The sequence below is a fragment of the Pseudophryne corroboree genome, chromosome 11, assembly GCF_028390025.1.
Source record: "Pseudophryne corroboree isolate aPseCor3 chromosome 11, aPseCor3.hap2, whole genome shotgun sequence".
Lineage (NCBI taxonomy): Eukaryota > Metazoa > Chordata > Amphibia > Anura > Myobatrachidae > Pseudophryne > Pseudophryne corroboree.
Window position 1 is genome coordinate 18116679 of NC_086454.1, and position 72089 is coordinate 18188767.

At 47.2% G+C, this 72089-nt stretch overlaps 1 protein-coding gene and 1 non-coding gene across 7 annotated transcripts; both read right to left on the reverse strand.

Moving 5' to 3' along the window:
- Window positions 1-3733: 3733 nt before the first annotated feature.
- Window positions 3734-57082, reverse strand: NAP1L4 (nucleosome assembly protein 1 like 4). 6 transcript variants are annotated; one of them, XM_063946319.1, is made up of 15 exons: window positions 42652-42700; window positions 31619-31675; window positions 31299-31398; window positions 30676-30817; window positions 28930-29022; window positions 28143-28262; window positions 26143-26214; window positions 25697-25836; window positions 23474-23619; window positions 22950-22966; window positions 19756-19875; window positions 19445-19474; window positions 19075-19131; window positions 11105-11144; window positions 3734-5464 (listed from the first exon to the last, which is right to left on the reverse strand). In XM_063946319.1, exons 1-14 carry the CDS (start codon window positions 42683-42685, stop codon window positions 11139-11141), a joined length of 1134 nt encoding a protein of 377 aa, XP_063802389.1. In that variant the 5' UTR covers window positions 42686-42700; the 3' UTR covers window positions 3734-5464; window positions 11105-11138. The 6 variants fall into 6 exon arrangements, with proteins under 6 accessions (XP_063802389.1, XP_063802390.1, XP_063802393.1 ...); XM_063946320.1 differs by lacking the exons at window positions 11105-11144; window positions 42652-42700 and adding an exon at window positions 56983-57082; XM_063946323.1 differs by lacking the exons at window positions 11105-11144; window positions 42652-42700 and adding an exon at window positions 56983-57000 and having other exon boundaries at window positions 31299-31433.
- On the reverse strand, window positions 41024-41214 carry LOC134971023 (U2 spliceosomal RNA). Its single transcript, XR_010190190.1, has one exon. It is a non-coding gene; the product is annotated as a U2 spliceosomal RNA (small nuclear RNA).
- Window positions 57083-72089: the final 15007 nt, after the last annotated feature.

Consider the following 72089-nt stretch of genomic DNA (forward strand, 5'->3'; position numbering starts at 1 on the left):
TCCCTAGTGTCAGGAATGCTCAGATGGAATAGAGCGGACAATGAAGCGATGTGTAGTGATTTAACATGTGGAGCACCTGAAATGATGTTGCTAAGAGCAACAGAAACAACCCCAAAGGGTTACCAACGGGTGTGGGAATAAACTCCTTGGTCAGAGATAGAAATATAGACACAAGGAGAGTATCCACAATCCTAACCCCCACTTGCAGGGCACAGGTTCAGCTTACTGCCACTAAACTGACACCTGGACACCCTGCACAGTGAGGGAGGATTAAGCAAGCAGGTCTGAGAGTACAGCCGCAAACCTGCTGGGTTCACAGAATAGTAAAAGAACCCCAGCAGGTCAAACAACTGACTCCAGTCTTACTGCTAGGTCCGGATTGGCAGAATGAAGTACCGAATCCCTAGGCCTATTCGCAGTAAGCAACAAGTAAATACAAAGTCACACAGAACTAGCTAACTCTCTGGAACTGACTAACAAACAAAGATTCAGCAGCATTTGCCTAGCCTGAGAGGATGGATTATATAGCAGGTGCTGTCCACGCCCCACTCAGACCTCACAGACTGTGAGCACAAAACCAGCGCCGGATTCCCTGCCGTGCACAGAGCCTGTAACCACTACACAGTAAAAACCTGGACCGGAGTATCAGCTGCGCTCAGGTTACTTTGCTAACACTTGCCTCCCGGTTGCCATGGCGACGTGGCAGCACAGAGCAGGAGATCCTAACACACACACTATATATTTATATTTAGCGCAAAATTTAAAATGTAAAAATAATGGTTTACCATAAAGTTTAATACCTCTATAATGATGGGGGTTGTAAGCTGCGCTTAGATTCATCCTCTCAGCAGTAAACCGGCCTTAACATTTTTTTCAAATGTCTTATGTGCTTAAGTCATTGAATGTTGGAAATCAGCACGGAGGCAGTGATGTAAATAATGACGCAAGTTCCTGCTTCGTCAGCCGTGTCTGCATATTACACACAGGAGCGTGACGCTCCGGATAGACGCTTCCGATTACTGCTCCTGGACTCGTCATCGGATGGAGCCGCTGCGTAGTACAGAAACTGCCCAGCAAAAGCCGCTACCTCCCTGAATTACAGCCGCTGTCTACTCATTTGTAAATATATACTTGCTGATTTATAGTTTCATAAATAGACTGTAGTGAAATGACGTTGGGGCAGTATCCCCAGTAATGAGTTTACTCTAAAATGCAGATGTTCAGCGATACATGCTCTGGTCATATACAGTTTGTATAACATGTTCCCTGTTACTACACAGGATGCAAACGTCGGGAGATGGCAGCGTGCAATTACAAACCCTCGTAACTCATGTTCTCATCACCGTGGCAGAATATCATGGGCCTAACACGGACACAGACCTGTTTAAGAGTAGTGGAGTTCATCCATGAAGCACAATTTCCACTGCACATTACCCCCAGCCAATACGGAGCAAGATGGCAGTATTAGCTAAAGTCCCTGCAGGCGGAGAGGCGTGGCTCAGTGCTGAGCGCCTATGTATTTGGGTTTGGGGGGTGCATTACATCTCTAGAAGATCTCCAAGCAGTTTCACACCCTTCCTATAAATCCAGCCTGATGTTTCCTCAGCAGCGAGCTGGGGGTCCCACGTGCCGCACAACCCCGCCACCAGTGAAATTTAGGAAACTGCACGGGATAACAAAGACCCTGGCACACCGTCAGTCTTTGCCATCACTGCACAGTGCCATATTTCACCTGAAAGATGGCTGCCACTACGTTACATAGGGAAAGGCACAGAACCTTGGAGGCTGGTTACGGGAGCAGGGTGTGAGTCATGTCCCCCTCCAATAGACGCAGCAGCTCACGTGCATTGCGTACCATGCATCCGTCATAGACGCGCTACTGTCTGTCATATTTTATTTATAAAATGGGTGAAGTAGAAGACAGATTGCTGAGATTTGTAGTGCTACACTTTAAGAGCAACAGGTTGTTTAAAACTGGCCGGTAGAACTGGAGTCATATTCCTAGATACACTATACTTGAAAATAAATCAAAATAATTTACAACGCAACCAGGACACGTCTAATAGAGCATATGACCGGGATTAGAGGACATCCTCCTCTGCCCGTACTCTCAGCCTATGTGTCATCTTGCTGACAGTCATTACATGCCTCTGACCAGCACTACCCCCTGCTGGCTGCGGCGTGTATTACAGGTAGACCGATGGGAAGCCTTAGTCTTAGGCCTGGCTGCAGGGTGCGCTATGGCCAGGACGTCTCTGCATCCACAAGGCACCTTGTGGAACTGCTGCAGGTTTTCCCTTGATATAAATCCCCTAATATATATATCTACTACATGCCGGGGTGTAAGACTGGCTTGGAGGGGAGATAGTAGGGGAGGAGCTAGCCACAGTATTAGAATTTTAAAGTGCCAGCTCCCAATTACTGCCTACTATGTCCCATTGTAACTACGCTCCAGTGGCCCCTAGTGGATGAAGGAGAAATTAGAACAAAACACAGTCTGTGTAACGGCACGGCAGCCTATGGCGCAGGGCAGCCCTGTATAGATCATGCAGCGCCGGGAGATTATGAACGCAGAAACAAAATGAGGGGAGAGACAAAGTTCAGAAAAAAACAGAAGCCAATGGCTTTCTGTCATGTCTGCCCCGTCCATGTTTTAAGGATATTCATGCTTGTGCACCGGTAACTTAATTAGTGCCTCATGCAAAAATGGTTTTACAAATACCACGCCACACAGGTGCTGGGATTGGTTAATAAAGCAGAAGTATGAAGCTATACGGGCCAGGGTGGGAGGGAACCCCGACTCCCCAAAGCACAAGACTTGTTTGTGGTACCCGTGTTCTTGTTCACAGTGGCGAAACCTGTCCTAGCCCAAGAACATCCATTTCTATTGGTTTACGCTGTATCCACAGCACATGAATTACTGAGAAAACATGTTACTCGTGAAAAGAGATCATGCCCATTGATTCTAGTACAAAGATTGTGTTTCTACTGGAGCCAGACAGAGTTATAGCACCCTCTAGTGGCCGAATACAGTGTCTTGGAGTGCACGTGTATAAATGCAGTATGTTTCGTTACACCACACATGGTGCTACGTTCTGGGCATACAACAAACAAATGCAGAAGACAGTCACTGTCTGTGTGTGTTCCGTATTACTGTTTCCAGATTATTTAATGGTTGAGGAAATCTCAAAATTGCTTCATAAAAATGAATAAATGTAAATCCGTTTCTTCAGATGTCAATCTGTACCTACCTCTGCTGGGAGCAGAGGTAGGTACAGTACATAGCTTTTAGGAAATCTTGATTGGGGAGCATATTAGTGTAGAGATTAAGCAGGCCAACACGCCTGTTCTGCTGAGTCTTGTAGTTCCACAATTACTGTATAAAAGGGCAACAGGTCTGCTGCTGCCCTCCAGATGGTGTGGAACCGCAAGTTTCAGCATGCCGAGGCTGCTGCTTTGGGGATGAACATGGAAATATGAAGCAGTCTCATTGGGGCATGTACTTTTGGTGGAACGCAGTTTGTCAGAGAGCGATTGGGGAGGGGTTCTGAGTGGTGATCTACATGTAATGTGCATACTGTGGCCAGCGGCACCTGGCGGAGGGGGGTACGAGCAGAATATGGACAGTGAATTTACCTTAGAACATAACGTGGAGGTTACCGGATTACACGGCACATAAAGCACGTTCTACCCCCGCGTCATCAGTATGAGAAATAACACAGAACGCAGAAGGTTGAGTCATTTCACTTTATTTATATCCTGACATTGTCAATGGAAAACAAGGAATCATGTCTAATACAAAGAGACTTGTCTTTATAAACATGGATGAACCAATAAATAGGAGGACTGCAAGAAAAACAGCAGAATCTAAACATGAGGAGGATGATGATGATGATGACGACATAAGCGATACTTATTTATCAGAGAACTGGAGGCAACACTCCACTTCTCACAGAGGTTACTATTCCTGAACCAATGGGAAATTGTGCCCAAAAAGGGGTTGGGCTTAAATCTCTTTCTATAGTACACGAGGGTTTATCTGAGAAGACGGTACAGATGTCCTCAGTGTTATATAACCAAGCAATCAGCTCCGGTCTCCTCGGTCTAGCACTAGTGCCGTCTCTCTACATTGGTCACCCTACGCCTGGAAGACGGTGCCCGCTACCGCGACTGATGAGATCAGCATGACAGCTTCAGGGGGGGGGGGGGGGGGGACACACACACAAAATAACACATAGCCCAGAACCAGCGCTACGTGCCTACGTGTCGCATATCACACCAGTAAGGGGCGAGAAACCCAGCGCTATTTCCTTATTGTCCGGAATTGCTTCCAGTCGGCCAAGCACCTTTATACCAATGACTTATCAAAAGCACAAAGTGAGCTTAAAAAGATTTTATTTTTTAAAACCATTTGAACACCCAAAAGACGGTCCGCTGAGCCCACCAGACTGAGGGGAGAGGGGATTGTTTAGAAAGCTGTTCAAGCCCCCATTTCACTTTCTTCTGGTACAATTTCCCTGTAGGTCTAAGTGACCTAATAATAGCTGAATGTATTTCAGTGTAGATTTTACTTATTTTATTGCATCTTTAAATACACTGTACAATTTAAATAAGTAGAACATCTATATAATTACATGGTTCAAGGTGTATAAATGCTAAGTTCTGTCAGGCATGTATTTAGAGTAGTCAAGGTCTGCACGATGATGTGGAGGCAGCCGTTCTGACAGCGGCCATGGCGACCCTCCGCCGGAGAATTCTTATTTCCCGGGCAGATTTGCTTCGTTCCGTTTCCCTGAGATAGAACAGTTCTGCTCTGTAGATACAAATGGACCAAATGCACCGACCTGAGCGTAAAATGTTCTCGTACCCAAGGGCAGCTCAAACAAACCTGCCTGGGCAATAGAAATCGTAGAGGGCAGACGTTCCCTCTTTCCCCAATTCCCAGCCTATTAAATGACCTTCCGACGACACCAGGAGCTTGTTACTAGTCCCCGGTGTATGGGTAGGGCGGCGTTCCCAGGACACAATAAAACTGCGCCAGCGTGTGCAGGCAATATTTGTCCAATTTGGTTAGTCTATAAAATAATAAATAAGCCATGGCAACCTATAATTATAATAGAAAAAAAAAAAAAGAAAAAAAAAAAGTGTAACAAAAAAAAAAAAAGTGAGAAAAATGAAGGAAAACATAAAATAAAACCCCCAATAGCGTAGACTTGGACTGTGCTTCTATTCTTCTAACTGAACCCAGCCAGGTCAGCGTTCTAAGAACCCAACTGTAGAAATTAAGCTTAAAAAAAAAAAAAAAAAATTCAATAAAAATAAAAAATAAAAAAAATAATGATGCTTTAAAGTAAAAATCTGCTGCAGAAGGTAGACTCCTGACCAATTGGAAGTGTTGCGTTCTGTAACTGCATCCGTCGCTCCATCATTGCTGTTTGCACTCCGCAGGCTGCACGGATTCTTTCTGCGTGGAATGAAAGAACAACAAGTTGGTAACTTGATTCGCGTCGCATGTAGTCACGTCACCAATGACAACGGTCTGGTGGTGCTAGTACCACCAGAGAGTCCGCTACCCAGTAGTCCGGGGAACATGCCTCAGTGCTCTCTCAGACAAGCGCTTGCAGAATGTGTTCATGCTGAATAGAACGCAGCGCCAAGTAACCGTCACTGGGATCACAGCCGGCATTGGGAGGGTTGAGCAGAGTGTGTTGCACACATGATGTTACTAACAAATGCAAAAGTGTAACCGGCGGATCAGACTGCACGCATGAACAAATTCTACCCAAGCCTTTGCCTTACAGAGACCCTCAGGAACACGCAATAGCACCAATATTACCCACAGAGACGGCTATTCCCGGACAACCTTACCAAATGGTATTACAGCAGCGGCTGACCACAGCCCTATCACCAGGCAAACAACAATGACATGTCCTAGGCATATAGCATGCCACAGCTCCAACCTGCACTGATCTCTTACACAATGTGCACTCAGGTGTTAGGGTTTTGCCAGGTACATGGAGAAGAGAAGGATGAGCAGACAGGCTGGATTACTGGATGTCCACTAAAGTCAAACATTATTCTGTTACACACATGGGCTCACTGAGATTTAGGAGAAGTCCATTTACATGGTGCATATTTGTGCTGGACAAGATGTAGCGATGCAGGAGGTACGATTACAATTTTCTTTTGCACGCGTGGAAACAACTTCTCTCTCTGCCACAAACACTGGGAAAACTTGCTTTCACGCTGGACTTTAGCGCTGAGCTAGCAGGTGACCCCCTTCTTACCCAGGATTTGTCCACTCATGTTAAAGTCTGAACCTCCCTAAACCCCAACATCGGTTTACTGGCCCATCTATCCTAATTAAACTACAGGATTAATTCCCTTCCTTATTTACATCCTGCCATACCCAGTACACCGCAGTCTGATGAAACTCCTATGTGTTTTGCCATCAGAGTTCTTCCCAGCAAGTTCTTAAAGGTGAGCTTCAGAAGAACACAGATCCTCCATCAATAAATCCCCCTCCACTCTGCTATTTACGGTCTGGAAACCTCTACAAAGCCAAAGAGGGTAAAGCAGCTCCAGAATCACCACCTGGTGCAGTCCGACTAGTTGGGAGATGAGACTAATAAAAGGTCTGTGTGACTTTCCTATGCTAGGAAATTATCAGCTTCATCATGGCCCAACGGTCGCCGTTAGCCTAGGAAAAATCCTATGTTAAAGAAGCACATTGGGGGGGATTCAATTAGCTGTGGTAATTTATCTTGAGCTAATTGACCCCCCCCCCCCCCCCCCCTGGGACTATTCAATTAGCCCTGAATGCAGCCCCCAGGCTGCAGTTAATGGGGATTTCTTTTCGGGTCCGAGTAGACCCAAAAAGTAATTCCCGATAAAATAGCCCGTCCGGGAACTTTTCCAGATTCTGCGTGTTCATGTCCGATAACAGGGTAATAAAAAATAAATAAAAAAAAAGGGGCTCGAACAGAGTAGTCCCGGATGTTAGAGCACGAGGCTACCACCTTTATTCACAGCCGGTAAATTACTAGGTCTAATTGAATTCCCCCCTAACTGATAATTGGTTGTCATATGCCATACATTCATTAAAGCCTTTTTTCACAGAAAGCAAATGTCCACAAGCAACAGTCTTGTATTGTCTTACAGTATACTTTATAAAAATATGGCAACATGAAAAGAATAACTTCTGGATTAAATTAAATCCTACACATGGAAGGAGAGGCGACCTGGTACAAGTTACCTTCCATTACAATCAAAATTCTCTCTCTCTACAGGTTTATCTCCCAGATATAATGTTATTGAGCAATGGCTGCTGGATTCTGTGCAATGGTCCACCCCTTACTGGAAGGTAAGCGACGCTTTAGATTTATGACGCTATATAAGATCACTCAGCCTGTGGTCTTGTGCTTTTATATAGTCACAGTTTTCATTGGCACCTTCAAATATTCTTCTAATTTGCCTGTCAATCACTGGCCCATTTTTCTGGCACGTTGAACTATCAAAATAAGTATTGACTAAATTGCTCCGCAAATGACCAGGTTTAATTGTCACCTTTATTCAGTAATAGGATAAGATGGGGGGGGGGAAGAAGGGATTTACTGTGGTCAGATTATAGTAAATATCTTCAGTCTACACAGTTTCTAATTAAAACACAGCACTAGCTGTAATTCATATGCCTCTAATAGTGGCGGGGATTAGGCGGAGAGGGGATGCAGTTAAGATCCCAAAGGGTGGGATTCTGTCGGTCGATATAACGCCGCCATTAACCCAACGTCTAAATCCCGACGGAGGTGGGGACACAGCTGTCAAATTACAGACCGCCAAAATCTCCATTGATTTTCCAGCGGGAGGCGTCCTGCCGTGGAGGGTGGGAGGTAAGGTTTAGGCATTACAAGGGGGATTAGGGTGCAGGGATAAGAAGGCAAGGGTTAGGTACCGGGGAGGGAGGGTTAGGTTTAGGCATCAAGAGGGGAGGGTTAGATTTAGGCAGTGGGAAGGGAGGGTTAGGGTACTTTCCAGAGGGCTGTCTGTATTCTGACCGCCGGAATCCCAGCCATCTGGATATCATACTGGACCCGTGCAGACGAAAGACCACATATGAATCATTATAGCATTAGCTAGATACACTCTGCTACAGAGCGTATCTAATCAACTATTAGAATTATGGGGGTTATTCAGAGTTGTTAGCAAACCATTAAGGCACACTAATGGGCAAAACCATGTGCAGTGCAGGTGGGGCAGATGTAACATGTGCAGAGAGAGTTAGATTTGGGTGGGGTGTGTTCAAACTGAAATCTAAATTGCAGTGTAAAAATAAAGCAGCCATTATTTACCCTGCACAGAAACCCACCCAAATCTAACTCTCTGCACATGTTACATCTACTCCACCCGCAGTGCACATGGTTTTGCCCAATTGCTATCTTTTTTGGCGTGTTAACTGTGAATAACCCCCTATATCTGAAAATCAAAAACAAAAACAAACCTCATCCTGTACCCACAAATGTTAAGTGTGTGCAAAGACCGTAGTTTGTCACCATATATTACATAGATGGTCAAAAAAAAAAAAAAAAAGGTACAGAACTTTGCTATTATAGTAAATGGTAAGCTAGTCAGTGAGGCCCTCCTATTTCCCTGAAGTCTTTTTCCACGCTGCAATTTAGGTTTGTCTATCTGGCCTTACACAACAGTGCGGTCTATAATGTGGATTATGAATAAGTGTAGCCAATCACCACACTAGCTGATGTTCTGTAAACGGACCCAATGAAATCACTAGGTACAATTCATGAGAGTCTGGTGCTAGATCATACCGATTTCCAGGCTATGAGGTCTTTACTGTAATATACAAGTAACCACTAGGGGGTGTGATGGTGTAACAGACAGACAGGAACATCGGCACGCAGAGACATATTTTACACTGAAGTGCCAAAAGTCATGGGGTAGCAGTATGTAAAAGTAATGGTAGGTGGCACCACCGTACTGTGATGTCTTTGCAATGGCCAGACCTGCACCAGTTGTAATCGGACATCCCCTGAGTCAGGCTGAACACAAGCTAGGTTGCTCATGGCAATGCGACGGAGTTGGAACAGGGCAGGATAGTGCGTGCCCGATGGATAGGACATACCATTTCCAGAGTTGAGTGAACGTTCAAATTCCCTCTATCTACAGTGTCATGTGTTTACCGGGAATACCTCATGGAAGGCATTACCACCCACTGAACAGCAGTGGCCAACCATGAGTGGCCAAAATTGTCCGTGGTAACAGACAAGCGACACCCGCTCTCAACGCGGGAGGGGCCAGACGCTCTCAACGCGGGAGGGGCCAGACGCTCTCAACGCGGGAGGGGCCAGACGCATATCCAGCAGGCCAGTGTAGCGGTCTATAGCTTCTATGGGATATGGGAGCATAAGACCCACCAGAGTGCCTAAGATACCGCACCGGACACCGCGCCTCACCTGGACTTGTGACATCGCTAACTGAACTTTTAGAGGACTGGCAACATGTGGCAGTAACGTTTCCAGTTGTTTAGGGCGGACGGTAGGGTTTGGGTGTGGTGCAGACACCATGAGGCCATGGATCCCTTTAATCAACAAGGTACCGTGTTGGCTTGTAGGGGTTCCATAATAGAGTGGGGTGTGTTGTCGTGGCATGGGTTGGGTCTGACTAAACAGGTCAATGACCGGTCCGCTACACTGAAGTGCCTGATGACCATTTGCAGCCCTTCATGGACTACAGCCACAATGATGGAATATTTCAGCAGGATAAAGCACTGTCATCTGTCCCAAGTTGTCCAGAACTGGTTCAGGGAGCATTCTGGAGAGTTCCTACGAATGGTGTGGCCACCACGTTTGGCCGACATGAACCCAATCGAGCATTTATGGGACGTGGTGGAGAGGTCCATTCGCACCCAAGATCCTGCAATTACAAATATCAGGGAGCTGTGGGAAGCTATCCAGATGGCATGGGTCCTCGTCTCTCCAGAGGTCTTCCCTGGGTTAGAGGGGTCCTACGTGATACTAGGCACCTATCCCATGACCTGACACTTCAGTGTATAGTTTAGTTATTAATTATATAGCAAATAGATGAAGAAAGCAGGGGTATTGGAAACTATATAAATTGTGCGTATGCCAATGTTCAATACTGGTAATCTCTCATACTCTGTAAATGGGGGATTGGGATCACTGCTCTCTATGCAGATGTGTCATTCCCTACAGCTGCTCTGCAACTCCAAGGGTGATTAATTCTACATACAAATACAACATATAGGCCCATATTTATCAAGCCTTGGAGAGTGATAAGTTACATGGTGATAAAGTACCAACCAATCAGCTCCTGTCATTTTTCAAACACATCCTGTAACATGGCAGTTAGGAGTTGATTGGTTGGTACTTTGAGAGGGGGGGGGGGGGGGGGGGGGAGATGAACTAAGCAGTGATAAAAGTGGAAAAGTGAGCCAGTGGGGAACAAATCAGCATTGACGTAACATATCTAATTTGCATACTATAAAAGTATACAGAGCAGCTGATTGGTTGCCATGGGTAACTTCTCCACTGGCTTACTTCTCCACTTTTATCACTGCTTAGTACATATACCCCATTATCACTCTCCAAAGCTAAATAAATGGGGGTCATCGTACGTTAAAAAAAAATCACCGTTTCCCAAAATACAAGTGCAATTTTATGGCATACGATGGCACACAAAAGACGGTCACCCACGATCTGGAAGTCCGGTCCAGCAGCAGCAGCGCAGCAGGGAAAGCAGCGCATAGGAAGAAATGCAGTTTGGGAGAGGCCACTGCATGTTCCTAAGCCTTACTGCGATACCACATCACTTGTATATAAGCTCTGTGCTGGCAACACTATAATACATCTGTTTACAAAACCATGGAAACTGCACAAAAGTAAGTGGAACTGTGCCCAGTAGCAGACAATGTGATGCTAAATAGAAGTATTTTGTACAGTGCTGAAACACAGAAGATATATTCCATTAGAGCCCAACAGACAGGATGGAGACATACAGTACGCTGCAGGGAGAGAAATACAGTGACAGGGAGGGGGAGGAAGAGGATGTTACGAATGGAATTCTGCCTTACCTAGGATTGTATGAATGACAAACAAGAAAAAAAATTACACCTAAGCAGGGGAAAAAAAAAAATGGAAAAGATCAATCGAAGTGAACATGGAGTGGAAATCTGAGAGGTTAAAACACAAGATATTTGTCAAACCTGAATATCTAGAGTGAATTAGATCACAACTAAATGTTACATTACACATTGTTACAACAGTTCCGTTACTGAATAAAGTTTCAACCATTGGATCACTTGTAGCACTGGAATAAGTCAGCCGGTAGCCATGTGGACACGGTACGTTGCTGTAGACCTCAAACACAAGATATACTCTATATACTATGGTGATTCCAATTAAAGCGTCTTGTGATCACGGGGAACACTCTACAGGCTAGGAATGCGGTGAGTAGGCCATAGGCTACCGGCAGTAACCAATATCATGAATGCATCGCATTACGGATATTAGTAAATCTTGCAGCATCACATCCCCCTTAGAAACGTATGGGGGTTGCGGTTGCCGGTGGTAATGGAGAAGATACTTGCTGCGGTACCTCCTACATATATTCCAGGGATACTTCATATCTGTGGCTAAACGGGTATTTTTGGGGAAATAGCTGCAAATCTTTTTATTTTTTTATAAACGGGCCCCTAGGTCCCTTCAGATATTGAATGCACACAAGAGTAAGCAGCAATAGTTATAGACCAGTAAGAGTAAGCTCTAACCCAAGTATATAGTAGCCGCAGAAATATAAACTATCAGCCTGTAAAGTTTTTACAATAGAACTAAAAACTGGTGCTGCCCCCCCCTGGAGTATGTAAATAGTACAAGAACAGACACACTGGGGGGAATTCAATTGTTTGAAAAGTCGGTTGGGTGTCTGTTTTTTCCTAATAGACAGGAAAAAACAGACACACAACTGACTTTTCAAACAATTGAATACCGCCCAAAAAGTGAAGAAAATATTCCCTTGTGGGGACACTCTTAGCCAAAAACATTTTACTGTTCACTTATTAATTATATATACACACAGAAATAATAATGGAGGCATTGGTAACTGACAATACAACTGAGCCTATCAGTGATTATTATATTTATGTGGCTCTCATTTTACACATGCAGTTTACATTAAGGACATTAGTTCTCTAGGTGCCAGTGACAATTTAGCAGCCGAGTGATGTCATTAGATCCTATAGCACAGACAGCGCATTCTCTGGAAAATTGGTTCAGCTGTACCCACCGTGTAGACGGATGCAGTGGAAAACTCAGCTACAAACAAACGGGGATTAGGTTATATCATAGGTCTGCAAACTCGGTCCTCAGGACCCCACACAGTGCATGTTTTGCAGGTCTCCTCACAGAATCACAAGTGAAATAATTAACTCCACCTGCGGATCCTTTTAAAATGTGTCTGAGTAATTAATACACCTGTGCACCTGCTGGGTTACCTGTAAAACATGCACTGTGTGGGGTAATGAGGACCGAGTTTGCAGACCTATGGGTTATATGATGCAAACATTTGGAACACAGGAAAACAATGTTATAGTACAGCTTTTTTTCAGCTTTATTAAAATAAGAATTTACTTACCGATAATTCTATTTCTCGGAGTCCGTAGTGGATGCTGGGGTTCCTGAAAGGACCATGGGGAACAGCGGCTCCGCAGGAGACAGGGCACAAAAAGTAAAGCTTTTCCAGATCAGGTGGTGTGCACTGGCTCCTCCCCCTATGACCCTCCTCCAGACTCCAGTTAGGTACTGTGCCCGGACGAGCGTACACAATAAGGGAGGATTTTGAATCCCGGGTAAGACTCATACCAGCCACACCAATCACACCGTACAACTTGTGATCTAAACCCAGTTAACAGTATGATAACAGAGGAGCCTCTGAAAGATGGCTCCCTAAACAATAACCCGAATTAGTTAACAATAACTATGTACAAGTATTGCAGATAATCCGCACTTGGGATGGGCGCCCAGCATCCACTACGGACTCCGAGAAATAGAATTATCGGTAAGTAAATTCTTATTTTCTCTATCGTCCTAGTGGATGCTGGGGTTCCTGAAAGGACCATGGGGATTATACCAAAGCTCCCAAACGGGCGGGAGAGTGCGGATGACTCTGCAGCACCGAATGAGAGAACTCCAGGTCCTCTTTTGCCAGGGTATCAAATTTGTAGAATTTTACAAACGTGTTCTCCCCTGACCAAGTAGCTGCTCGGCAGAGTTGTAATGCCGAGGCCCCTCGGGCAGCCGCCCAAGATGAGCCCACCTTCCTTGTGGAATGGGCCTTAACAGATTTAGGCTGTGGCAGGCCTGCCACAGAATGTGCAAGTTGAATTGTGTTACAAATCCAACGAGCAATCGACTGCTTAGAAGCAGGCGCACCCAACTTGTTGGGTGCATACAGTATAAACAGCGAGTCAGATTTTCTGACTCCAGCCGTCCTTGAAATGTATATTTTTAAAGCTCTGACAACGTCCAACAACTTGGAGTCCTCCAAGTCGCTTGTAGCCGCAGGCACTACAATAGGCTGGTTCAGGTGAAACGCTGATACCACCTTAGGGAGAAAATGCGGACGCGTCCGCAGCTCTGCCCTATCCGAATGGAAAATTAAATAAGGGCTTTTATAAGATAAAGCCGCCAGTTCAGATACTCTCCTGGCGGAAGCCAGGGCCAGTAACATAGTCACTTTCCATGTGAGATATTTCAAATCCACATTTTTTAGTGGTTCAAACCAATGGGATTTGAGGAATCTAAAACTACATTTAGATCCCACGGTGCCACCGGAGGCACCACAGGAGGCTGTATATGCAGTACTCCTTTGACAAAAGTCTGGACCTCAGGGACTGAGGCCAATTCTTTTTGGAAGAATATTGACAGGGCCGAAATTTGAACCTTAATAGATCCCAATTTGAGACCCATAGACAATCCTGATTGCAGGAAATGTAGGAAACGACCCAGTTGAAATTCCTCCGTCGGAGCACTCCGATCCTCGCACCACGCAACATATTTCCGCCAAATGCGGTGATAATGCTTCGCGGTGACTTCCTTTCTTGCCTTAATCAAGGTAGGAATGACTTCTTCTGGAATGCCTTTTCCTTTTAGGATCTGGCGTTCAACCGCCATGCCGTCAAACGCAGCCGCGGTAAGTCTTGAAAGAGGCAGGGACCCTGTTAAGACAGGTCCCTTCTCAGAGGTAGAGGCCACGGATCGTCCGTGACCATCTCTTGAAGTTCCGGGTACCAAGACCTTCTTGGCCAATCCGGAGCCACTAGTATCGTTCTTACTCCGCTTTGCCGTATGATTCTCAATACCTTTGGTATGAGAGGCAGAGGAGGAAACACATACACCGACTGGTACACCCAAGGTGTTACCAGCGCGTCCACAGCTATTGCCTGCGGATCTCTTGACCTGGCGCAATACCTGTCCAGTTTTTTGTTGAGGCGAGACGCCATCATGTCCACCATTGGTCTTTCCCAACGGTTTATTAGCATGTGGAAAACTTCTGGATGAAGTCCCCACTCTCCCGGGTGAAGATCGTGTCTGCTGAGGAAGTCTGCTTCCCAGTTGTCCACTCCCGGGATGAACACTGCTGACAGTGCTATCACGTGATTCTCCGCCCAGCGAAGGATCCTGGCAGCTTCTGCCATTGCACTCCTGCTTCTTGTGCCGCCCTGTCTGTTTACATGGGCGACTGCCGTGATGTTGTCCGACTGGATCAACACCGGTCTTCCTTGAAGCAGAGGTTCCGCCTGGCTTAGAGCATTGTAGATTGCTCTTAGTTCCAGAATGTTTATGTGAAGAGACTTTTCCAGGCTCGACCACACTCCCTGGAAGTTTCTTCCTTGTGTGACTGCTCCCCAGCCTCTCAGGCTGGCGTCCGTGGTCACCAGGATCCAATCCTGTATGCCGAATCTGCGGCCCTCCAATAGATGAGTCCTCTGCAACCACCACAGAAGAGATACCCTTGTCCTTGGAGACAGGGTTATCCGCAGGTGCATCTGAAGATGCGACCCTGACCATTTGTCCAACAGATCCCTTTGGAAAATTCTTGCATGGAATCTGCCGAATGGAATTGCTTCGTAAGAAGCCACCATTTTTCCCAGGACTCTTGTGCATTGATGTACAGACACCTTTCCTGGTTTTAGGAGGTTCCTGACCAGGTCGGATAACTCCTTGGCTTTTTCCTCGGGAAGAAAAACCTTTTTCTGAACCGTGTCCAGAATCATCCCTAGGAACAGCAGACGAGTTGTCGGCATTAATTGGGATTTTGGAATATTCAGAATCCATCCGTGCTGCTTTAGCACCTCTTGAGATAGTGCTAATCCCATCTCTAGCTGTTCTCTGGACCTTGCCCTTATTAGGAGATCGTCCAAGTATGGGATAATTAATACGCCTTTTCTTCGAAGAAGAATCATCATCTCGGCCATTACCTTTGTAAAGACCCGAGGTGCCGTGGACAAACCAAACGGCAGCGTCTGAAACTGATAGTGACAGTTTTGTACAACGAACCTGAGGTACCCCTGGTGTGAGGGGTAAATTGGAACGTGGAGATACGCATCCTTGATGTCCAAGGATACCATAAAGTCCCCTTCTTCCAGGTTCGCTATCACTGCTCTGAGTGACTCCATCTTGAACTTCTTTATGTACAGGTTCAAGGACTTCAGATTTAGAATAGGCCTTACCGAGCCATCCGGCTTTGGTACCACAAATAGAGTGGAATAATACCCCTTCCCTTGTTGTAGAAGAGGTACCTTGACTATCACCTGCTGAGAGTACAGCTTGTGAATGGCTTCCAAAACCGTCTCCCTTTCGGAGGGGGACGTTGGTAAAGCAGACTTCAGGAAACGGCGAGGTGGATCTGTCTCTAATTCCAACCTGTACCCCTGAGATATTATCTGCAGGATCCAGGGATCTACCTGCGAGTGAGCCCACTGCGCGCTGTAATTTTTGAGACGACCGCCCACCGTCCCCGAGTCCGCTTGAGAAGCCCCAGCGTCATGCTGAGGCTTTTGTAGAAGCCGGGGAGGGCTTCTGTTCCTGGGAAGGAGCTGCCTGTTGCTGTCTCTTCCCTCGACCTCTGCCTCGTGGCAGATATGAATAGCCCTTTGCTCTCTTATTTTTAAAGGAACGAAAGGGCTGCGGTTGAAAAGTCGGTGCCTTTTTCTGTTGGGGAGTGACTTGAGGTAGAAAGGTGGATTTCCCGGCTGTAGCCGTGGCCACCAAATCCGATAGACCGACTCCAAATAACTCCTCCCCTTTATACGGCAAAACTTCCATATGCCGTTTTGAATCCGCATCGCCTGTCCACTGTCGCGTCCATAAAGCTCTTCTGGCCGAAATGGACATAGCACTTACCCGTGATGCCAGTGTGCAGATATCCCTCTGTGCATCACGCATATAAAGAAATGCATCCTGTATTTGTTCTAACGACAGTAAAACATTGTCCCTGTTCAGGGTATCAATATTTTCAATCAGGGACTCTGACCAAACTACCCCAGCACTGCACATCCAGGCAGTCGCTATAGCTGGTCGTAGTATAACACCTGCATGTGTGTATATACTTTTTTGGATATTTTCCATCCTCCTATCTGATGGATCTTTAAGTGCGGCCGTCTCAGGAGAGGGTAACGCCACTTGTTTAGATAATCGTGTTAGCGCCTTGTCCACCCTAGGAGGTGTTTCCCAGCGCTCCCTAACCTCTGGCGGGAAAGGGTATAATGCCAATAATTTCTTTGAAATTATCAGCTTTTTATCAGGGGCAACCCACGCTTCATCACACACGTCATTTAATTCTTCTGATTCAGGAAAAACTATAGGTAGTTTTTTCACACCCCACATAATACCCTGTTTAGTGGTACCTGTAGTATCAGCTAAATGTAACGCCTCCTTCATTGCCAAAATCATATAACGTGTGGCCCTACTGGAAAATACGGTTGATTCGTCACCGTCACCACTGGAATCAGTGCCTGTGTCTGGGTCTGTGTCGACCGACTGAGGCAAAGGGCGTTTCACAGCCCCTGACGGTGTTTGAGGCGCCTGGACAGGCACTAATTGATTGTCCGGCCGCCTCATGTCGTCAAACGACTGCTTAAGCGAGTTGACGCTATCCCGTAATTCCACAAATAAAGGCATCCATTCTGGTGTCGACCCCCTAGGAGGTGACATCCCCATATTTGGCAATTGCTCCGCCTCCACACCAATATCGTCCTCATACATGTCGACACACACGTACCGACACACAGCAGACACACAGGGAATGCTCTACACGAAGACAGGACCCACTAGCCCTTTGGGGAGACAGAGGGAGAGTCTGCCAGCACACACCAAAAAAGCGCTATATATGACAGGGATAGCCTTATAATAAGTGCTCCCTCATAGCTGCTTTATATATATCAAAATATTGCCATTAAATTTGCCCCCCCTCTCTGTTTTACCCTGTTTCTGTAGTGCAGTGCAGGGGAGAGACCTGGGAGCCGTCCTGACCAGCGGAGCTGTGAGAGGAAATGGCGCCGTGTGCTGAGGAGATAGGCCCCGCCCCTTTTCCGGCGGGCTCGTCTCCCGCTATTTTGTGAATCCAGGCAGGGGTTAAATATCTCCATATAGCCTCTGGGGGCTATATGTGAGGTATTTTTAGCCTTTTAATAGGTTTTCATTTGCCTCCCAGGGCGCCCCCCCCCCAGCGCCCTGCACCCTCAGTGACTGCGTGTGAAGTGTGCTGAGAGGAAAATGGCGCACAGCTGCAGTGCTGTGCGCTACCTTTAGAAGACTGCAGGAGTCTTCAGCCGCCGATTCTGGACCTCTTCTTACTTCAGCATCTGCAAGGGGGCCGGCGGCGCGGCTCCGGTGACCATCCAGGCTGTACCTGTGATCGTCCCTCTGGAGCTGATGTCCAGTAGCCAAGAAGCCAATCCATCCTGCACGCAGGTGAGTTCACTTCTTCTCCCCTCTGTCCCTCGTTGCAGTGATCCTGTTGCCAGCAGGAATCACTGTAAAATAAAAAACCTAAGCTAAACTTACTCTAAGCAGCTCTTTATGAGAGCCACCTAGAATTGCACCCTTCTCGGCCGGGCACAAAAATCTAACTGGAGTCTGGAGGAGGGTCATAGGGGGAGGAGCCAGTGCACACCACCTGATCTGGAAAAGCTTTACTTTTTGTGCCCTGTCTCCTGCGGAGCCGCTGTTCCCCATGGTCCTTTCAGGAACCCCAGCATCCACTAGGACGATAGAGAAATTAGGTTATACAAAGGAACAAAAAACTTACCCTACTGCTTTATGTATAAAGGTAGCTGTGCGTCACCACGGAGGAGATGCCAAGTGTGATCCAGCACCGTCTATTAGAACATATATTGTGCACCAAAAACGGAGCGCTAGTTCCGACTACATGCGGCTGCAGCTCAGATATATGGACATGTATGTAGTAAGGTTACACCTGGAATGTCAGTGCGTTTAGCACTCTGGTCTAAGACATTGGCGTGGCCAGGACATAACGGAATACATGCTCAGTGGAGGTTACAGTCTGGCTGAAACATTCTTAATAACTGACTCAGTCTGATCAGTGTTCAGACGATTTATTACGTTTATATTAATATTGTTAAGGCTTTCGATGAACATATGAAAAAGGACTTGTACAAAAAACACAACACCCCCCTGTGATCCAGTATCATTAGTTTGTATAATATGGGGCAAAGTTATCAATGAGTGATATTCTCGTTGTCACTGGTTAGGAATGTTTATAGGTGCTCCAGCCAATCAGCTCCTAGCTGTCATTTATTCAAACACATGGCAGTTAGGAGCCAATGTATAAAGGGAAGTAAATGTAAACACAGAAATTACAGCTTTCAGTTAATACTTGGTCACGTTCTCACTGTCAATTTGCGACAAGTTGTTAATGGTTTATCTACTGTACATTCTACGCCCTTAATGTAAGCAACACATTATACAATGCTGCCGGTTACATTTGGACGACAGGATCCCTGTACAGTACAGCAGTACTTACTTTTACAGGATGTGGCTCATCATCATCTTCCTCACACTCTTCTTCGCCTTCCATCTCCTGCAAACCAGAAGAACCGTGAGCATCAGCCTCCGCATTATTAGTTGGCAACATCTACAAAGCTTACACAGTATGAGCAGCGAACAGATACAATTATAGCTGTAAATAAGACACTAAGGAGCCAAAGTGGACGATCTATACAGTAACTGCATCTGAGTCTCCAGTGCGTCACAGGCACTGGGGACCCAGCCAGGAAGGGCACAAGTGAAACGTTTCTTTGAACTAACAATAATTCCACACAAATCTACAATTTCCAGTTGTGCCTTTACAGAGAACAGAGCAAGACAACCTACCGACATAACCAAAAACATACCTCCTCTTCTCCTTCCTCTCCCTCTTCAAACTGCAAGAAAAACATCACAATCAATACAAGGCCACAAAGCACAATACTATACAGCAGGTAACGCTGCAGGACCCGACATAACCTGCCGGCCTGCCATGAAATAACTCCTCAGTGCCGGCAATCGCACCACGCACTCTGTTCTACAGGAATCAAATACACCAACACACGTCGGCTATTTCCACATTAAGGGAATTAACAGTATTAAATATACAACAAATTGCAATTGTGAAATACAAACTACAAGTTTTTCTGAGAAATGTAGAGTAGGAATGTCAACATACACTGTCCTCATCCTCAATTGCCTCCCCGGTGAAATACAGAACCGCTCGCGGAACGACTCTTTCACGGAAAAAGTGACCAAGCTCAAAATCAGCTGCTAAGGAGTTCTCCGTCTCTTCGTCCTGCAAATAGAGACAGTCCTGGGTTACGCTGCTGCACTCTCCAGCCAATGTATGTACTTTATACAGTCATTATATGCTTTCCCTCATTTCACCCTTTTCCCACAGTTCCCAGGATCCAGGCAGATGCTTGGGAAATTTTCAGATGAATTATTAGACAGTAAACCAAATCAATTTATTGGGGCGATGACTGGAGGCCCAAAAAGTAACCAGGCCGCTGAATAAATTGGAGAAGTATAGAATGTTTAGGCAGCATTTTTATTACATTACAAGTCACAAGGACACAGCAATTTCCTGGGGTGGTAACCATCACTGATGTAAATCATGAAAGACATCTACCAATTCTGCTAAAAAGCGTCAATTTAACAGCAACATTTGTTTTATTTTATACTATGGAGTAACATCTCCTATATATTTGTCTAAATCTGTGACTCTGTGCCCGTAACGCTGGGTGGAGTCACAGCGGTGGGCGGAGTCAGCAAGTCTATGCTCCTGCTGCCTGTCCATCTCTCTCTCTCCCCTCCCCCCACCCATCAGCAGCTCTGATTCCCCGGCCGCGGCGCCGGCCCAACAACAACGGCTGATGCCGCCCCCGGCATACACATTAGGAGGGACGGGTGGCGCAGGAGAAGGCTCTCATAGCCCTCCCTGCGCCATGTACACAGACCCGCCGCCTCCTCCGCACAAATCCCGCTGTCAGCTCTCCTGCTGTGACAGGAGGCGAGTGCTGCAGTGACGTCATCTCCTGCAGCACTCTCCTCCTGTCACACAGCCGGCACACACTCTCCAGTCTCCGGGGGCTGCCAGCATCTACAGGCAAGCTGGAAACACCCCCGGAGCGAGAGAGAACAGACCCGCGAGGCCACGCCCCTTTCACAGTAGGTCACGCCCCTTTTCGGCCGTTTGGGGGGGGGGGGGGGGGGGAGAGATGTGTGTAACAGTAATGCTGAAATGCTGACCCAGTGACGCTTCTGGACACTGTACTGTTTACCAGCCTGCAGCAGCCGCCCACAGCCCCAACGGTGAGTCCCTCCGGCCATCCTACCCACTGTTTCTATGTCTGCTCGCCACTTTACACAAGTCTCCTCTTCTGGTGCCCTCCCCCTCCACTACTTTCCCCCCTCTCTTCATCAGCTTCCTCACTGGGCACCCTCCCTGCCGACCCGCGTCTCTATATCCCCTCCCTACCGCCCCGCGTCTCTCTATCCCCTCCCTACCGCCCCGCGTCTCTCTATCCCCTCCCTACCGCCCCGCGTCTCTCTATCCCCTCCCTACCGCCCCGCGTCTCTCTATCCCCTCCCTACCGCCCCGCGTCTCTCTATCCCCTCCCTACCGCCCCGCGTCTCTCTATCCCCTCCCTACCGCCCCGCGTCTCTCTATCCCCTCCCTACCGCCTCGCGTCTCTGTCTCTCTATCCCCTCCCTACCGCCCCGCGTCTCTCTATCCCCTCCCTACCGCCTCGCGTCTCTCTATCCCCTCCCTACCGCCCCGCGTCTCTATATCCCCTCCCAGCCGCCCCGCGTCTCTATATCCCCTCCCTACCGCCCCGCGTCTCTCTATCCCCTCCCTACCGCCCCGCCTCTCTCTATCCCCTCCTCCCTATGCCTCTGTATCCCCTCCCTACCGCCCGCGTCTCAGTATCCCCTCCCTACCGCTCTGCGTCTCTGTATCACCTCCCTACCGCCCCGTGTCTCTGTATCCCCTCCTACCGCCCCACGTCTCTCTATCCCCTCCCTATCGCCCCGCGTCTCTCTATCCCCTCCCTACCGCCCCGCGTCTCTCTATCCCCTCCCTGCCGACCCGCGTCTCTCTATCCCCTCCATACCACCCCGCGTCTTTCTATCCCCTCCCTACCGCCCTGCGTTTCTCTATCCCCTCCCTACGGCCCTGCGTCTCTCTATCCCCTCCCTGCCGCCCTGCGTCTTTCTATCCCCTCCCTACCGCCCCCCTTCTATCCCCTCCCTACCGGCCCGCGTCTCTCTATCCCCTCTATCCACTCATACAAATATTGAACCGCAGCAAGGCGTGCAGGGGTTAAGGGGGCGTAGCCCCTTTCGACGGTGTGAAGAGCGCGATGAAGCACCTAGTTTATATATAGAAACATAGAATTTGTCGGCAGATAAGAACCACTTGGCCCATCTAGTCTGCCCTTTTTTTTTTATTTATTTTTTTTAATATTTTTATCTCTAACCTTATTTGATCCTTATTTCTTTGTAAGGATATCCTTATGTCTATCCCATGCATGTTTAAATTGCTCTACTGTCTTAGCCTCTACCACCTCTGATGGGAGGCTATTCCACTTGTCCACTACCCTTTCTGTGAAATAATTCTTCCGCAAATTTCCCCTGAACCTCCCCCCCTCCAGTCTCAGTGCATGTCCTCGTGTCCTATTGCTTCTCTTCATTTGGAGAATGTTTCCCTCCTGGACTTTGTTAAAACCCTTGATATATTTGAAAGTTTCTATCATGTCCCCCCTTTCCCTTCTCTGCTCCACACTATATAGAGTGATATAATATATTACTCTATTCTCCCATCCCTCTAATACCCCCTATACACTCGGCGATCCGCCGCCGTGTTGCCCAACAGCGGATACGGCCGACCCAGCAGCAGGGGGGGGGGCTGAGTTGATGGGAGAAGTGAAGTTTCTTCACTCCTGCCGTCACCCGGCCCCATAGCCCTGCATGCTAATATGGACGAGATTGTCCATATTGGCCTGCATGCATAAGCGACCCGGCACCAACGATGAACGAGTGCGGGGCCGCACATCGTTCATCGTTGGTGCCTACACAGTGAACGATATGGACGAGAACGTCCATATCGTTCAGTTATATCTTCAAGTGTGTAGGGCCCTTAAGGCTACACAGTATTGAGAACTTGGTGAAGCACAACCCTACTGGATAAGTCTGTGGTTGGTTTGTTTCTATTAATGCTCCATATTTATTGTTGGACGTTCAATTTACCCAAGTAATTGTAGGAGCAAATTCACTGGTGTCATACAAATAACGGGACAAATCTACATATATACAGGATATGGGTGAATTGCATGCATGGAAACTACCGCCACAAAAACTACTCACCAGTTCCTCTCCGGTAACTACAGAGAAGGGGGGCAAAGACAAAAATAAAGAAATTTAAAAAAGTGAAATATTTGACCATACATACATATAAAGTCTGTGCAGGATAGTCAGCCTTCTAAAATAGGACTCCGCCTTACATGTTGTCTCTCTTATACAAAAGAAAACACTGACATTAAAGACAATGAAATAAATGTCCCATCTGGGATGAAACTGAAGCCAGAACTAGGTGCGGTATAACAATACAATGATTTGCCAATAAACAAGTAGTAATTGTTAATGCGGGTCATACATGGCTTCACTTTACATGACTGTATGCCAAAAATAATCAGAACTATTTTTTTATTTTTGTTAATCAAATAGATTTTGTGGGCCGACACATGCAGTGGCATATGAAAGATATTGACAAAGATCACACAATCTCTAAACCATCACATTCAGTGGCTAATAAGACCAAGCAATCCGCAGAATTGCCTATTGGCTATTAAGCATGGCAGAAGGGCATACAATGAAACATGACCTCTCACCTTTGATGGGAGTGAAAAAGTTAAAGAAGGACTCGTTGGGGACTTGTTTGGTTATAGTACGTACAGTTCCACGGCCCTTATGCTTTTGCTTCTTTTTTATCATTTTGACTGTAACATTTTTACCCTTCTTCCAGTCAATAGTGCACCTGGTATAAGGAGGGAGAGAGAGATGAAATACGGTCTATGTATAGTAATGGACACATTCAGACGATCGCCACTAGAACATCTGACAGTCAGGTGGTCAACAAAGTAATCGTATGTAGAGACGCATTTAGGCCGACGTAGTCAAATTGTCAACACCAAAATGATGACTGCGTTATTTTAGCTTAATCAACAAAATGCTGTATGTTGACATTTTGGTGTCGACATATCTTCCGTAGCTTTAATTCACTAGCAAAGCAGAAGCTTAGCCTTAACTCAAGGGAGACACATAACAGAAAGCAGCACATCATCACAGCCATTATCTCATGCCAGTTACCAGACCGCAGAGTGTATTCCTGTACAGGTGCCAGGAAGCCTCTCTCGCCCAATGCTACTAGATAAATGGAAATAATGGGAGAATATGAATGCTATTTGCTCTAATGTAGCGCTGGGGACAGAATCACGGGACCAGAGCCGTCTGACTTTGCTGGTCAGAAAGAAAAGCTTCAAAACAGATCTCTCCCATTTTGCTGCCTCTTACTTCGAGCTTTCTCCAGGAAACTAGGGTTTCAGCCAGTGCCGACATGTAAATGGTAGTCCCACTCCACATAATAGGTTGGTGATAAGGGTAAGCTATATACACTATAGAATACTGCTGTATGTTACATACACAGGGACAATCATGCCCCCACTTCCTGGAGAAAGAGCATCGATAGACACCGTGGTGACCGGCAGATCAGCCGTCGTCCTATCTGCCAATATTGGAGAAGCAGCACATACAGTATGCCCTGATAAATCACGCTCCAACCAGACCCTGCACAGATCAAAGAATTGGGAATTATCAAACATTTGGCCAAGATATTCAAAGCTACATTATGTGCTGCAGAGAATACACTCTAAGGCATGGGTCTTTAACCTGTGGACCTCCAGCTGCTGTGGAACTACACATCCTAGCATGCCATAGTTTTGCTATAAAGGCTTGCTAAAACTGGGGCAGGGCATGCTGGGATGTGTAGCTCCACAGCAGCTGTAGGGCCACAGGTTGAAGACCCATGCTCTACAAGGGGTGGAGGGGGGTCATTCTGATTTGTCGGTTAAGAAGAATAAGAAATAAAAATTCTATGAGAGAGGAGACATGTCAGAGTTCACTTGGCGTCACTTTCCCTATTCTATATAGTGTAATAGTGCTAAGTGTCCGCCATTTCCTATAAGGATTCAAGCGTATACTTATCTAACACAATAATACAACATTATTGGGCATTCACTTTTTCCCTATTCTTTGGGCCAGATTCAAATGTTATGGCAGGTCCTGGCACCCGCCGGCAGCTATTCAAATGTTGCTGCCGATGGGCGCGAGAAGTTCATTCCCCGGAGGTAGCGAGCTGAAATGCGCGTAGGGAGACCAGTTTGGGCACCCAAGCGGACCTTTTCACGCTCATTCATTTAGCCGGGTTTAGGTACTTTGCCTAAATCCATCTCTAATGGGTGCAACCAGCGCGATAAGTGGGGACAATTAAATATCGCCCCGCAATCTCCCGTCACTTTAGACGGGATAATGGGCGCAATAAAACAATTGAATTACCCACTTTATGTCTTTCTTTCTTCTATATTTATGGCTGTCTGAATAAGAACGCCACACAAAATAAGACAAGATACTACTTTAAGTACCAAAAAGGATCTTTGTTTTTATATTTCCAATATTACTGTACGTCTGCAATAAAGATATAAAATCATGTAGTCTGTCTGCCATATAAAATCATTTAGTATCTGCCTCCCATAGCAAGACCAGCTATACCCCCTGCACCCGACACGTACAACACATGACATGCTCATTATATTACACACAAGATGCTGGCCTGCTCTTTATCCGATTGGTTGATATGAGTAACTCCCAAGTCATCTTGTTTACCTTTAGTTTGGGGGAACACACAGGAAGGATTGTACCATTGGGGTACACGTAGATGATGTCTGGCTCTCTGATCATCTTACTGGACGTTACAATCAGCCAGATATAAAGAACATTGCCCGATATAACAGCCTTTTCAGAAGCAAAATGGGTTTGTTTGTTTGTTGTGCTCTTACCCTTCACAATCCACAATCTCCGGGCCTTCGAATGAGAACGGGTCGCTAGACTCCGGCTCAGACTTCATCTTGTAGGTTTTTGTCAGGATTTCATTCGTGAAATACTCATTGGGCTCAAAGAGGAACTCTAATGTAAAAGACTGAAGGACAGTAAATGTGGTTAACGAGGAATGATTAGGATAGCGAAACACCATCCTAAATAAAGCTGGCAGTACCTGGCAGATCTAGCCAAGCCACAGGGCAGCCAATCATATAGCAATCATATCCACCCAACATATTATCCAGCAGAGGCACACAGCGACTTGTAGTAACTTAGTCTAAAACGTTCTAGTCAGCCACTAAAACCAGAGTGTGTATGAGCAGAAGCCGCAATGATTACAGGTAAACGTACAGTACTACCCGATAAGTAACACAGGCAGTAACATGGGCACCACTGAACTACTCACCATTGGCTGCCCAGGGCCAGAGAACGTCACCTTTACATCCTGTAAGTGCTTTAATATTGGCTCGTCGTATTCCTGCAAAACAAACCATCTCTGTATAACAAGGGAAAAGCAAAATGAAAGTTTGTTTTGTTTGTTTTTTTTCAGCGCCGCCCTCAAACCCACAGCCAGTATTCAATGGGTTTCATTGACTGTTCACAGTGTCTTCTAATTCCAATGCTACCAACTATAAAGGGAGGAAATGGAAAGTTATAAGCCGGTCTCACTCATGGGCCCTACACACTGCGCGATATTAGTGAAAGATATGAACGAGATACCGTTCATATCCTTCAGTGTGGAGGCTCCAGCGATGAACGATGCGCGGCCCCGCACTCGTTCATCGCTGGTGCCGTCGCCGGTGCATGCAGGCCAATGTGGACGATCTCGTACATATTTGCCTGCACTGCTATGGAGCTTGGTGACGGGGGGAGTGAAGAAACTTCACTTCCCCCGTCACTGCTTCCCCGCCGTCGGGTCGCCCGTATCCGCCGCCGGGCAGCTCGCTCAATGTGTAGGGCCCATCAGACACCGCCTCGCTGCTATACAGTATTGCTCAGATACATATAATGGCACATAAAGGAATAATCCTTTTACATTACAGCAGTCTCAGAGAGTGGCGTAGTGCCAGCCGGTGTGCATACCAACATAGGGCTCAATGACAAATATATAATAGAAGAAACACACTTGATGCCAATAAAAATGTACTGTCTATTACGCCAACCCTGTGCCAGGCACAATGTGAAACAGATACTGCGGTTACTTGTACCACATTCACATTGCCGGGTCACACCTTGGAAATGGATACGGGTCCTTCCCTAGTGTGACCCACATCGGACCTATGCAGTGTGAACGGGGTGACTTCACGACCCGGCAATATGCCGGTTTACCATCCAGGAGCGGCATCAGGGGCGGGTGCGGCGCTGGAGATAACAGCATCTCCGCGCCGCCTCTCCCTATGCTGTGAACGGGGGCCGGGTAGCATAGACCTGGGAAACCCATTCACACTGCGTCTGACCCAGGAATAACCCTTCTTTATTCCCGGGTTGAATCACCAGGTCAGGTGACCTGGGAATTCGGCAGGGACCTGTTCACACTGCACAGCGACCCATGTTGACTCGGCAAAATACCGGGTGGATACCGGGTTTTTTGTGCAGTGTGAACGGGGTATTAGTAGGCCCGATTCTGAGGTGGGAGCCAGTATCTATGCAGCTGGATAAATCATGTTGACACTAGGAGAGCAAATACATTATATTTGCATGCAGGGTAAATACTGGCTGCTTTTGCATGTAGCCCACAAATACTGTATAGCTTTATTCTTACACGGAAATTTATATTCGACACGCCCCTCCTAAATATAACCCTCCGCACGTTACATCTGCCCCCCATTTAGCACAGCATGGTGTTACCCAGGTGCAAAGGTTACATCTGCCCCCACCCATCCAGTACAGCATGATGTAACCAGGTGCGCAGGTTACATGTGCCCAACCCACAGCACGTTGTTACCCATATAAACAGGTTACATCTGCAGTGCAGCATGGAGTTATCCAGGTGCACAGGATACATCTGCCCCACCAGCAGCGCAGCATGGAGTTACCCAGGTGCACAGGATACATCTGCCCCACCAGCAGCGCAGCATGGAGTTACCCAGGTGCACAGGATACATTTGCCCCACCAGCAGCGCAGCATGGAGTTACCCAGGTGCACAGGATACATCTGCCCCACCAGCAGCGCAGCATGGTGTTACCCAGCTGCACAGAGTACATCTGCCCCTCCTGCAGTGCATCATGGCGTTACCCAGCTGCACAGAGTACATCTGCCCCACCTGCAGCGCAGAATGTTACTACAGTGCACAGTTACTGGCTCTTTTCAGCATTACTCCTATATTGGGCCCCATGTCTTTCGCTGATGAAATTGCTGACGGTATTCCCATTTCCTCTAATGACGTCATAAAATGAACCACTCACCTGTAAAGATATATTGATCATATCGACATTTCTAAATATCGTGATCCAAAAGTCCGGGATTCCCTTGGGATCTTCTGTACTTGGTGCGTCCGATATGGTCATTTTATTTTTCACATCATCCTACAGATAAAGAAAAGCATACACAGGTAAACCTATATGGTCTGTTATGTAAGCACTAAATATGGAAATAACTCACAGATGCCTTCCAATAAGAGTGGTATTATAGAGTATAATATTAGGTTTATAATAAACATGTTATTAATCTCCTCTGCATTAAATAATCTGCAAAACTTTACACTTTCACTCTTACACCAACATAAGCTGCATTTCATATCCCCGCAGCTTTCGCTCTCAACCACAAACTTGTGTCACTCTTGACACAACAATAGGCAGACGCAGCGCTGCCACGTAGCAGAGAGGTTATCTGCAGTCTGGGATTTGGCTGGATATTATCGGACTGCTCCCGCAGGCTATTGTAGTAACACAGCGAGTCCGCACATTCAGCAAAAGCCACAACAATAAATGCTAACGGGACAGTCATTTAAATTGAATTCTCAATAGTCATATTATACAGAGAATAGAACAGGACTGGCTGGGAAATACAATAAGTAACCAGTGTTGTCATAGGTAATTTACGTTCCCAGCAAGCACTATAAGTTATGGACTTGTGCAATACTGTATCTAGTACTATCAGGGCTCTAGCTCACTCTGTGCTTGTGTAAAGCGGGTCAGTGGGCATCAACCCCAACAGGATCATGCTGTGTAATAAACATGTCACTTTACTTACAGACAGCTTCTCTTTGTCTTCATCTTCGCCAGCACTATGCCACTCGCTCTCTGCGTCCGACGGTTCCACCTCTCCTGTAACAATGACTTTTCTCTGCAAATAGAGCAGTCACGTTGTCAGCATCCGATAACTACAGACATCATGTTACAGGGCACACTGCTAGTTACATCTATCCTACACAATGCATCTCTGGGTGTACAGGATCGTCCAAGACACCCTTTGTCTAATCTACTCTATGGGTCATGCCACACACATTATATAGCCAGAAGGGCAACTATAAGCCACCTGGCACTCTATACTAAACACATTTCTGTAAATGTGTTCTTACGACCATTCCAGTCTTTCCCATGTCTCAGAAAGAAAACAAGGTACATGTCGTTGTGTCATCAAATGCTCCAAACAGATCAGGAGTATAATACTGAGACAGTGTAATCGCTTTTCATGATCAAGGACCGGTTATCTACTCATACAGTATGTCGCCATTACTCTGGAAGAAGTAGTAGTATGTAGCCCATTACCCTACCAGGAGCTTATCAAGAGACGGTGCACGACTAATATATCCGGGAGGCCTGCCACGGGCCGAGGTGGTGCCCGGCTAATATACCCGGGAGGCCTGCCATGGGCCGAGGTGGTGCCTGACTAATATATCCGGGAGGCCTGCCACGGGCCGAGGCGGTGCCCGACTAATATATCCGGGAGGCCTGCCATGGGCCAAGGCGGTGCCCGACTAATATATCCGGGAGGCCTGCCATGAGCCGAGGCGGTGCCCGACTAATATATCCGGGAGGCCTGCCATGGGCCGAGGCGGTGCCCGACTAATATATCCGGGAGGCCTGCCATGGGCCAAGGCGGTGCCCGACCAATAGCCGGGAGGCCGACTTGTCGGAATGCTGTCGGAAAGCAGGTGGATCGACGGAATACCAGCCGATCCGCCTGCTGCTGTTGGAAACAGGCCCAAATCCGACAGGTTTTGGCCCCCTTTCCGACAAACTCAATCCGACTTGAAAACAAGTCGGATTGAGGTAAGGAGACGGGGAGCGGTGCAGCGGGCTACGGGGGGACCGGGGATGAGAGGTACCTTGACGGCCATCCCCCGGCCAGGCACCTCTCTCCCTGCAGTGCCTCCCCCGCTGCAGACATCACCCCCGCTGCCAGCTCCGGCCGCCGATCTCAGCTCCCCCGGCGGTCCCACACTGTTCTCCCCACCGGCCGCCACACTTACCTCCGCCGCTGCTGTCAGCGGCAGGACAAGACACAGGGAACGGCCAATCCAACAGTCTGATTTGGCCGCTCTTTGAATAGGGGATGTCGAGTCCATTCCGACAACTGCATGTCGGAATAGACCCAACACTTATTGAATATACCCCATAATGGGGGCACGTTAGTAAATACTACTACTTCACATTTGACATCCACGTTTAAGACATCATCGATTCCTCTCCAGACAAACATCTGAGCGCTGACTGTTGTGAAGAACAGAAACATCCTCTGACAGATCCCACGTACATTTATCATTACTAGGAATTACAGAAGTTTACATCAAGACTTTGCTCTTTGCGATTAATCGATTGGCCACAAATGCTAAAATGTGACTTGGATGCAGAAATGTATAAACCTTACTAACAGGCTCCAGTGAAGGCAAAAGGGATCCAGGTGCCGGACCAACGGAATCTCAGACTGAACAGTGATCCAGTCACTCATCTCTCAGGTAGATGTGACAAGAATAATACTGAGTGGTAGGTATACCTTATCAAACAAGGGCTCGTACAGGGCTGCGTACTTCCTTTCAAGGTCATGAACTTCCTCGTAGAATTTAGCCTCTATATGCGCACACTTCTCCTGCAGCTGTTTCAGGGCATTGATTCTGCGTTTTACTGCTTTTGGTAGACTGTAATACAAAGAAAGATTAATTAAGTTATCGGGGCTAAACAAAGTTTTAAACATCAGGATTTTTGCTTTTCCTGTGGCTGTGACAAAGCAGACATTACCCTCTAAAACAAGAAAATCCATGGATCGTTCTGAAAATAAAATCAACATTTCAAATGCGTTTAACACAGTACTCGTCGTTCCACAGCCGGATTCGGCGCATGCTCTGACAGATGTGCAGGTTACCCCCTACAAGATGAGACAGCACAATAGGTCTTCTTATAGCTCCTGTGAATGAATGCAGAATTCAGAAGAAAACTAGGAGGTTCACTCTACGGGACAGAGCTGTAAAATGTGTACACATATACAGACCAGCAAATCGGAGTGAGCGAATGGCGAGGACAGGAGTCGGAGTGAGCGAATGGCGAGGACAGGAGTAAAACGTGCACATGTACGATATTCAATTGATTGGAAACAGTTTGTGATGTTATTGGCCAACTTACGTTTCTATGTAGCTCGATGGAGTCTGAGAAACGGTGTCCAATCTTTCCTGGAGAGCAGCCAGGACCTGGGGATTCTGCATTATCTGATCCGCCAATTTCTCTGTTTATAGGAGAGAGATATCAGCGGCAATCCTCCTATATAAATACATAAATCACTAGCACCTTCTGCTCCTCTACTGCAATACTTTATTCGCTTTTCTTAGTCATTTTATAGCAGTTTGGGCACTTTACTATTGATTCCACTGCGCAGATACCGGGCGCACAGGCGAGAAACACCCACTGAAGTCACCTGACTTCCATGCCGGCACTGTAACACTCACCTTTCTTGTCACCTGCATTTTTATTTCCTTCCATGGGATCTCCAGTAGTCGGCTTTTCTAGAAAAGAAAACGAAATGAAAGGACAATTGGAAAACTCTTGCAATATATTCGGGAAGGCATAGGCTAATTCTATTAGCAGTCATTACTGGGAGGATGACGCAGCAGTTTACATTGGATGTTTAGGGGCAGAAACAACTATCAGAGGTAGTAACATTCGTTGGGCATGCCACAGAACACTTGTTATAGCAAGCCCCACCCGCCACCAGGGGAAAGCAGTGGTAGGGGCCCATGGTTACGGGTGTGGCCAGTGCGCAGAGGGGGTGTGGCCTGCCACATCATTGGTTTGGCTAACCATTAGCGAGTGCAACGTTTGGGCCCCTTCATAAATATATACAGTAAATTCAGCTGCTGCATGCATGATAATGTACCAGATTAATAACAGATTAATAACAGCAATGCACTGTAGAGAATGCACCATAGTCCAGTATAAGGTAACATATGTATAATGCACTGTAGAGAATGCACCATAGTCCAGTATAAGGTAACATATGTATAATGCACTGTAGAAAATACACCATAGTCCAGTATAAGGTAACATATGTATAATGTATAATGCACTGTAGAAAAAACACCATAGTCCAGTATAAGGTAACATATGTATGATGTATAATTCAAGTGCACAATCTGGAACCTGTTCCTTAGAGCAGGACGTGGGGCCCCAGGCAGTAGGGCCCACTTGTGGTTTCCTCTGTACCCCTGTGGGCCAGTCCAAGCCTGCTGGAATTGCAATTCCCAAAATCAACCGGACAGCGTTATTCACAGCTGAGAAGTTCATAGATACAGAGGGTGGGCTAGGCTTACCGCTGCTTCCAGCGGAGCAGGATCCTTTTAAACATGGCCGGCCAGGGAAACCGTAAACACCACTTACACCTCCATTCCATGGTCTGTATCTCTCATGTATATTCAATAGAGAATAGCCCACAGCTTACACTCCAATTTCACGTATTTGACAGCACATCATGTTCAGTGACACAATATTGTGCGGTCAGTGTTGTAGATTACCGTGAGCAAAGTATCATAACTCATAGTAATGTAAACGGTCCAAAAAGCTCTACTTACAGGACACATGCAGACACTTCACTCATAAGACGCTGGTGTCAGATTGTGACACGCGCTGAATGGGCCCCAGACCCTCTTATTTTAGTGGACACATGCTGCATTATCAGGCTTTCCCAAACACTAATCTTTCTTGCTCCCTAGAAGAACATGGGTGTTTGATTGTGTATCCGGTCTTTAGGTCGACAATGTCTAGGTCAACAGTAAGTAGGTAGACAGGGACTCTAATTCGACATGACAAAAAGGTCGACATGAGTTTTCACTTTCTTTACATTTTTTTTTTAACTTTTTCATACTTTATGATCCACGTCGACTACAATTGGGAACAATAACTCCGAACGCGAGCCATGCGAGGAGACACGGTACACTAATTGGGGTCCCCGGTCACTGTATGGAGAAAACGACACCAAAAAAAAGTGAAAAAACAACAACAACCTCATGTCGACCTAGAGTCTCTGTCGACCTACTTACCGTCGACCAATAGTGGTCAACCTAGACACTGTCGATCCAAGTGTGGTCGGCCCTACATATCACACCAGTTTGACTGTAGACAGAGGTCTTAATAGCCAATTAAATCGCATACTCTGTAAACTATGGCTTTAGCCGACTCCTTGTATAAATCTAAAATGACAGTCAAACGAATACAAATCTAGAGACATTACAGATATACAAGCCAAGTAAACAGTTGCAAACTAATACCATGCAGGCAAATGTTACCATAGCACCGTCCACAGCCCTGCAGACGGATACAGAGGCTAAATCTACAGCCATCACTATAACAGACTACGGGAATGAGAAAGTGACGGCTGCAGTAGCGGTTCTAGATTACATGACCCTCACTAAGGCGACGCACACGCTTTCATATACTGTATAGCAATGATCAATAGGAAGTTTACTTAACAGTTAAGGATTATTAATGGGCATCTCTATATTGTAAGCTCAGGTCAACAGTCACTGGGTCAACTGGTGAGAAGATCAACATGAGTTTTGGGATTTTTGGGGGTGTCGATTTCTTCGTAAAGTGACAGGGAACCCTAATTAGTGCACAGTGTCCCCTCGCATGGCTCGCCATGCTTCGGGAAAGGCTACCGTTCCAATCGTAGACCACATGGATCGTCAAGTATGGAAAAGAAAGAAAGAAAGAAAGAAAGAAAGAAAGAAAGAAAGAAAGAAAGAAAGAAAGAAAGAAAGAAAGAAAGAAAGAAAGAAAGAAAGAAAGAAAGAAAGAAAGAAAGAAAGAAAGAAAGAAAGAAAGAAAGAAAGAAAGAAAGAAAGAAAGAAAGAAAGAAAGAAAGAAAGAAAGAAAGAAAGAAAGAAAGAAAGAAAGAAAGAAAAAAGAAAGAAAGAAAAAAAGAAAGAAAGAAAGAAAAAAGAAAGAAAGAAGAAAAAAAGAAAGAAAGAAAAAAAGAAAGAAAGAAAGAAAGAAGTCGACCTTTTGACCTAGTACAGGTTGACCTAACGCATGTCGACCTATCGTGGTCGGCCCAATGATTGTAGGTCAACCTAACGACCGTATCCCGTAAGCTCTTGAGAACAGTGTCAAATTTACGGTATCTCCATGTACGCCCCATGTAATCCAGGACAATGAAATATGCTATATAAATATCTATCAAATACGGTGGGGGCGGGCCCTTACCCACTGCAGTCTGGTGGCCGTAATAAAAAACTGTATGTTCTCTAAGAAATAAATGTGTGCGTAGTGTTCATTCTAGCACCCTGCACCTGTCACAACCAGTGCAGTTCCTGAGATACACATCAGAGTGTGCTAGAAGCACCAGAGCAGAGAGCGACACCCCAGGCAGGAAAGAGGAACTGCGCAGGTTGTGAAAGGTGCAGGGAGCTAGAATGAACACAATGTGCGTACAGGCAGAATACAGGGAGTCCGAGTTGTCCAAGGCACATTAAAGGAAATTCACACAAAGGAAAACCGCATTTATGTTCTAATAAGCATAAAACAAAAAGGTTATTAAATCATGGATGCTTATCTTTTGTTATATTAAGATGTTTAGATTAAATTTTTTTTATATTTTTAGCAAAAAAGTATTATTGTGTTTGCATTATTTATAGGATTTCACATTTGAGAAAATGGGCAAAATAAAAACATAAAATCACAAAGAAAAATAAAGAGCAAGTTAAAAACGGTTTCACTTGGGTGCTCCAATATCTATATAATCAGTACCACACTGACTCAGATAAAGCAGGTATGTAGCACTATGTGGTGTGATTACAGTGTTTATGGAATTAGAATTTGAAATACCTTGGTAATTAGATCCCTACAGATTGTAAGCTTGCGAGCAGGGCCTCTCTACCTCTATGACTGTCTGTTATCACCCAGTTTTGTTTTATCCCCTGCCCTTTAGAATGTAAGCTCTCATGAGCAGGGCCCTCTTCCCTCATGTGCTTATCCTTTTCTTACTTTAATAATCCTCAACTGCCCATATCCAGCAGTCTTCTGCCACCTGATACTTATTCCAGTGTCATCTGCTGATGTAGCTATGCTTAGTTACCCTGTACTTGTCCTATATGGTCTTTAACTGTAAGTTGCTGTTTTCCTGTTTTGATTACGTGCATATGTACTCTGTAATTGGGCGCTGCGGAACCCTTGTGGCGCCATATAAAGGATAATAATCATTGGGCGGTATTCAATTCTTTTCACCCCCCCTTCCACACCCGTTCCGTTTCTGCTGACGGGTGTGGCATAATAATTTCAGCTCGCTACCCCCGCGGTATCGAAGGCACCCAAAACGTTACTCAGTTAAACCCGATTACTATGGGAGCGATATGCGCGATAACGGGGGTGGTATTCATGTGACCGGCGGTCGGGATACCGACCGTCACATGACCTCCTCCACCATCCGGATGGTCTGCATGCCGACCAACAGGGACTATTTCCACTATTTCCGCAAGGGGCTTTCTGCACTCGCCCCTCCCCGCCGGGATCCCGGCGTCGGTATGCTGCTGGGATCCCGGCGTCGGTAAGCTGACCGGCGGTCTCCTGACCGCCGGTCAGCCGTACTACACCCCGATAACGGGGATCACCTTAGAAAGGAGATTGGGCGTGATATATCATTTAAATACTGTCAATTGTAAAGCACAATGGAAGTTGCTGTGCTATACAATAAACTTAATAAATAAAGAACTAAAAATACAGAGAAACACGGAGGATGTGAAACATAAAATGTAGCTTTTTATATCTGCGAAGTCCCACGTAGAGAAAATTGTTTCAGCTACATATAATATATATTTTATATTATACATACATACAGCATTCTGATTTGAAAAATTGCGTATTATGTATCATACACTTTTTGTTGACATTGTGACATGTTTACACTTATGTCTGGTAGAACACCTTTTTTCTATAAGATATTGAATTAGTCTATATAAACAATCTAATTTTGTTAGGAATTGTTAAGGGGCAAGTATACTTTCATTCACATGTATAGTTTGGAGGAGAGAAGGGAAAGGGGGGACATGATAGAAACTTTCAAAAATACCAAGAGTTTAAACAAAGTTCAGGAGGGAAACATTCTTCAAAGGAAGAGAAGTATTAGAACTCGAGGACATACACTGACTGGAGGGGGGGAGGTTCAGGGGAAATTTAAGGAAAAAATTACTTCACAGAAAGGGTAGTGGATAAGTGGAATAGCCTCCCATCAGAGGTGGTAGAGGCTAAGGGCTGTAACACACTGACCAGTTTCTCCCGGATGGCAAACATTGTCCGGCTTTTTGCCATCCGGGAGAAACCGGCAGAGTCTGTCACACAGGACGGCTTTGAGCCGTGTGTGATGCTGTGCGCACGCGCAGCATCAGACACGGCTTGAGAAAAAAACGATGTGTGTGAAAGCTCCCCTTCACACACACGGTTTACTGGCTACAAAGACGGCCTGGCAGCCGGACCTTCCAGTGGATAGTTCCGGCTGCAACCCAGCAGCCGGGCCGCGGCCGTGCAGTGTGAAAGGCCCTGTAGCCTCTCACTGTTCATTACAATGCCGGCACGGGAAAAAGCCATCCGGCTTTTTCCCGGCCGGCAAATGCCGGCTCGTGTGTTTTAGCCCTAAGACTGTAGAGCAATTTAAACATGCTTGGGACAGGCATATGAATATCCTTACAAAGAATTGAGGTTCAAAAAGGGTTGAGATTACCTAAGGATAAAAAAAAAGGGGGCAGACTAGATGGGCCAAGTGGTTCTTATCTGCCATCACATTCTAGGTTTCTATGTAACGTCATTTCCAGTGCAGTAGACCTTCCTCTTAAGTCTACTCACAGACACTCCCAAAACACAGGAGTCCTCATTCCTCACACAAAACATTCGGAACATTTATTTGGTTAAAAGATTTTGTGGACGGTATGTAAATGAACCTGCCGAGACCTGTGAGGACTAATGTACACAGAGCACGGCTGGAACACAAGACAGCTCGCCATACCGGTTTAGATATCATGCCCCAACAGCACAAGTCACAGTTGCAGGACTCTCTGGAACCACGACCTAGCCAGCAACACGCAACTGTGCAGGGTCCTGCATTACCAGTCAGCCATTACACTGGGGATGTGCACGCTGAATTTACATTAGCGAGAATTACAGGTATTCAAATGAACTAACTCCTGTCATCCACGTATGCCAATAAAAGACAAGGACATAGAATTTGATCAAAATTGTTGACTGTAATAACCAGTACATCCATGGCAAACTGATCTGACAATCAGGAGTGTTTTATACATGTCCGTCACTGGGGTGTATAGATGACATCATCAGGGACATATGGCTACTATATGAGAAATAGGGATTTTTGTTTACTTACCGTAAAATCTCTTTCTCCGATTCCATCTGGGGGACGCTGCGCACTTACTAATGGGTTAGAGTGTGTGGGATGGGAGTTTGGCACAGAATCTATAAAAAACTAACTCCTCCCCCCTCTAACCCCTCCCATCTCCTTCCTGCTCAGCAGATTACCTCAGTTAACGTTTAGCAAAGCCGGAAGAGGCAGAACAGAATATATATATATGGGAGGGATCGCAGCGTCCCCCAGATGGAATCAGAGAAAGAGATTTTACGGTAAGTAAACAAAAATCCCTATTTCTCTTTCATCCATCTGGGGGACGCTGCGCACTTACTAATGGGATTTCCCAAAGCAAGCTAATTAGAGGAGGGAGACACAGACGACATAGCAGTCTGCAAAATTTGATGCCCAACAGAGGCAGTCTCCAAATCAAAAGTATGAAAAACGGAAGAACTTCGTGAAGGTATGTATGGACGACCAGGTCGTCGCTCTACCCAGCTGCTCGACGAACACACCACTGCGAACAGCCCAAGAGGCTCCAACAGGTCGAGTCGAATGAGCCCCTAAGGAATCAGGAACAGGCAACGCCTAAGAAACCTAAGCCTGCTGAATAGCAGAATTAACCCAGCACATCACCCTGTTCTTATTGGCCAGCCAGCCACGCTTGGGCGTAGCAAACAAACCCAACAAGGTAAGAGTTAAGGTTCGAACGACAACCAATAAGGCCAAGTACCGACCCGCCCTGGACAAGCCCGGGACGACACAAGAAGCACAATGTGCTGAAGGAGAGGAAAAACGATACAACTTGTGGTTTGTAAGTAAAACCACCCTAACTGCATAAACAAAAACACTGTAAGAGAAAAGAAACCACAACTCAACCAGAGTCCAGAGGTCGGAAAGGAGAAACAGGAGCCATTCTGGAAAGTAAATTCTAGAGCAGAACCCAGTCTGCTAAGATAAGAAGACAAAGTAGTTCTGACAACTGTGTTGTAGAAAAAATAAGAGGCGGAAAGGACTAAGAACTCCAGCTGAGTGACCGTTAAATACACACAAACGATGACAAGTGTTCTGGCACTGTGATTGGTTAGAGAGCCAGCAACGTAGTAGGGCTTGATGACGTTGTTCTCCACTATCACGCCGTCACTGGCAGAATAGACAAAATCCCGGTGATGACGTAAAGGTTGAGAGTGGAGAGCTGGCCGGAAAGGTACCCTGTAAGGAGCCCTGGTCACTCTGGCCTATAGCATTGCAGAACAGAGTCAACAGGCAAATCCGAAGCGGATTAGGAAAACCGAAAGAGCCACTGGTCAAATGCGTTGAACTACGCACTAGATTTTGCCAGAGGCAGAATAAATATGCTAGATGAAAGTGACAAGGAGCTGACACGGCATCCACGATTGCCACAAGAGGCTCCCGAAACAATCACAGTACAAATGAAGCCCTGAGGTCTATGTCGGCTAGTTATAGACACACCAAATCCAGAAATCCCTGTTGATTTCACATTCCCCGTTGATTTCACATACTTTAAGGAAGAACAGCCTGAAGATCCAGGAAGTCCGCTTCCCAGTTGCCCATTCTGGAACTGGAGATGACAGATATTGCCGGAATCCAAAATTCCGCCCTCTGCATATGTTCGATACTGTTCCGATGGCTCTCCAGCTACAAGTGTCACAGAACAATTGATATAGGCCACAGTGGAAAGACCTTGTAGAAAACCTTGAGCTGGAGTCAAGGCGTTGTAGATCGCCCGTAGATCGGAAGTGACATTTCCACTTCGGACATCAGTTTCATTGAAAACGCCAGAGTTGAAACCAAAAACCGTAATGTCTGAAACTTTTGACTGTGGTTATGACCCTCCATGTCGAGACAGAATGAAGTCCTATGAGTCAGATCTGGATTGTGTAGCCCAACGAAAAGATCGACCAATGAAAATATCTTCGTATTTTAATAGAGAAACTAAACTGCTGTTTACGTAAACTCAATCCTGCCTGAGATTAATAACATTTAATCTGAGATTGAAGAAACCAGGCAGGAGACCGGGGGAATGGAGACACCTATAAAATCACCACTGTCCTGCAGAGGAAGTGTATGTCTGACCCCTGAGTCTATTCTGGTCAGTAAATCCTGCACTCCGCCAAAATTCAAGATACCAGGTATCGCAAAGAATACCCATGAATAACATCATCTGCGAAGGAAGAAATCCAGAACCAAGGTCCGCTGTAGAAAAAAGTGCATGAGACAGTTTTTTTTTTTTTTTTTTTTTTTTGCAACAACTGACCCAAAATGGTAGCGATGCCCAGATGATGGGAAAAGGATTGGACTGAATACTCCTGTGGTGGATAGCGAACAGACTGCAATGATCAGAGCCCGTCTAAGATGGGCACTAAAAAGATTCTTGCTTGGTATGTGTTCCCCAAGATTCAGAATATATGTTCGTGATACAAATTCAGTACATCCAACGGACCAGTGGACTCTGAGAAAGTTGGTGTCCTCCCCACTGGGAACCAGACTGTCCGACTCCGTGGCCCCTGCAGAGGGCACATCGGAAGTCCGTGTTCTAGGCAGACAAATGCCTTCCAAAAGAATACACATTTTCCTGACATAGGTTAAAATACCTATGTCTCAGCTATTATACTCAGGATGAGAACCCACGACCTGTTATACCGCAGGCATACCCCTTATTGATAGAGTTATTTGCTCCTGCCTGCAAAGTACGCTTTAATTTGGAAGCAGAATTTCACGATTCGCAACCAAAATGAATAGAAAGGTGTCATAGCCAGGGAAAAGATGCAATGATAAATAGATAGGGAATAGAGCTTGAGAGACGAAAACCGTCAATGGATAATTTGAAAAGGATCAGCTGCCACAAGAATGGACAACTTGCATAATGCAACCGGTTTAAAGATTCATGCATAAGCCAGAAGAGGGCGTAGGAATATTCCTGTCAGAATGAATACCAATATAATAACGGCCTCACCGTTGTCAATCTGTGGTGACTGTTAAGGTCACATACTGTACTTTAGTAAAGACAGTCGCCGTAGGCTCTCCCCTGATGGATGCGTCCACTAATTATTAGTGGAACCTTCATTAGATCAGTGTCTTCATCAGCGAAAGGATAAAGAAATACTGTCTCTAATAATGAGAACACCAAAACTGAACCGAAAACAGTATGTACTAGAGACAGACACATTTCCCTGGAAATATAAACTTTTTCATCTGGTGTGTAGTCAGACTTCCATCAACATTCTCTCACGTGAAGGAAGAGGTGGAAACCAAGAAATTCAGTAGATTATTTCTTATTTCTATCCTGAAGGATCCTCACTGACAGGATCTATCTCACCATTTTCTGTAGATGAAGCCTCAAAACGCCTCTGAAGTAAAGGAGCTATATTGTCTGTCAAAGACCAGACTCGTTGTACAGTATGAACTGATTAAGGAGCTTTGTTCAGCCATTTGGCAAATCATAAGTACATAGCGTACAAGAAATAGAAATAGTCTGTCCTGTTTTGAAAGGTGCACCGGTCCCGGAGGTACTGCAATACCGAGTCAATGCGTGGAGTGGACAGAGCAATCTCTTCTTCCATTTCCCTGTTCTAAACATAAATTTAATACATGGCCCCCAGATAGGGGACATATCAGATATTAAACTGATAAGAACAGATACTACACTTGATCTTAGCCAAAAGGCCAAGTAGTGATCTTTTTACCAAGACTAGCGGCTAAGTAGTAAACAGAGTACCAGATCCATTACATTGACATAGTGTAAGGAAAAGTAGACTCAAAGAATACCGGTATTTGTGGACCGGTCCTGGAACCCCCATCCCTGCAAGTGCAGGGAATATATATATATACATATATAACTTCACACAGTTAGGGGCATACTCTGAACTGGAGGGAGGCAGGTTCAGGGGAAATTCAAGGAAAATATTTCTTCACAGAAGGGGCAGTGGACAAGTGGAATAGCCTCCCATGAGAGGCGGCAGAGGCCAAGACTGTAGAGCAACCTAAACCTGCTTGGTTTATGCATATACTTCTATGTAAACAAGCTCATGGCTTCAGTGCTGTGAGGCAGCAATGCTAACCACTACTCCATCTGTATTATTCTGGATTGAGGTGTGTCTGGCCCACAGAGGCATAAACTGATGCCTGGAACTTCCCGGCTGCTCTGCAATTGGTGTCCTGGAGCATGGGGTACCTGTGTCCGTGCTACCTTTAGGAAGTCTGGAGCCACATTGGGAACATGCAATTTAATGTATATGAGAATCAAACCTGTGTATCTTACTAATACACAGCATTAGCCCACAAAGCTATTGGAGCTCCTGTGTAGTAAACTACTGAACTTGTCGTTCTTTTAGGAGATTTGCTGTTTACAGTCATGGAATATACAATGCCACAACCATAGCACACAATAATGTTCCTCATAACTCTGTGTGCTGTGGTTCAGCTCTACCGACTGAGCTATAACGCTCCTTTTATAACATGATGTTTGTAAACCGGTAAACAACTGTTGTCAATTCAGAATAGCCCAACACTAGTTAAGAAAAGATCCCCGCCTGTGTAATAAACGGTGAGGTAAAAATAACTTTATTATAGTGAGACTACCGAAATATAGGCACTAAAGAATCACTAAAGAATCTCTTAGCATAAACGAGCTCCAGAGCATATGGAAGGGCTGTGTTATACTTGCTGTTTTTGCTGCTCCCCGCCTGTACTAACAGGGTGAGACGCTGGGCTCCCTCGTGTTATGTGCAGCGCAGTATCCCCCGCTGACCTGACGGATGGTCTCTAGCAGAGATAGAAGATGGCGCCTATAGCTGAGTCCTGCCCCCACAGATTGAGGACGGCGGCGGGAAGACGCTGCTGGGCGGGAGAACGGGACGCGAACACAACATCCTCTTGCGTCCCGCCGCGGTTACCGCCTCCCCACCCCTGCAACTGACCTTCGTAAAACCGTTGAAATGACTACCGCGGTTTCCATGAAATGAGCGGCGGAAACGGGACTGTACGGCTCCGTCCGCTCTGAGCAGGGGGAGGGTCCGCATAAGCACAATAATAAATATAATAATAAATACCATTATAAATACAATATATGCAATAACAGCCCAACGCTGCCCAGGCAGGTTGTGGCTGTCTTACCAGTACAGTGCCTCCTAGGAAATCCATCCTGCATCAAGTAAGCCCCAGTGACTAAGAGTATGGTGGCTTCTTAGAGGCTCTGGAGAGTGGGAGACACAACTAACTAACTAACCCCACTCCTAGTATACTTGTCTCCTGTAAACAGGAACTAAGCACACATAAGTAAAAATCAAAATAAACAACAGAAACCTAACTAAAATCTACACTGAAGAAATCTGTGCCTGTACTCCTCAGGCACAAAACTAAAACTGAGGTAATCTGCTGAGCAGGAAGGAGATGGGAGGGGTTAGAGGGGGGAGGAGTTAGTTTTTTATAGATTCTGTGCCAAACTCCCATCCCACACACTCTAACCCATTAGTAAGTGCGCAGCGTCCCCCAGATGGATGAAAGAGAAAGTCAGGGGACTCAGTGGCCAGATGCACAGCACTCAGGGAATACAGTACTCGCTGCATACAGAGTCATACACATGTATAGAGGATATCATCAGGGACATATGGCTACTATATGAGAAAGTCTGGGGACTCAGTGGTCAGATGCACAGCGCTCAGGGAATACAGTACTCGCTGCATACAGAGTCATACACATGTATAGAGGATATCATCAGGGACATATGGCTACTATATGAGAAAGTCTGGGGACTCAGTGGTCAGATGCACAGTGAGCGGGGAATACAGTACTCGCTGCATACAGAGTCATACACATGTATAGAGGATATCATCAGGGACATATGGCTACTATATGAGAAAGTCTGGGGACTCAGTGGTCAGATGCACAGTGAGCGGGGAATACAGTACTCGCTGCATACAGTCATACACATGTATAGAGGATATCATCAGGGACATATGGTTACTATGAGTAAGTCGGGGGACTCAGTGGTCAGATGCACAGCGCTCAGGGAATACAGTACTCGCTGCATACAGAGTCATACACATGTATAGAGGATATCATCAGGGACATATGGCTACTATGAGTAAGTCGGGGGACTCAGTGGTCAGATGCACAGTGAGCGGGGAATACAGTACTCGCTGCATACAGAGTCATACACATGTATACAGGACATCATCAGGAACATATGGCTACTATGAGTAAGTCGGGGGACTCAGTGGTCAGATGCACAGTGAGCGGGGAATACAGTACTCGCTGCATACAGAGTCATACACATGTATGGAGGATATCATCAGGGACATATGGCTACTATGAGTAAGTCGGGGGACTCAGTGGTCAGATGCACAGTGAGCGGGGAATACAGTACTCGCTGCATACAGAGTCATACACATGTATATAGAGGATATCATCAGGAACATATGGCTACTATGAGTAAGTCGGGGGACTCAGTGGTCAGATGCACAGCGCTCAGGGAATACAGTACTCGCTGCATACAGAGTCATACACATGTATAGAGGATATCATCAGGGACATATGGCTACTATGAGTAAGTCGGGGGACTCAGTGGTCAGATGCACAGCGCTCAGGGAATACAGTACTCGCTGCATACAGAGTCATACACATGTATGGAGGATATCATCAGGGACATATGGCTACTATGAGTAAGTCGGGGGACTCAGTGGTCAGATGCACAGTGAGCGGGGAATACAGTACTCGCTGCATACAGAGTCATACACATGTATGGAGGATATCATCAGGGACATATGGCTACTATGAGTAAGTCGGGGGACTCAGTGGTCAGATGCACAGTGAGCGGGGAATACAGTACTCGCTGCATACAGAGTCATACACATGTATAGAGGATATCATCAGGGATATATGGCTACTATGATAGTGTTCACTCTAGGAATTTTTTAGGGCAGGGTGCTGATCACGGGTAGGGCACATTTTTCATTCGGGAGGGCACATTTTTCGTTCGGGAGGGCACATTTTTCGTTCGGGAGGGCACATTTTTCAGTTAGAAGGGCAAAATTAGGTACATACTATAATGCTTGGTCCTCCCATTCCCACATGATAAAGAATGGGCAGTGCGCGCCAAAGGCGAAAATTTAGGGGCGTTGTTTTTCGTGGGGTTAGGGGCATGGCCACATAATAGTGGCAATTCACATTACACCACACAATAGTGCAGCTAATACACACTGCACCAGGTAGAACCTCCTATACACACTGCGACAGGTAGAGCACGTTATACATATTGCGCCAGGCAGAGCACATTCTACACTTTGCGCCAGGCAGAGCACTGAGACACACTGCGCCAGGTAGAGAGCACTGAGACACACTGCACCAGGTAGAGAGCACTGAGACACACTGCACCAGGTAGAGAGCACTGAGACACACTGCACCAGGTAGAGAGCACCGAGAAACACTGCACCAGGTAGAGAGCACCGAGAAACACTGCACCAGGTAGAGAGCACCGAGAAACACTGCACCAGGTAGAGAGCACCGAGAAACATTGCACCAGGTAGAGAGCACCGAGAAACATTGCACCAGGTAGAGAGCACCGAGAAACATTGCACCAGGTACAGAGCACCGAGAAACATTGCACCAGGTACAGAGCACCGAGAAACATTGCACCAGGTACAGAGCACCGAGAAACATTGCACCAGGTAGAGAGCACCGAGAAACATTGCACCAGGTAGAGCACCGAGAAACATTGCACCAGGTAGAGAGCACCGAGAAACATTGCACCAGGTAGAGAGCACCGAGAAACATTGCACCAGGTAGAGAGCACCGAGAAACATTGCACCAGGTACAGAGCACCGAGAAACATTGCACCAGGTACAGAGCACCGAGAAACATTGCACCAGGTAGAGAGCACCGAGAAACATTGCACCAGGTAGAGAGCACCGAGAAACATTGCACCAGGTAGAGAGCACTGAGAAACATTGCACCAGGTAGAGAGCAGCGAGAAACATTGCACCAGGTAGAGAGCACTGAGAAACATTGCACCAGGTAGAAAGCACTGAGACACATTGGAGGAGGAGGGGGGGGGGTAGATGGTTCCGCACACACATAAGACAAGGGGTAGTGGGGCCACACACAGGGGGTTGGGGGGGCAGGAGGGCACAAGGTGTCACACACACGGGGGGGGGGGGGGGGCGCACAAACCAGGGTGAGGGGGGTAAAGTGTGCCACACACAAAGGCTGGGGGTAAATGGGGTCACATGCAGGGGGTGGGGGCAGGATATGGCAATGCATTAAAATACATGTTCATTATTATGTGTATCTACTTACTCACACTCTGGCAGCTGAGGGTCACACTCCGGTAGATGGGTACGCTGGCCAGTGGCACTGGCTGGTGGGGGTTGCCCGCGGGTGTCTGGCCATGCACACAGAGAGGAGGGAGGGCTGGGTTTGCCTCGGCGGGAGAGGCAAACCCAGCCCTCCTGTCTCTCGCAGAGGAGGGGAGATGCGGCGGCTGACAACTAAGGACGGACGAGGTGGGCGGGCGGGACGGACGAGGTGGGCGGGACAGATGGGGCAGGACAGACGGGGCGGGCCGCGGAGGTCTCTGTCTCTCATGCAGGGAGACAGTGTGACTGTGATTAAGCACACTGGATTACTGCAGTAATGTGTCCGGTGGCTTGGCGGGGTCCGGCGGGCAGCAAAGTGCGGGGCGGGAGGGCGCACACAAATGGGCAGGGCGCATTCAGGTGTCTAAAAAAGGGGCAGGGCGCAGCGCCCTGTGAAAGACACCTAGAGTGAACACTACTATGAGTAAGTCGGGGGACTCAGTGGTTCGGTACAGTGAGCGGGGAATACAGTACTCGCTGTATATAGAGGATATCATCAGGGACATATGGCTACTATGAGTAAGTCAGAGGGACTCTGCGGCAGGGAATGGAGAACACAGCACTCAATGCATAAAGTACAAGTCATCACTAATAGATACAGGAGAAAAAGCACAAAACGGTCTGATTCTAATGGGTCCTACCCGCAGGTAGCCATGATGATAAGCGCCTATCCGTTGACTGGGCGCCAGCGAGATCATGCAGGATGAAATGGTGAGAAGCACTGATCCCATGCAGATGGTGTCACAGATACGACTTATACACAGAACACCTACAGCTGTGTTATATCACCATGTAAACTGGGAATGTTCCCTTCCCCCACGGACCAGGCTACTGCACATAGTACAACTACTCATTTCCATTTTGGATGATTCAGCTAAAACTCTGTTGCTGACTCTACACATTGGAGCTGCCTGTCACCAGGACACACACACCAGACAGCATGACAGGGATTCCTAAATCAATCTGCAATAAACTGCACCAGAGGCCAGCCGGCCAGCCCTGGACACTTACATCTAATTCATCAGTAGTCCGACTGGATGATGAGCGTGCAACTGCTGCTAATATAAGGAAAGCCCAATCCATCTCTGCATCCCCGTCACGTAGCCTTCATTGTTTCCATCAACAAGTACACAGTGGAACCAATGCCATGCTGTTGTCGAACTACAAGTCCCAGCTTTACACACAAATACTCGTAAACTTGAAAGTAAATAAGTCAGTGTTCAGCCACTTGTACGGGTCACTTGTAGGCCCCCTGGTGAAGAGGCTAGGTACATATATATTACAAGTGATTTATAGGAATAATGTGCCATTTTGAGCTGCAGCTGTCACGGGACAGCCGATACAAAGGCTGAACGGAGCCACGTCCGTATCAGCACTTGTGCATCGAGTAAATATTTCCCCAACTCACAGGAGAAATGTATTTGGTCACATTCAGCCTTGCAGGGGCAGACAAAGGGCGACTTGTTATCCTACAGGAAGCAGCCACTGAAGACTACGTACAGTATATCATGTAGCGCTCAGTGACGCAAGTGGAACTCTTAACTGAAATAACAGCAGGCCCTGAAACACAGTAACACGCTGTTATGTAGAATCTGGGGTCACAGAAGCCTCCGCTGCCCATCATACAGATCAAACAGCCTGATAGTGAGGGAGGCCCGGCTCAGAGATCAGCTTCTTGTGCACTGCAGAGGCCTCTGATGACACACAACGTGCACTGTGGTATTAAACAGGAAGTCCTTACAAAGAATTAAGGTTAAAAAAGAGTTGAGATTGCCTAAAGGATAAAATAAAAAAGGGGCAGACTAGATGGGCCAAGTGGTTCTTATCTGCCGTCAAATTCTATGTTTCTATGTAAGTCCAAGGTGTCTGCACTATCACTATGTGATGGCGTTACTGCTCGCCTGTGGCAGGCGATTACCACAACACAGGGCAACCTCACCGCTGTTACATAGGGCCGGAGAACAAGAAAATAAGATTTTACTTACCGATAAATCTATTTCTCGTAGTCCGTAGTGGATGCTGGGACTCCGTAAGGACCATGGGGAATAGCGGCTCCGCAGGAGACAGGGCACAAGAATAAAAGCTTTAGGATCAGGTGGTGTGCACTGGCTCCTCCCCCTATGACCCTCCTCCAAGCCTCAGTTAGGATACTGTGCCCGGACGAGCGTACATAATAAGGAAGGATATTGAATCCCGGGTAAGACTCATACCAGCCACACCAATCACACCGTACAACTCGTGATCTGAACCCAGTTAACAGTATGATAAAACGAAAGGGAGCCTCTGAAAAGATGGCTCACAACAATAATAACCCGAATTTTTGTAACAATAACTATATACAAGTATTGCAGACAATCCGCACTTGGGATGGGCGCCCAGCATCCACTACGGACTACGAGAAATAGATTTATCGGTAAGTAAAATCTTATTTTCTCTGACGTCCTAGTGGATGCTGGGACTCCGTAAGGACCATGGGGATTATACCAAAGCTCCCAAACGGGCGGGAGAGTGCGGATGACTCTGCAGCACCGAATGAGAGAACTCCAGGTCCTCCTCAGCCAGGGTATCAAATTTGTAGAATTTAGCAAACGTGTTTGCCCCTGACCAAGTAGCTGCTCGGCAAAGTTGTAAAGCCGAGACCCCTCGGGCAGCCGCCCAAGATGAGCCCACTTTCCTTGTGGAATGGGCTTTTACCGATTTTGGCTGTGGCAGGCCTGCCACAGAATGTGCAAGCTGAATTGTACTACAAATCCAACGAGCAATCGTCTGCTTAGAAGCAGGAGCACCCAGTTTGTTGGGTGCATACAGGATAAACAGTGAGTCAGATTTTCTGACTCCAGCCGTCCTGGAAACATATTTTCAGGGCCCTGACAACGTCCAGCAACTTAGAGTCCTCCAAGTCCCTAGTAGCCGCAGGTACCGCAATAGGTTGGTTCATGTGAAATGCAAAAACCACCTTAGGTAGAAATTGAGGACGAGTCCTCAATTCTGCCCTGTCAGAATGAAAAATTAAGTAAGGGCTTTTATATGATAAAGCCGCCAATTCTGACACACGCCTGGCTGAAGCCAGGGCTAACAGCATCGTCACCTTCCATGTGAGATATTTTAAGTCCACAGTGGTGAGTGGTTCAAACCAATGTGACTTTAGGAAACTCAACACAACATTGAGATCCCAAGGTGCCACTGGAGGCACAAAAGGAGGCTGTATATGCAGTACCCCTTTTACAAATGTCTGAACTTCAGGCACTGAAGCCAGTTCTTTCTGGAAGAAAATCGACAGGGCCGAAATTTGAACCTTAATGGACCCTAATTTTAGGCCCATAGATAGTCCTGTTTGCAGGAAATGGAGGAAACGACCCAGTTGAAATTCCTCTGTAGGGGCCTTCTTGGCCTCACACCACGCAACATTTTCGCCAAATGCGGTGATAATGTTTTGCGGTTACGTCCTTCCGGGCCTTGACCAGGGTAGGAATGACTTCATCTGGAATGCCTTTTTCCTTCAGGATCCGGCGTTCAACCGCCATGCCGTCAAACGCAGCCGCGGTAAGTCTTGGAACAGACAAGGCCCCTGCTGGAGCAGGTCCTTTCTTAGAGGTAGAGGCCACGGTTCGTCCGTGAGCATCTCTTGAAGTTCCGGGTACCAAGTCCTTCTTGGCCAATCCGGAACCACGAGTATAGTTCTTACTCCTCTCCTTCTTATGATTCTCAGTACTTTTGGTATGAGAGGCAGAGGAGGGAACACATACACTGACTGGTACACCCACGGCGTTACCAGAGCGTCCACCGCTATTGCCTGAGGGTCCCTTGACCTGGCGCAATATCGGTCTAGTTTTTTGTTTAGACGGGACGCCATCATGTCCACCTTTGGTTTTTCCCAACGGTTTACTATCAGGTGGAAGACTTCTGGGTGAAGTCCCCACTCTCCCGGGTGGAGGTCGTGTCTGCTGAGGAAGTCTGCTTCCCAGTTGTCCACTCCCGGAATGAACACTGCTGACAGTGCTATCACGTGATTTTCCGCCCAGCGAAGAATCCTTGCAGCTTCTGCCATTGCCCTCCTGCTTCTCGTGCCGCCCTGTCTGTTTACGTGGGCGACTGACGTGATGTTGTCCGATTGGATCAATACCGCCTGACCCTGAAGCAGGGGTTTCGCTTGACTTAGGGCATTGTAAATGGCCCTTAGTTCCAGAATGTTTATATGAAGAGATGTTTCCATGCTTGACCACAAGCCCTGGAAATTTCTTCCCTGTGTGACTGCTCCCCAGCCTCTCAGGCTTGCATCCGTGGTCACCAGGATCCAATCCTGAATGCCAAATCTGCGGCCCTCTAGTAGATGAGCACTCTGCAGCCACCACAGAAGAGACACCCTTGTCCTTGGCGACAGGGTTATCCGCTGATGCATCTGAAGATGCGGTCCGGACCATTTGTCCAGTAGATCCCACTGAAACGTTCTTGCATGGAATCGCTTCGTAAGAAGCCACCATTTTTCCCAGGACCCTCGTGCACTGATGCACTGACACCTGGCCTGGTTTTAGGAGGTTCCTGACTAGCTCGGATAACTCCCTGGCCTTCTCCTCCGGGAGAAACACCTTCTTCTGGACTGTGTCCAGAATCATTCCTAGGAACAGTAGACGTGTCGTTGGAATCAGCTGCGATTTTGGAATATTTAGGATCCACCCGTGCTGACGTAACACTACCTGAGATAGTGCTACTCCGACTTCTAACTGTTCCCTGGACCTTGCCCTTATCAGGAGATCGTCCAAGTAAGGGATAATTAAGATGCCTTTTCTTCGAAGAAGAATCATCATTTCGGCCATTACCTTGGTAAAGACCCGAGGTGCCGTGGACAACCCAAACGGCAGCGTCTGAAACTGATAATGACAGTTTTGTACTACAAACCTGAGGTACCCTTGGTGAGAAGGGTAGATTGGGATGTGGAGATAAGCATCTTTGATGTCCAGAAACACCATATAGTCCCCTTCTTCCAGGTTCGCTATCACCGCTCTGAGTGACTCCATCTTGAATTTGAACCTTTTTATGTAAGTGTTCAAGGATTTCAGATTTAAAATTGGTCTCACCGAGCCGTCCGGCTTCGGTACCACAAACAGCGTGGAATAATACCCCTTTCCCTGTTGTAGGAGGGGTACCTTGATTATCACCTGCTGGGAATACAGCTTGTGAATGGCTTCCAAAACTGCCTCCCTGTCGGAGGGAGACTTTGGTAGAGCAGACTTCAGGAACCGGCGAGGGGGAAACGCCTCGAATTCCAGTTTGTACCCCTGCGATACTACCTGTAGAATCCAGGGGTCCACTTGCGAGTGAGCCCACTGCGCGTTGAAATTCTTGAGACGGGCCCCCACCTGTACTTATGGGAACGAAAGGACTGAGTTTGAAAAGACGGTGTCTTTTTCTGCTGATGTGAAGTGACCTGGGGTAAAAAGGTGGACTTTCCAGCCGTTGCCGTGGCCACCAGGTCCGATAGACCAGCCCCAAATAACTCCTCCCCTTTATACGGCAATACTTCCATATGTCGTTTGGAATCCGCATCCCCTGACCACTGTCGCGTCCATAACGCTCTTCTGGCAGAAATGGACATAGCACTTACTCTTGATGCCAGGGTGCAAATATCCCTCTGTGCATCACGCATATATAGTAATGCATCCTTCAAATGCTCTATAGTTAACAATATATTGTCCCTATCCAGGGTATCAATATTTTCAGTCAGGGAATCCGACCACGCGACTCCAGCACTGCACATCCAGGCTGAAGCGATTGCTGGTCGCAGTATAACACCAGTATGTGTGTATATACTTTTTAGGATATTTTCCAGCCTTCTATCAGCTGGTTCTTTGAGGGTGGCCGTATCAGGAGACGGTAACGCTACTTGTTTAGATAAACGTGTGAGCGCCTTATCTACCCTAGGGGGTGTTTCCCAACGCGTCCTAACCTCTGACGGGAAAGGATATAGTGCCAATAATTTATTAGAAATTAGCAGTTTTTTGTCGGGGGAAACCCACGCTTTATCACACACCTCATTTAATTCATCTGACTCAGGAAAAACTATTGGTAGTTTTTTCACACCCCACATAATACCCTTCTTTGTGGTACTTGTAGTGTCAGAAATGTTCAATGCCTCCTTCATTGCCGTGATCATGTAACGTGTGGCCCTACTGGACATTACGTTTGTCTCCTCACCGTCGACACTAGACTCAGTATCTGTGTCTGGGTCTGTGTCGACCCACTGAGGTAATGGGCGTTTTAGGGCCCCTGACGGTGTCTGAGACGCCTGGACAGGCACTAATTGATTTGCCGGCTGTCTCATGTCGTCAACAGTTTTTTGCAAAGTGCTGACATTATCACTTAATTCTTTAAATACGATCATCCAGTCAGGTGTCGACTCCCTAGGGGGTGACATCACTAACCCAGGCAATTGCTCCGCCTCCACATCATTTTCCTCCTCATACATGTCAACACACACGTACCGACACACAGCACACACACCGGGAATGCTCTGATAGAGGACGGGACCCCACTAGCCCTTTGGAGAGACAGAGGGAGAGTCTGCCAGCACACACACCAAGCGATATATATATATATATATATATATATATATATATATATATATATATATATATATATATATATATATATATATATATATATATATATATATATATATATATATATATATACATACATATATACACACACACACATACACACCCCGGGATAACCTTATATAAGTGTTATTCCCTTATAGCTGCTGTTTATTATTATTAGCTGCCAATAGTGCCCCCCCTTCTCTTTTTTACCCCGAATCTGTAGCAGGTCTGCAGGGGAGAGTCAGGGAGCCGTCCTTCCAGCGGAGCTGTGAGGGAAAATGGCGCTTGTGTGCTTAGGAGATAGGCTCCGCCCCTTCACGACGTCCTTATCTCCCGCTCTTTTCTGTAAAAATGGCAGGGGTTAAAATACATCCATATAGCCCAGGAGCTATATGTGATGTATTCTTTTGCCAACCTAAGGTATTATCTGTTTATATTGCGTCTCAGGGCGCTCCCCCCCCCAGCGCCCTGCACCCTCAGTGACCGGAGTGTGAAGTGTGCTGAGAGCAATGGCGCACAGCTGCGGTGCTGTGCGCTACCTTAGTCTGAAGACAGGACCGTCTTCTGCCGCCGATTTCACCGGACCTCTTCGCTCTTCTGGCTCTGTAAGGGGGCCGGCGGCGCGGCTCCGGGACCCATCCAGGCTGAACCTGTGATCGTCCCTCTGGAGCTAATGTCCAGTAGCCTAAGAAGCCCAATCCACTCTGCACGCAGGTGAGTTTGCTTCTTCTCCCCTTAGTCCCACGATGCAGTGAGCCTGTTGCCAGCAGGACTCACTGAAAATAAAAAACCTAAAATAAACTTTTATTCTAAGCAGCTCAGGAGAGCCACCTAGCCTGCACCCTTCTCGTTCGGGCACAAAAATCTAACTAAGGCTTGGAGGAGGGTCATAGGGGGAGGAGCCAGTGCACACCACCTGATCCTAAAGCTTTTATTCTTGTGCCCTGTCTCCTGCGGAGCCGCTATTCCCCATGGTCCTTACGGAGTCCCAGCATCCACTAGGACGTCAGAGAAATAGAAGATGCATACAATGCTGTACCATTTCCACCAAACGAGGACCCAAATTTCCTGCCACTTTCATGCCCTATTCACCAAGTTGAGGGGCGCTCTCCACAGCACGGCTGACACACTTGTCTATGTTGCTATATAACAGACAGTATATTGTATGCACAAGGGATGAGCTAACAGCCCACATATGCAATTCCTCACATAACGTGGGGTGTAGATTCTGGCAAAAACACAACCCAGCCTTTAACACACTGCTGCCAATTAGCACATAAGATAAACAGAGAAGGGATATATATTGCACTGGGACACTAATGAATTACACAGGTTCTGTAGCTAGCTGACAGTCTGAATTTCAGCTGGTTTTAATCAGTCACAGAACCTGTGTAGTCCAGTAGCGGCCCGATTTAAAGGGATAGTATGGTAGGCCTAGATCAGGCTTGGCCAACCTGTGGCTCTCCAGATGTTGTGAAACTACACATCCCAGCATGCTCTGCCACAGTTTAAGCATTCCTTAATAGCAAAACTGTGGCAAAGCATGATGGGACTTGTAGTTTTACAACAGCTGGAGAGCCACAGGTTGGCCAGGCCTGGCCTAGATATACTTGCATGCAGTCTGGATGTTCCCAGTGTCCGATTTACACATTATGCACATAGAGAGACACCTGGGAACCATTACTAGCTCCACCTAGGGGTACCTGGGAGCAAGCAATCCAGCTGTCAGGCTGTGTAATGCTCACTCCCAACCACTACTACTCAGGCTGCCCCATTCAGAATACACCTTCTTACTAAACAGGGCACAAGGCACTTCTGTATCTGAGCCAGCAGAATGGAGGGATAGGCTTGTAGGAAGGCCCTGTGTGGATGGACAGGTTCATACATGTCACAGCAGATTAACTTACTGAGATTTCAGCTGTTTGACAAGTATCAGGTCCCCTAGGATAGAATCCTAAAGATGTGGTCCCAGCTGTCTCATGCAGCCGGACACACACATACTGTAGAAATCTTCACAAATTCATCTTATAATGTGAGGGCATTACTGACTAATGTATATTACAGTCATGTTTCATTATTGATAACTTCATTTGGGGATTTAGTGACCCTTTAAAATGCAAAAATTACGACTTTAGTGTCCGACAGAACTTAAAATAGGTGAATCACTAGGGTGGCACTCAGTATACTGGCTGTTGAGATCACGACAGCCGCTATACCAACAACTATTCTCCCACTTGGGGTGTCCACGACATCCCTGGAGGGAGAATAAATAGCGTGGCGCGCTTAGCACGCCACCGTGACCGCAGCGTGGCGAGCACAGCGTCGGCCAATCACAGTACACCCATATCATTACATTAATCATGAACAGCTGTAGACGGAATGGAAGTCAGCGCAATCACTGGTCCACCTCCATGATATCTATATTGCACTCCTGATAACATACGCTGACTCCTACACAGTAAGGCAAAGGATAATTGCACCAGATACAGCCATGGAGATATATAGTGACACCCCCTGCAATATGTCCCTTCCATCAGGTCTATGCCAGCTATACAACCCTATATAACCCAATCCTGCTGCGATCAACTTTGAATTACCCCCATAGTGTTACACGCTTCCTCTTATGTCACAGCCGTGGACACTGGAGGGTGGCCCCGCACTACCCCTCAGCGTGTGCCCTGGAGGGAGGCCTGACGTCGACAACAGTGGGCACCAGGTGTTCCCAGAAGGAGCCAACCATAAATGACAGAAATACGAACACTAGAAGACACCTGAAGGTACAATAAGCACTTGGATGTGACAGTACTGGGGATGGGGGGGGGGGGGGGGGCGCTAAGGGGACATCAGCCACAACACCAGACCCTCCGACATGACTGCTTACAGAAGGTACAAAACGCTCTGCATCCTGGACTTCCCTCTTAATATATGATTGCCCGCATCTGTGGTGAAACAGATTTCTAAAGCTGGGCATACACGGTCAGATAGAATGCCTTCATCTGGCAGCCTGACACCCATCAGATATTGTGGGCATACAATACGATATCTGGGCTCCTCCCCGGGGGAGGAGACATTTCCCCATTCCTCCACTGTGAAGGAACAGGGGAAATATCTGTGAGGTGCGGCAGAGCATGTGGCCGACTTCATACTTCAAACTATCGGATCGGACAGACATACTGAACAATCTAGCATGTACGAAATTTACAGATCAGTCGCCCGCATAGACACTACACTTATCCGGGTTATCCACTGATATTGGGGGTTTCAGACAGATAACTGTACAGTGTATGCCCAGCGTCATAGGTGGCCGGGTCCCGATGTCGGTATACTGACGGCCGGGATCCCGCTCACCGGTTTTATATACCGATCCCATATACCTGGTGAAAGGGGTCATGTTGGAAATTCAGGAGCGGAGCATTGTGTATCTGGTGGAAGGGGACATGTAGGAGGGGGTATAAGTGGGGAGCCCAGGAGCGGAGCATTGTATACCTGGTGGAAGGGGGTGTAAGTGGGAAGCCCAGGAGCGGAGCATTGTGTACCTGGTGGAAGGGGGTGTAAGTGGGAAGCCCAGGAGCGGAGCATTGTGTACCTGGTGGAAGGGGGTGGAAGTGGGAAGCCCAGGAGCGGAGCATTGTGTACCTGGTGGAAGGGGGTGTAAGTGGGAAGCCCAGGAGCGGAGCATTGTGTACCTGGTGGAAGGGGGTGGAAGTGGGAAGCCCAGGAGCGGAGCATTGTGTACCTGGTGGAAGGGGGTGTAAGTGGGAAGCCCAGGAGCGGAGCATTGTGTACCTGGTGGAAGGGGGTGGAAGTGGGAAGCCCAGGAGCGGAGCATTGTGTACCTGGTGGAAGGGGACATGTTATAGTGTCTGCAGTGCAGCCCATAGTATGTGTATTTATGGGATAAACAGACACATATAGACCATTGTAACAACAACAACAATGCACTTTCTATAACCCAGCATTAGGAGCAGTATGGGGGCAGCACAATGTAGGGCAGACACTGGGTCCCCAGGGGTTATATGAGGTGTAAGGCAAGGGATAATTACACCAGATACAGCCATGGAGATATATAGTGACACCCCCTGCACTATGTCCCTTTCACCAGGTCTATGCCAGCTATACAACCCTAAACCGACAGGGGGCGCTGTAACCAGCCACGTTCCGGCATGTTCCGGCTATGACAGGTCACCATGCAGCATGGTCCCGGCCTACACACGCACGGGGCGCTGGGACCGGCCACGTTCCGGCAATGATTGGGAACCATGCTGCTTGGTTCCGGGCTACACGGGAAGGGGGCGCTGTGACCGGCCACGTTCCGGCTATGACAGGTCACCATGCCGCCCGCTCCCGGCCTACGAGACACATGACGCCGTAATCCTCCCTCACCTGAGCGAGCACACCGGCCGCTCCGACACCGCTCCCCCTCCCGAAGCCTACGCCTTAGCCGTCCTCCCCAGCCGGGCCCCGTCACCTCCCGCCAGCCCGCAGCCGCTCACCTGCCGCCTCAGATCACCGCACTCCGGCTCCACAACCTGTCCAGCGCCGCTCAGCCACAGCGCCTCCCATTGGCCGAGCACGGGAAGGGGAGGGCACACAGGTGAGTGCTGATTGGTGGAGCGGCTGTCACTCTGATCGCTACAGCTGTTGCCTGTCAGTGCCCGGATCACATGAGGCGGCAGCAGCTTCCCCTCATCCCCTCACCTCAGCCTCCTGTGCCCCTGACACTGCCACCTGCTGCCAGCCCCCTGTGCCTCATATATATCTATATACTGCTTCCCCTCACCTCAGCCTCCTGTGACCCTGACACTGCCACCTGCTGCCAGCCCCCTGTGCCTCATATATATCTATATACTTCTTCCCCTCACCTCAGCCTCCTGTGCCCCTGACACTGCCACCTGCTGCCAGCCCCCTGTGCCTCATATATATCTATATACTGCTTCCCCTCATCCCCTCACCTCAGCCTCCTGTGCCCCTGACACTGCCACCTACTGCCAGCCCCTGTGCCTCATATATATCTATATACTGCTTCCCCTCACCTCAGCCTCCTGTGCCCCTGACACTGCCACCTGCTGCCAGCCCCTGTGCCTCATATATATCTATATACTGCTTCCCCTCACCTCAGCCTCCTGTGCCCGACACACTGCGACCTGCTGCCAGCTTCCTGTGTCTAATATACATCTATATACTGCTTCCCCTCATCCCCTCACCTCAGCCTCCTGTGCCCCTGACACTGCCACCTACTGCCAGCCCCCTGTGCCTCATTTATATCTATATACTGCTTCCCCTCACCACAGCCTCCTGTGCCCATGACACTGCCACCTGCCTCCTGTGCCTCATATATCTCTATATACTGCTTCCCCTCACCTCAGCCTCCTGTGCCCCTGACACTGCCACCTGCTGCCAGCCCCCTGTGCCTCATATATATCTATATACTGCTTCCCCTCACCTCAGCCTCCTGTGCCCCTGACACTGCCACCTGCTGCCAGCCCCTGTGCCTCATATATATCTATATACTGCTTCCCCTCACCTCAGCCTCCTGTGCCCGACACACTGCGACCTGCTGCCAGCCCCCTGTGCCTCATATATATCTATATACTGCTTCCCCTCATCCCCTCACCTCAGCCTCCTGTGCCCGACACTGCCACCTGCTGCCAGCCCCTGTGCCTCATATATATCTATATACTGCTTCCCCTCACCTCAGCCTCCTGTGCCCGACACACTGCGACCTGCTGCCAGCCCCCTGTGTCTAATATACATCTATATACTGCTTCCCCTCATCTCAGCCTCCTGTGCCCCTGACACTGCCACCTGCTGCCAGCCCCTGTGCCTCATATATATCTATATACTGCTTCCCCTCACCTCAGCCTCCTGTGCCCGACACACTGCGACCTGCTGCCAGCCCCCTGTGTCTAATATACATCTATATACTGCTTCCCCTCATCTCAGCCTCCTGTGCCCCTGACACTGCCACCTGCTGCCAGCCCCCTGTGCCTTATATATCTCTATATACTGCTTCCCCTCACCTCAGCCTCCTGTGCCCCTAACACTGCCACCTGCTGCCAGCCCCTGTGCCTCATTTATATCTATATACTGCTTCCCCTCACCACAGCCTCCTGTGCCCATGACACTGCCACCTGCCTCCTGTGCCTCATATATCTCTATATACTGCTTCCCCTCACCTCAGCCTCCTGTGCCCCTGACACTGCCACCTGCTGCCAGCCCCCTGTGCCTCATATATATCTATATACTGCTTCCCCTCACCTCAGCCTCCTGTGCCCCTGACACTGCCACCTGCTGCCAGCCCCTGTGCCTCATATATATCTATATACTGCTTCCCCTCACCTCAGCCTCCTGTGCCCGACACACTGCGACCTGCTGCCAGCCCCCTGTGTCTAATATACATCTATATACTGCTTCCCCTCATCTCAGCCTCCTGTGCCCCTGACACTGCCACCTGCTGCCAGCCCCTGTGCCTCATATATATCTATATACTGCTTCCCCTCACCTCAGCCTCCTGTGCCCGACACACTGTGACCTGCTGCCAGCCCCCTGTGTCTAATATACATCTATATACTGCTTCCCCTCATCTCAGCCTCCTGTGCCCCTGACACTGCCACCTGCTGCCAGCCCCCTGTGCCTTATATATCTCTATATACTGCTTCCCCTCACCTCAGCCTCCTGTGCCCCTAACACTGCCACCTGCTGCCAGCCCCTGTGCCTCATATATATCTATATACTGCTTCCCCTCACCTCAGCCTCCTGTGCCCGACACACTGCGACCTGCTGCCAGCTTCCTGTGTCTAATATACATCTATATACTGCTTCCCCTCATCCCCTCACCTCAGCCTCCTGTGCCCATGACAGTGCCACCTGCTGCCAGCCCCTTGTGTCTCATATATATCTATATACTGCTCCCCCTCACGTCAGCCTCCTGTGCCCCTGACACTGCCACCTGCTGCCAGCCTCCTGTCTCATATATATCTATATACTGCTTCCCCTCACCTCAACCTCCTGTGCCCCTGACACTGCCACCTGCTGCCAGCCCCCTGTGCCTCATATATATCTATATACTGCTTCCCCTTATCCCTCACCTCAGCAGCCTGTGCCCCTGACACTGCCACCTGCTGCCAGCCCCCTGTGCCTCATATATATCTATATACTGCTTCCCCTCATCCCTCACCTCAGCAGCCTGTGCCCCTGACACTGCCACCTGCTGCCAGCCCCCTGTGCCTCATATATATCTATATACTGCTTCCCCTCACCTCAGCCTCCTGTGCCCCTGACACTGCCACCTGCTGCCAGCCCCTGTGCCTCATATATATCTATATACTGCTTCCCATCATCCCTCACCTCAGCAGCCTGTGCCCCTGACACTGCCACCTACTGCCAGACCCCTGTGTCTCATATACACTGCTCAAAAAAATAAAGGGAACACTAAAATAACACATCCTAGATCTGAATGAATGAAATATTCTTTTCTCTAACGTCCTAAGTGGATGCTGGGGACTCCGTAAGGACCATGGGGAATAGCGGCTCCGCAGGAGACTGGGCACAAAAGTAAAGCTTTAGAACTACCTGGTGTGCACTGGCTCCTCCCCCTATGACCCTCCTCCAAGCCCCAGTTAGATTTCTGTGCCCGAACGAGAAGGGTGCACACTAGGTGGCTCTCCTGAGCTGCTTAGTGAAAAGTTTAGTTTTAGGTTTTTTATTTTCAGTGAGACCTGCTGGCAACAGGCTCACTGCATCGAGGGACTAAGGGGAGAAGAAGCGAACTCACCTGCGTGCAGAGTGGATTGGGCTTCTTAGGCTACTGGACATTAGCTCCAGAGGGACGATCACAGGCCCAGCCATGGATGGGTCCCAGAGCCGCGCCGCCGGCCCCCTTACAGAGCCAGAAGACAGAAGAGGACCGGAAAATCGGCGGCAGAAGACGTCCTGTCTTCAACAAGGTAGCGCACAGCACTGCAGCTGTGCGCCATTGCTCTCAGCACACTTCACACTCCGGTCACTGAGGGTGCAGGGCGCTGGGGGGGGGCGCCCTGAGACGCAATAAAAACACCTTGGATGGCAAAAAATGCATCACATATAGCTCCTGGGCTATATGGATGCATTTAACCCCTGCCAGAATACATAGAAAAACGGGAGATAAGGCCGCCGATAAGGGGGCGGAGCCTATCTCCTCAGCACACTGGCGCCATTTTCCCTCACAGCTCCGTTGGAGGGAAGCTCCCTGGCTCTCCCCTGCAGTCACTACACTACAGAAAGGGTTAAAAAAGAGAGGGGGGGCACTAATTACACGCAGTATTAAAGATACAGCAGCTATAAAGGGGAAAACACTTATATAAGGTTATCCCTGTATATATATAGCGCTCTGGTGTGTGCTGGCAAACTCTCCCTCTGTCTCCCCAAAGGGCTAGTGGGGTCCTGTCCTCTATCAGAGCATTCCCTGTGTGTGTGCTGTATGTCGGTACGTTTCTGTCGACATGTATGAGGAGAAAAATGATGTGGAGACGGAGCAGATTGCCTGTAATAGTGATGTCACCCCCTAGGGGGTCGACACCTGAGTGGATGAACTGTTGGAAGGAATTACGTGACAGTGTCAGCTCTGTATAAAAGACAGTGGTTGACATGAGACAGCCGGCTACTCAGCTTGTGCCTGTCCAGACGTCTCATAGGCCGTCAGGGGCTCTAAAGCGCCCGTTACCTCAGATGGCAGATATAGACGCCGACACGGATACTGACTCCAGTGTCGACGGTGAAGAGACAAATGTGACTTCCAGTAGGGCCACACATTACATGATGGAGGCAATGAAAAATGTTTTACACATTTCTGATAATACGAGTACCACCAAAAAGGGGTATTATGTTCGGTGAGGAAAAACTACCTGTAGTTTTCCTGAATCTGAGAAATTAAATGAGGTGTGTGATGATGCGTGGGTTTCCCCCGATAACAACTGATAATTTCTAAAATGTTATTGGCATTATATCCTTTCCCGCCAGAGGTTAGGGTGCGTTGGGAAACACCCCCTAGGGTGGATAAAGCGCTCACACGCTTGTAAGGGCTCTACCCTCTCCTGAGATGGCCGCCCTTAAGGATCCTGCTGATAGAAAGCAGGAGGGTATCCTAAAATGTATTTACACACATACTGGTGTTATACTGCGACCAGCAATCGCCTCAGCCTGGATGTGCAGTGCTGGGTTGGCGTGGTCGGATTCCCTGTCTGAAAATATTGATACCCTAGATAGAGACAGTATATTTTTGCCTATAGAGCATTTAAAAGATGCATTTCTATATATGCGTGATGCACAGCGGAATATTTGCCGACTGGCATCAAGTCTAAGTGCGTTGTCCATTTCTACCAGTAGAGGGTTATGGACACGACAGTGGTCAGGTGATGCGGATTTCAAACGGCATTTGGAAGTATTGCCTTATTAAGGGGAGGAGTTATTTGGGGTCGGTCTTTCAGACCTGGTGGCCACGGCAACAGCTGGGAAATCCACGTTTGTACCCCAGGTCGCCTCTCAACATGAGAAGACGCCGTATTATCAGGCGCAGTCTTTTTCGTGGACAAGCGGGCAAAAGGTTCCTCATTTCTGCCCCGTGACAGAGGGAGAGGAAAAAGGCTGCAGAAATCAGCCAGTTCCCAGGAACAGAAACCCTCTCCCGCCTCTGCCAAGCCCTCAGTATGACGCTGGGGCTTTACAAGCAGAATCAGGCACGGTGGGGGGCCCGTCTCAATGAATTTCAGCGCGCAGTGGGCTCACTCGCAAGTAGACCCCTGGATCCTTCAGGTGATATCTCAGGGGTACAAATTGGAATTCGAGACGTCTCCCCCTCGCCGTTTCCTAAAGTCGGCTTTACCGATGTCTCCTTCTGACAGGGAGACAGTTTTGGAAGCCATTCACAAGCTGTATTCCCAGCAGGTGATAATCAAGGTACCCCTCCTGCAACAGGGAACGGGGTATTATTCCACACTGTTGTGGTACCGAAGCCGGACGGCTCGGTGAGACCGATTCTAAATCTAAAATCTTTGAACACTTACATACAGAGGTTCAAATTCAAGATTGAGTCACTCAGAGCAGTGATTGCGAACCTGGAAGAAGGGGACTACATGATGTCTCGGGACATCAAGGATGCTTACCTTCATGTCCAAATTTACCCTTCTCACCAAGGGTACCTCAGGTTTATGGTACAGAACTGTCACTATCAGTTCAGACGCTGCCGTATGGATGGTCCACGGCACCCCGGGTCTTTACCAAGGTAATGGCCGAAATGATGATATTCCTTCGAAGGAAGGGAATTTTAGTTATCCCTTACTTGGACGATTCCCTGATAAGGGTAAGATCCAGGGAACGGCATACAATGTATACAATACTTTGCTTAATCGGGCGCTATTCCAATAATATAGTTATTAAAATGTACCAATCAAAATTTGTTTATGGAGCAGCTCCTACGTGGCAACTGGATGCCTTATACACTAGGAAATGGATTGAATTTCAATAGAAACACTAAGGAGCGCTAGTGATATATTAATAGAAAATATTTTATTTAATTTTTAAAAAGAATTTTTTAAAAAGAAAATTAATTACCACGGAATTGCCAATTTACCTGATAATTACAAGGTAACATATACCACAATAATAAAAATAGAATGAATATATAAATCAGCTGATTAGCTCATATAGAAAATGCAGTTTTGCAGTCCAATTTTGTAGTCAGGAAGTCCTCCAATTTATTAAGATTTGAGGGATAAAGAGAACGTCCCACAACTTTTGTAAATGATACTTTGTATTTGTTGTAAGGTTCCTCGTTTTACGAGGCACTGGTCTCACCCATAATAGTTGGTCTCTGCTGATTCCCGTCGATGGTTGTTTGCAGCGTAGACTGCGGGCGGCTGACGTGTGCCTCTTAGAGATGTTTAGAGGAGGCGCCGCACATTCACAACAGTCGGTCTGCTGACGGGGCTTTTCAAGCACAGCGGTGAAGTGTAGAGATGTATCGTCTCGTCAGACGCCAGCAGTGGGGAGACTTTGAGTTTAAGCAAGATGTTGTGGAGAATATGGAGGCTCCTTCACGGACAAGCAGTAACCACAGCCCTCAACGCGTTTCTCCGCCCCAAACAAACGGCGGTTTCATCAGGAGGTGTAGATATCCAGTGAAAAGATCAGTGGGTATTTAAGTCCCTTTATGTCCAATCAACGTTGGGATGGTGGTATACACACCTGAGTTTTTACTCAGTGTTTAGATTACTTAGGTGGATGTTTTAGAAGCGTTGTATCCAATCAGGGGTAATTGAGTTGCAAACACCTGGGTGGTCCCTCGGCGCTGCAATCATTATACAATCAGTTCATATCTTATGATTGGTACAGATGTATTGTTTAAAAACAAAAAAAACAAATAAAACAGAGCAAAATTTGTAATGCATAGATAAACATATCGAATAGAGGTACTAAACACATGAGTCCCCACAGATTCAAATAGCGTGTATATATTGAGCATGTTACTATATATCTCAATGTTTCTTGTTTTATTTTTATTATAGAATTCTTTCATCATAACAGGGCTCATGTGTTCCATACCCCCTATCGATCCACACGTATGGATAACCAATGTATATATGTATATATTAATTCAGACTCTAATATTAAGTAGAGAGCGGCATCCTATAAAAATATGGCCATGTTCTGATCCAGGCCGGCATCCCAGAGAGACATAGTTGCAGTTTTTTCCCTTTAAGGATCTCTTAAGAAAGATTTATAGTTCTAGATACCCTATCTTAAACGAGCAGCCACAGTAGTCTAGTGGGTATGCAATTGGGCTTTGGTGAGAGAGGTCATCAGTTTGAGTCCAATCTGGGGACAATAGCTACACATAGTTATCACTTATATAATTTTTATTTTTTAGATTTTTTAAAAGATTTTTTTGGTGTTTGTAGCGTTTTTATATATATATATATATATATATATATATATATATTATGCACACCACTACTGATTATTACTAGGAACCAAAATATAGAGAACATGAATACACATTTACACACAAGCAGAAAAAAAAAGTGAAGAGATTTTATCTTAATACTAGGTTTTTGGAACACAGAAGATTAATAAATAAAAAATCAACAATTCATAGTGTACCTAGACATGTTAATTCTTTACACGAAGGGGACTGTGGGGTTCTATATATACAGGGAATAGAACATATAAAACAGACACCCCGAGGTGGGGACAGATATAATCTCCTTTGTAATAGGGAAGCTTACTGGATATGTGTTCTGGATACCCTGTTTCCCTTGGGTCTTAATGAAAATATTGAGCTAAATAACGTGTAAATGAAAATTCCCATGTTCTTTCTGCTAACCCCTCCCCCCTCCCTCCCCTTTGAGCTATACCCAGGTGTTAATATAGCTGGGTATGTCCCCTGATAATATTAAAAACAAGAAGGGAAAGGGGTGAAATAAATAAAACATTTGCTAACGACTAGCCCTTTTTTTTAATGGATAATGCTGCACTATTGTGATTTCCGCTATTTGGACTTATTATGTTTGCTTGAAGAATGGAAAGCAACATATAGATAAAATCTCCACTTTTTTCTGCTTGTGTGTAAATGTGTATTCATGTTCTCTATATTTTGGTTCCTAGTAATAATCAGTAGTGGTGTGCATAATATATATATATATATATATATATATATATATATATATATATATATAAAAACGCTACAAACACCAAAAAATCTTTTAAAAAATCTAAAAAATAAAAATTATATAAGTGATAACTATGTGTAGCTACTGTCCCCAGATTGGACTTGAACTGATGACCTCTCTCACCAAAGCCCAATTGCATACCCACTAGACTACTGTAGCTGCTCATTTAAGATAGGGTATCTAGAACTATAAATCTTTCTTAAGAGATCCTTAAAGGGAAAAAACTGCAACTATGTCTCTCTGGGATGCCGGCCTGGATCAGAACATGGCCATATTTTTATAGGATGCCGCTCTCTACTTAATATTAGAGTCTGAATTAATATATACATATATACATTGGTTATCCATACGTGTGGATCGATAGGGGGTATGGAACACATGAGCCCTGTTATGATGAAAGAATTCTATAATAAAAATAAAACAAGAAACATTGAGATATATAGTAACATGCTCAATATATACACGCTATTTGAATCTGTGGGGACTCATGTGTTTAGTGCCTCTATTCGATATGTTTATCTATGCATTACAAATTTTGCTCTGTTTTATTTGTTTTTTTGTTTTTAAACAATACATCTGTACCAATCATAAGATATGAACTGATTGTATAATGATTGCAGCGCCGAGGGACCACCCAGGTGTTTGCAACTCAATTACCCCTGATTGGATACAAAGCTTCTAAAATATCCACCTAAGTAATCTAAACACTGAGTAAAAACTCAGGTGTGTATACCACTATCCCAACGTTGATTGGACATAAAGGGACTTAAATACCCACTGATCTTTTCACTGGATATCTACACCTCCTGATGAAACCGCCGTTTGTTTGGGGCGGAGAAACGCGTTGAGGGCTGTGGTTACTGCTTGTCCGTGAAGGAGCCTCCATATTCTCCACAACATCTTGCTTAAACTCAAAGTCTCCCCACTGCTGGCGTCTGACGAGACGATACATCTCTACACTTCACCGCTGTGCTTGAAAAGCCCCGTCAGCAGACCGACTGTTGTGAATGTGCGGCGCCTCCTCTAAACATCTCTAAGAGGCACACGTCAGCCGCCCGCAGTCTACGCTGCAAACAACCATCGACGGGAATCAGCAGAGACCAACTATTATGGGTGAGACCAGTGCCTCGTAAAACGAGGAACCTTACAACAAATACAAAGTATCATTTACAAAAGTTGTGGGACGTTCTCTTTATCCCTCAAATCTTAATAAATTGGAGGACTTCCTGACTACAAAATTGGACTGCAGAACTGCATTTTCTATATGAGCTAATCAGCTGATTTATATATTCATTCTATTTTTATTATTGTGGTATATGTTACCTTGTAATTATCAGGTAAATTGGCAATTCGGTGGTAATTAATTTTCTTTTTAAAAAATTATTTTTAAAAATTAAATAAAATATTTTCTATTAATATATCACTAGCGCTCCTTAGTGTTTCTATTGAAATTCAATCCATTTCCTAAGATCCAGGGAACAGTTGGAGGTCGGTGTAGCACTATCTCAGGTAGTGTTGCGGCAGCACGATTGGATTCTCAATATTCCAAAATCGCAGCTGGTTCCGACGACTCGTCTTCGTTTCCTAGGGATGATCCTGGACACAGTCCAGAAAAAGGTGTTTCTCCCGGAGGAGAAAGCCAGGGAGTTATCCGAGCTAGTCAGGAACCTCCTAAAACCGAACCAAGTCTCAGTGCATCAATGCACAAGGGTTCTGGGTAAAATGGTGGCTTCCTACGAAGCAATCCCATTCGGCAGATTCCACGCAAGAACTTTCCAGTGGGACCTGCTGGACAAATGGTCCGGGTCGCATCTTCAGATGCATCAGCGGATAACCCTGTCACCAAGAACAAGGGTGTCCCTCCTGTGTTGTTTGCAGAGTGCTCATCTTCTAGAGGGCCGCAGATTCGGCATTCAGGACTGGGTCCTGGTGACCACGGATGCCAGCCTGCGAGGCTGGGGAGCAGTCACACAGGGAAGGAATTTCCAGGGCTTATGGTCAAGCCTGGAGACATCACTTCACATAAATATCCTGAAGCTAAGGGCCAATTACAATGCTCTAAGCTTAGCAAGACCTCTGCTTCAAGGTCAGCCGGTGTTGATCCAGTCGGACAACATCACGGCAGTCACCCACGTAAACAGACAGGGTGGCACAAGAAGCAGGAGGGCAATGGCAGAAGCTGCAAGGATTCTTCGCTGGGCGGAAAATCATGTGATAGCACTGTCAGCAATTCCGGGAGTGGACAACTGGGAAGCAGACTTCCTCAGCAGACACGACCTCCACCCGGGAGAGTGGGGACTTCACCCAGAAGTTTTCCACATGATTATAAACCGTTGGGAAAAACTCGACAGGTATTGCGCCAGGTCAAGGGACCCTCAGGCAATAGCTGTAGACGCTCTGGTAACACCGTGGGTGTACCAGTCAGTGTATGTGTTCCCTCATCTGCCTCTCATACCCAAGGTACTGAGATTGATAAGATGGAGAGGAGTAAGCACTATATTCGTGGCTCCGGATTGGCCAAGAAGGACTTGGTAACCGGAACTTCAAGAGATGCTCACGGAGGATCCGTGGCCTCTACCTCTAAGAAGGGACCTGCTCCAGCAAGGACCCTGTCTGTTCCAAGACTTACCGCGGCTGCGTTTGACGGCATGGCGGTTGAACGCCGGATCCTGAAGGAAAAAAGGCATTCCGGATGAAGTCATCCCTATCCTGATCAAAGTCAGGAAGGATGTAACCGCAAAACATTATCACCGCATTTGGCGAAAATATGTTGCGTGGTGCGAGGCCAGTAAGGCCCGACGGAGGAAATTCAACTGGGTCGATTCCTACATTTCCTGCAAACAGGAGTGTCTATGGGCCTGAAATTGGGGTCCATTAAGGTTCAAATTTCGGCCCTGTCAATTTTCTTCCAAAAAGAACTAGCTTCAGTCCCTGAAGTTCAGACGTTGTAAAAGGGGTACTGCATATACAGCCTCCTTTTGTGCCTCCAGGGGCACCTTGGGATCTCAATGTAGTTTTTGGGTTCCAAAAGTCACATTGGTTTGAACCACTTAAATCTGTGGAGTTAAAATATCTCACATGGAAAGTGGTCATGCTGTTGGCCCTGGCCTGGGCCAGGCGCGTGTCAGAATTGGCGGCTTTATCCTGTAAAAGCCCTTATCTGATTTTCCATTTGGACAGGGCGGAATTGAGGACTCGTCCTCAGTTTCTCCCTAAGGTGGTTTCAGAGTTTCACCTGAACCAACCTATTGTGGTGCCTGCGGCTACTAGGGACTTGGAGGACTCCAAGTTGCTAGACGTTGTCAGGGCCCTGAAAATATATGTTTCCAGGACGGCTAGAGTCAGAAAATCTGACTCGCTGTTTATCCTGTATGCACCCAACAAGCTGGGTGCTCCTGCTTCTAAGCAGACTATTGCTCGTTGGATTTGTAGTACAATTCAGCTTGCACATTCTGTGGCAGGCCTGCCACAGCCAAAAATCTGTAAATGCCCACTCCACAAGGAAGATGGGCTCATCTTGGGCGGCTGCCCGAGGGGTCTCGGCTTTACAACTTTGCCGAGCAGCTACTTGGTCAGGAGCAAATACGTTTGTAAAATTCTACAAAATGGATACCCTGGCTGAGGAGGACCTGGAGTTCTCTCATTTGGTGCTGCAGAGTCATACGCACTCTCCCGCCCGTTTGGGAGCTTTGGTATAATCCCCATGGTCCTTACGGAGTCCCCAGCATCCACTTAGGACGTTAGAGAAAATAAGAATTTACTTACCGATAATTCTATTTCTCTATCGTCCTAGTGGATGCTGGGGTTCCTGAAAGGACCATGGGGAATAGCGGCTCCGCAGGAGACAGGGCACAAAAAGTAAAGCTTTAGGATCAGGTGGTGTGCACTGGCTCCTCCCCCTATGATCCTCCTCCAAGCCTCAGTTAGATTTTTGTGCCCGGCCGAGAAGGGTGCAATCTAGGTGGCTCTCCTAAAGAGCTGCTTAGAAAAGTTTAGCTTAGGTTTTTTATTTTACAGTGAGTCCTGCTGGCAACAGGATCACTGCAACGAGGGACTTAGGGGAGAAGAAGTGAACTCACCTGCGTGCAGGATGGATTGGCTTCTTTGGCTACTGGACATTAGCTCCAGAGGGACGATCACAGGTACAGCCTGGATGGTCACCGGAGCCTCGCCGCCGGCCCCCTTGCAGATGCTGAAACGAGAAGAGGTCCAGAATCGGCGGCAGAAGACTCCTCAGTCTTCTTAAGGTAGCGCACAGCACTGCAGCTGTGCGCCATTTCCTCTCAGCACACTTCACACGGCAGTCACTGAGGGTGCAGGGCGCTGGGAGGGGGGCGCCCTGGGAGGCAAATGAAAACCTTTTTTGGCTAAAAATACCTCACATATAGCCTCCGGGGGCTATATGGAGATATTTAACCCCTGCCAGAATCCATTAAAGAGCGGGAGACGAGCCCGCCGAAAAAGGGGCGGGGCCTATCTCCTCAGCACACAGCGCCATTTTCCCTCACAGAAAGGCTGGAGGGAAGGCTCCCAGGCTCTCCCCTGCACTGCACTACAGAAACAGGGTTAAAACAGAGAGGGGGGGCACTAATTTGGCGTTAGAAATATATAAAAGATGCTATAAGGGAAAACACTTATATAAGGTTGTCCCTATATAATTATAGCGTTTTTGGTGTGTGCTGGCAAACTCTCCCTCTGTCTCTCCAAAGGGCTAGTGGGTCCTGTCCTCTATCAGAGCATTCCCTGTGTGTGTGCTGTGTGTCGGTACGTGTGTGTCGACATGTATGAGGACGATGTTGGTGAGGAGGCGGAGCAATTGCCTGTAATGGTGATGTCACTCTCTAGGGAGTCGACACCGGAATGGATGGCTTATTTAGGGAATTACGTGATAATGTCAACACGCTGCAAGGTCGGTTGACGACATGAGACGGCCGACAAACAATTAGTACCGGTCCAGACGTCTCAGAAACACCGTCAGGGGTTTTAAAACGCCCGTTTACTTTAGTCGGTCGACACAGACACAGACACGGACACTGAATCCAGTGTCGACGGTGAATAAACAAACGTATTCCTTATTAGGGCCACACGTTAAGGGCAATGAAGGAGGTGTTACATATTTCTGATACTACAAGTACCACAAAAGAGGGTATTATGTGGGATGTGAAAAAACTACCGTAGTTTTTCCTGAATCAGATAAATTAAATAAAGTGTGTGATGATGCGTGGGTTCCCCCCGATAGAAAATTATGGGCGGTATACCCTTTCCCGCCAGAAGTTAGGGCGCGTTGGGAAACACCCCTTAGGGTGGATAAGGCGCTCACACGCTTATCAAAACAAGTGGCGGTACCGTCTATAGATAGGGCCGTCCTCAAGGAGCCAGCTGACAGGAGGCTGGAAAATATCATAAAAAGTATATACACACATACTGGTGTTATACTGCGACCAGCGATCGCCTCAGCCTGGATGTGCAGAGCTGGGGTGGCTTGGTCGGATTCCCTGACTAAAAATATTGATACCCTTGACAGGGACAGTATTTTATTGACTATAGAGCATTTAAAGGATGCATTTTCTATATATGCGAGATGCACAGAGGGATATTTGCACTCTGGCATCAAGAGTAAGTGCGATGTCCATATCTGCCAGAAGATGTTTATGGACACGACAGTGGTCAGGTGATGCAGATTCCAAACGGCACAAAGGTGTATTGCCGTATAAAGGAAGAGGAGTTATTTGGGGTCGGTCCATCGGACCTGGTGGCCACGGCAACTGCTGGAAAATCCACCGTTTTTACCCTAAGTCACATCTCTGCAGAAAAAGACACCGTCTTTTCAGCCTCAGTCCTTTCGTCCCTATAAGAGTCATATCTGCCCAGGGATAGAGGAAAGGGAAGAAGACTGCAGCAGGCAGCCCATTCCCAGGAACAGAAGCGTTCCACCGCTTCTGCCAAGCTCTCAGCATGACGCTGGGACCGTACAGGACCCCTGGATCCTACATGTAGTATCCCAGGGGTACAGATTGGAATGTCGAGACGTTTCCCCTTCGCAGGCTCCTGAAGTCTGGTTTACCAAGGTCTCCCTCCGACAAGGAGGCAGTATGGGAAACAATTCACAAGCTGTATTCCCAGCAGGTGATAATCAAATTACCCCTCCTACAACAAGAAAAGGGGTATTATTCCACATTATATTGTGGTACTGAAGCCAGAAGGCTAGGTGAGACCTATTCTAAATCTAAAAAAAATTTGAACACTTATAAAGGTTCAAATCAAGATGGAGTCACTCAGAGCAGTGATAACGAACCAGGAAGAAGGGGACTATATAGTGTCCCGAGACATCAGGGATGCTTACCTCCATGTCCAAAATTTGCCCTTCTCACTAAGGGTACCTCAGGTTCGTGGTACAGAACTGTCACTATCAGTTTCAGACGCTGCCGTTTGGATTGTCCACGGCACCCCGGGTCTTTACCAAGGTAATGGCCGAAATGATGACTCTTCTTCGAAGAAAAGGCGTCTTAATTATCCCTTACTTGGACGATCTCCTGATAAGGGCAAAGTCCAGGGAACAGTTGGAGGTCGGAGTAGCACTATCTCGGATACTGCTACAACAGCACGGGTGGATTCTAAATATTCCAAAATCGCAGCTGATCCCGACGACAAGTCTGCTGTGCCTAGGGATGATTCTGGACACAGTCCAGAAAAAGGTGTTTCTCCCGGAAGAGAAAGCCAGGGAGTTATCCGAGCTAGTCAGGAACCTCCTAAAATCAGTGCATCATTGCACAAGGGTCCTGGTAAAGATGGTGACTTCCTACGAAGCAATTCCATTCGGCAGATTTCACGCAAGAATTTTTCAGTGGGATCTGCTGGACAAATGGTCCGGATCGCATCTTCAGATGCATCAGCGG

What these genes read in the sequence shown, in the direction of transcription:
- NAP1L4 (XM_063946318.1), bottom strand. Translation starts at nt 42,685, where the DNA reads ATGCAGGATGGATTTCCTAGGAGGCACTGTACTG. An exon ending in TCCTAGGAGGCACTGTACTG is followed by an intron (nt 31,676 to 42,651) that starts GTAAGACAGCCA and finishes TTTCTTTTCTAG; the next exon opens with AAAAGCCGACTACTGGAGAT. An exon ending in TGATCAATATATCTTTACAG is followed by an intron (nt 26,215 to 28,142) that starts GTGAGTGGTTCA and finishes TTTGTTTTGCAG; the next exon opens with GAATACGACGAGCCAATATT.